At 40.0% G+C, this 72,089-nt stretch overlaps 1 pseudogene; it reads right to left on the reverse strand.

The window, feature by feature from the left end:
- Positions 1-14,407: 14,407 nt before the first annotated feature.
- Positions 14,408-39,679, reverse strand: LOC131830148 (lipase member K-like; annotated as a pseudogene).
- Positions 39,680-72,089: the final 32,410 nt, after the last annotated feature.

A 72,089-nucleotide genomic window follows, 5' to 3' on the forward strand; every position in this document is an offset into this window, starting at 1 on the left:
TCTGAATGCCCAGTTAGGTTGTAATAGGTACTCACAGCCTCATAACATAAAGATGAAGAACTTGGTAAAGTCAAGATCCCAAATTTTAGAGAACTGATATTATGGGGGAAAGTTGTCCAATATTTACAAAATTCAGTTCCTTCATCTGGAAAGAAAGGATGAGGAAATTACCATTTTATGAGATTATTATGAAGATTAAACCTAATAGATGTAAATAACAGACATAAAGTGATGAGACTGTTATTTACATGTGGGAAGGACTCAATGTTCTTAAAGGATGTGTAGATGGTGATTTTTGCCAAAGCATATACTTCCTTTGTGTTTGTTCTCTTGGACACCAGGTAACATTCACATACTAGGACTTAGGTGTTTTATTACAGGGAAAGAATAAACTAATTTGGCCATAAAAATGATACAGTTCTTTTGACAGCTATACTTCCCAATGAAAATTATAAACACATGTATTGATTTATGTTTTGCACTTTATGGTAATTTTAGTTATGTGGCTCAGTTTTACATAAGCGCCATCACTTCTGGGACACTGCTAGGAACAAGAGTCGCCATATGCCAGGCTGATACGCCGTCATCACTGAAGAGGGTCTTCCCTGTGAAGCCTTCTGTTGTCCTGCCAGCCAAATTTCCCCATTCAATACCGTCCCCCTCGTATCTAAAGCTCCTTTATTTATGATAAGAAATTCTTGAGAAAGGAGTCTTGGTCCAAATATATTAATCATATATCTTGAAAGTACTCCAATTCCTACAGGACCTAAACCAGTGCTAGAGGACAGAGAGGACACTCCTAGCCATTCAGCAGCTATTTATTGACGACTGATTTTGTACAATCATAATGAGAAACATCCACAGTCATTAGGCTGTTGGACTCCCACCCAAGTTCATTTGGAGACCAGATTAATCTCTATATTCCCTGTCCCTTCCTCTTTCAGTATATCCACCCAAGACTTCCTTTATGATTCAGGCCATTCCTTTTCTCCTCGGGGCTGTCTTCTCTACTCTCAGCCTTCTGTGATCTTTCCTTTCTTTGAGGTTCAGTAACACTTTGGGCTTAGTGTCTGTTATGACAAGCTATCAGCTTCTACGTACACGTGATTTTATTTCCACTCCTTGAAAGCATGCAGAAGTGCTTTTGGGAACTAGAGTGACCACCTGGTTATTTGTTATTTGACCTTGGGTACCTTAGTTAATTGTTTCTGGTACTAATCTTCTTCATTTGTAAAGTGGGTATACTAATATCTAGGTCATAAACTATCCAAAGGATTAAGGGAGATAATGTGCATCTTGTTCATTATGTCACACAGCAGAGACGCTATGAGAATATTCATTCTCATCCCCATACCACACTCAGTACCACTTCCCCTTCTCTCTCTATAGCACTGGAGAGTAGAGTGTCAGACAAAATATCAGGGATGATTTAATTGACTGTGTGAATAAATGGGGAATAATTGATTGACAAATACTATGATGCTGGCAATATGGTACTGTGATTCAGTACTGTCTCTTGAACTTATAGACAGCTTTGGGTTTATCCTCTCTATCCCTGCAAAAATGACTCCATCGCCTGAGGAACTTATTAGCTTTTCAAACATTCCATCTTCTTATCTGTAAAATAGAGGAACCATGGAGTCCATCTTCTGGGTCAGTGTGAGAATGCAATGAGAGAACCATCTAGAAATCACTAAACAGCATGGTTGACAAGTGTTATGTATCTCAAAGAAATAAGTAGAGATGACTTCTAGTAATGTTACTCAGATAAGTATGTCCAAGGAAACAGGTCTTGTGATTAAATAAGACTTCACATGTGCCATTTAACGTCTTGGTATACCTAATTCCTATGTGAAACAAGAATTCTATTTTTCCATATGGGATATAGATCATGACTGGAAATCTGAAACCATAATGTACCCAGCACTTTATAAATAATAATATCTACCCACCTCTTTCTATGGAACTGGCATTGTGCTAAATTCTTCTGCTTTATTACCTCACAACTCAATATAGAGGCACTTAACAATATTTCCATTTTAAAGGTAGAAAAAATGTGGATTAGGGTGATTAACTAACTTGTCTATTATATAAAGGTAACAGTGGACTAGGAACCAAACTGAAAGAGTTCAGGGTCTGTGATGAAGTGCTGTCCTCTACAAATTTACTTCACAAACAGTTTCAGTCTTCATGATGGCTGCATATAGCCGAGGCAGGAATGAGGGTCTCCATTTCATTAAAAAAAAAAAAAAAAACGAAGTAGCTAGAATCCATGAGATATGACTTTTCTAGGGTCACACAGCTAATAAATAGTGACATTAGCTCTGAACTTCCAGTGTCTAATGTGACCATGAGGATTGTTTCCATAGCAGTTCCATGTTCCTGCTCAGTCAAGAGAAGAGGTGATCATGCATGAGAAAACACTTAAAAATTTATTTTCTTTTATCATTTCTTTATTATTGAAGTCTAACTGCCTTGCAATGTTATATTAGTTTCAGGGGTACAACACACTGTTTCAATAATCCTTTATATTCCTCAATGTTGGCCATGATCAGTCTGTTTTGAAAAGAGCATGCGATGTCATAGAGAGAAGGGTTTGCTGCTTTGTGTGTGTGTGTAATGATGATCTTTATAACTGTTCAAGGGTCCCCATGATACCCTTGAAGGAAGGGCTGAGAACTGGTGGTTCATTTCTCTAAACAGAATGCATCCCTCTGATGCCATGCTGATGGGTGGGATAGCAGATGCCACCAGGCCTGGAAGAGGAGCCTAGAAGATGGAAACCCAAAGATGGGAAAATGTGCAGCCTCAGATAAGAAAGCTCGGGTGAAGAAGGAGGAAAGGTGCGTTATTGCAGAGGATGGCAACCTCTCAGATTTTCCAGTTCTCCTTACCACAGAGGGAACAGGGCTCTGTTGAAGGTTGGGTAATTCTCCAGTGGGGCAGGGCAAGGCTTCCCTGACAGGAATTGGGTTGCATGGGGTCAAAGGTATGACTCCTGGCTGTGACCCTGATGTGTTGTGGCTGTGAGAGAACCACCCTAACACACCTGTCAACAGATCCATCAGAGGAATAACAACCCAGCTGCTGAACCTGGCTCTCCTCTCTGCTGGGGTGGGTTCAACTCAGAACTGGGGTGTCCTGTTTCACCTACTGGAGGACCTGCCTGCTCCAGTCTGACCCGACCCACTTCACCCCTGCCCCTGGGGCTGGCTAGGCAGCTCCCTTTCTGCAGTTCTGGTGACACAGATTTTGTTTTACTTGCTCTGTTTCTTAAAATCAGTATGAAATTCTGGCCTGGCCAGGCACCCCCATACCAAACAAGAGCCTCCCTTACCAGAGGGTCTCGCCTGCGCTTCCTTATCTGTTCTTTATAGAGACAACACAAGGAAGTGATGAGAGTTGTAATCCAGATTCAGAGAACTTTTAAGACCCAGACTTGCCCCTGATTGGCCCGAGGTAGTATGCAAGGCTTCTGGGCCTCTGTGGTCTTTGAAATAGCCTAATCCCTTTATCACCGAGATTTGGGCAGGGATAAGTGGCTCAGGCCATGCCTTTGGTAAATCCCCTAGAAGTCAGTAAGTGGGAAAGACTGTTAGCTATTTTTATTACTACCCTCATTGGGTTGAAATTCCCTAGCACCTTTTAACCTTGGTATAAGTCATAAGATGAGAACCACATTTTCCTTGTTTAATGTCCTATTATCTCCAGCCTCTGACACATAGGAGGTGCAGAGTAAATTATTATTATTGTTTTTAAAGATTTTATTTATTTATTTGACAGACAGAGATCACAGTAGGCAGAGAGGCAGGTAGAGAGTGAGGAGGAAGCAGGCTCCCTGACGAGCAGAGAGCCCAATGTGCGGCTGGATCCCAGGACCCTGGTATCATGACCTGTGCCAAAGGCAGAGGCTTTAACCCACTGAGCCACCTGGATGCCCCAGAGTAAATTATTTTTTAAGATTTTATTTATGTATTTATTTATTTAGAGAGAGCACAAGCATGGGGAGGGGCAAAGGGAGAGGCAGAATCTCAACCAGACTGTACACTCAGTGTAGAGCCCAAAGGGGGACTCGATCTCAGAACCCCGAGATCATAACCTGAGCTGAAGCCAAGAGTTGGACACCTAACTGACTGAGCCACCCAGGTGCCCCACAGAGTACATTTATTTAAAAGAATGACTTGTAACTCTGAGGAGTTGTTTACAAATTTCTTTGTTGGGGGGTCACAAAGACACCCCTAGATGGAGAACCCTTAGCCCCCTGGTCCTGAACAAAGTAGGCTTAGGGTGAAACTGAAAAGTGGTTCCATGTCAAAGCTTTCTCCCCTCTGGAAGCTGCCAATATTCAGATTCCTGAACACGTAATACAAAATCAAACTAAAAATACGATATTTACATGATTGATGAGAGTGATAGTGATGTGCCTTGAAGCTTTTACCGAAAATAAATTATAAACTTAAAGAGTATTTTTAAGAGACAGCACTAAAGGCAAGAAAATCCAACCTGATCAAGAAATGCAACATTGTGACTTAATTTTAATTGAATTCCATTCTGTTTAGGGCAAACAGCCTGGGCCAATCATGTGTCGAGGAGAATGAGGAAGATGCATGGGAAGACTGCAATAAATAGACCTCATTCAAATGAAGATGGGCATCTGGTTAGAGAAGCAGAGGCAGATATATCTAGAAAAGCAAGTGAAGTCAGGTCATGAGGAACTGTGAAATATAGCTAGGGAAGCTGGAGTTTGGTGGAAGAAAATGAAAAGCAGCAGAATCATGGTAAGTTCCAGTACAATGGTATTTCATGTTGAAAACACCCTTGAAAAGAGGAATAGGGAAGATGAGTCAGAGGAAAAACTAAATGAGAAAAATATGCAGCAAAGAATACCATACCCAGCTAGGGTTTCATTGAAAATAGAAGGAGAGATAAAAGCCTCCAGGATAAACAAAAACTAAAAGAATTTGCAAACACCAAATGAGCCCTACAGGAAATATTGAAAGGGGTCCTCTAAGCAAAGAGAGAGCCTAAAAGTAACAAACCAGAAAGGAGCAGAGACAATATACAGTAACAGTCACCATATAGGCAATAAAATGGCACTAAATTCATATCTTCCAATAGTAACTTTGAATGTAAATGGGTTAAATGTCCCAATCAAAAGATATAGGGCATCAGAATGGATTAAAAAAAAGACCCATCAATATTCTGTCTGCAAGTGGGTAGGAGAAGAATCAATGAAACAAAATGGGATTGGGAGGGAGACAAACCATAAGTGACTCTTAATCTCACAAAACAAACTGAGGGTTGCTGGGGGGAGGGGGTTTGGGAGAAGGGGGTGGGATTATGGACATTGGGGAGGGTATGTGCTTTGGTGAGTGCTGTGAAGTGTGTAAACCTGGTGATTCACAGACCTGTACCCCTGGGGATAAAAATATATGTTTATAAAAAATAAAAAAATTAAAAAAAAATTCTGTCTGCAGAAACTCATTTTAGACCCAAAGACACCTCCAGATTGAAAGTGAGGGGGTGGAAAACAATTTACCGTGCTAATGGATATCCAAAGAAAGCTGGGGTGGCAATCCTTATATCAGTTAAATTAGATTTTAAGCCAAAAAAAAAAAAAAAAACGGAAAAGGAAGATCTAAAATAGACCTAAATGGGATCTCTAGAGATGAAGAATATAGGCTCCAAAACAGAAAATGCATCAGAGGGGAGGAGTCAAGATGGCGGAGAAGTAGCAGGCTGAGACTACTTCAGCTAGCCGGAGATCAGCTAGATAGCTTATCTAAAGATTGCAAACACCTGAAAATCCATCGGCAGATCGAAGAGAAGAAGAACAGCAACTCTGGAAACAGAAAAACAACCACTTTCTGAAAGCATATTTTCCTAGGGTTGTTGCCACCCTTTTAGTATTTTACTTACCCCTTCATATACTCTTATCTGGACAAAATGACAAGACGGAAAAATTCAACACAAAAAAAAGAACAAGAGGCAGTACCGAAGGCTAGGGACCTAAGCAATACAGACATTGGTAATATGTCAGATCTAGAGTTCAGAATGACAATTCTCAAGGTTCTAGCCGGGCTTGAAAAAGGCATGGAAGATATTAGAGAAACCCTCTCGAGAGATATAAAAGCCCTTTCTGGAGAAATAAAAGAACTAAAATCTAACCAAGTTGAAATCAAAAAAGCTATTAATGAGGTGCAATAAAAAATGGAGGCTCTCACTGCTAGGATAAATGAGGCAGAAGAAAGAATTAGTGATATAGAAGACCAAATGACAGAGAATAAAGAAGCTGAGCAAAAGAGGGACAAACAGCTACTGGACCACGAGGGGAGAATATGAGAGATAAGTGACACCATAAGACGAAACAACATTAGAATAATTGGGATTCCAGAAGAAGAAGAAAGAGAGAGGGGAGCAGAAGGTATACTGGAGAGAATTATTGGGGAGAATTTCCCCAATATGGCAAAGGGAACGAGCATCAAAATTCAGGAGGTTCAGAGAATTGATTTTGCCCCTCAAAATCAATAAGAATAGGCCCACACCCCGTCACCTAATAGTAAAATTTACAAGTCTCAGTGACAAAGAGAAAATCCTGAAAGCAGCCCGGGAAAAGAAGTCTGTAACATACAATGGTAAGAATATTAGATTGGCAGCTGACTTATCCACAGAGACCTTGCAGGCCAGAAAGAGCTGGCATGATATTTTCAGAGCACTAAACGAGAAAAACATGCAGCCAAGAATACTATATCCAGCTAGGCTATCATTGAAAATAGAAGGAGAGATTAAAAGCTTCCAGGACAAACAAAAACTGAAATAATTTGCAAATACCAAACCAGCTCAACAGGAAATATTGAAAGGGGTCCTCTAAGCAAAGAGAGAGCCTACAAGTGGAAGATCGGAAAGGAACAGAGACCATATACAGTAACAGTCACCTTACAGGCAATACAATGGCACTAAATTCATATCTCTCAATAGTTACCCTGAATGTGAATGGGCTAAATGCCCCTGTCAAAAGACACAGGGTATCAGAATGGATAAAAAAACAAAACCCATCTTTATGTTGCCTCCAAGAAACGCATTTTAAGCCTGAAGACACCTCCAGATTTAAAGTGAGGGGGTGGAAAAGAATTTACCATGCTAATGGACATCAGAAGAAAGCAGGACTGGCAATCCTTATATCAGATCAATTAGATTTTAAGCCAAAGACTATAATAAGAGAAGAGGAAGGACACTATATCATACTCAAAGGGTCTGTCCAACAAGAAGATTTAACAATTTTAAATATCTATGCCCCCAACGTGGGAGCAGCCAACTATATAAACCAATTAATAACAAAATCAAAGAAACACATCAACAATAATAGTAGGGGACTTTAACATTCCCCTCACTGAAATGGACAGATCATCCAAGCAAAAGATCAGCAAGGAAATAAAGGCCTTAAACGACACACTGGACCAGATGGACATCACAGATATATTCAGAACATTTCATCCCAAAGCAACAGAATACACATTCTTCTCTAGTGCACATGGAACATTCTCCAGAATAGATCACATCCTCGGTCCTAAATCAGGACTCAACCGGTATCAAAAGATTGGGATCACTCCCTGCATATTTTCAGACCACAATGATCTAAAGCTAGAACTCAACCACAAAAGGAAGTTTGAAAAAAACCCAAATACATGGAGACTAAACAGCATCCTTCTAAAGAATGAATGGGTCAACTGGGATATTAAAGAAGAATTGAAAAAAATCATGGAAACAAATGACAATGAAAATACAACGGTTCAAAATCTGTGGGACACAACAAAGGCAGTCCCGAGAGGAAAATATATAGCGGTACAAGCCTTTCTCAAGAAACAAGAAAGGTCTCAGGTACACAACCTAACCCTACACCTAAAGGAGCTGGAGAAAGAACAAGAAATAAACCCTAAGCCTAGCAGGAGAAGAGAAATCATAAAGATCAGAGCAGAAATCAATGAAATAGAAACCAAAAAAACAATAGAACAAATCAATGAATCTAGGAGCTGGTTCTTTGAAAGAATTAATAAAATTGATAAACCGCTGGCCCAACTTATCAAAAGAAAAGAGAAAGGACCCAAATAAATAAAACCATGAATGAAAGAGGAGAGATCACAACTAACACCAAAGAAATACAAACTATTATAAGAACATACTATGAGCAACTCTATGCCAATAAATTTGACAATCTGGAAGAAATGGATGCATTCCTAGAAACATATAAACTACCACAACTGAACCAGGAAGAAATAGAAAGCCTGAACAGACCCATAACCAGTAAGGAGATTGAAACAGTCATTAAAAATCTCCAAACAAACAAAAGCCAAGGGCCAGATTGCTTCCCAGGGGAATTCTACCAAACATTTAAAGAAGAACTAATTCCTATTCTCCTGAAACTGTTCCAAAAAATAGAAATGGAAGGAAAACTTCCAAACTCATTTTATGAGGCCAGCATCACCTTGATCCCAAAACCAGACAAGGATCCCATCAAAAAAGAGAGCTATAGACCAATATCCTTGATGAACACAGATGTGAAAATACTCAACAAAATACTAGCCAATAGGATTCAACAGTACATTAAAAAGATTATTCACCACGACCAAGTGGGATTTATTCCAGGGCTGTAAGGTTGGTTCAACATCCGCAAATCAGTCAATGTGATACAACACATCAATAAAAGAAAGAACCAGAACCATATGATACTCTGAAAAAGCATTTGACAAAGTACAGCATCCCTTCCTGATCAAAACTCTTCAAAGTGTAGGGATAGAGGACACATACCTCAATATCATCAAAGCCATCTATGAAAAACCCATCGCAAATATCATTCTCAATGGAGAAAAACTGAAAGCTTTTCCGCTAAGGTCAGGAACACGGCAGGGATGTCCATTGTCACCACTGCTATTCAACATAGAACTAGAGGTCCTAGCCTCAGCAATCAGAGAACAAAAGGAAATTAAAGACATCCAAATCGGCAAAGAAGAAGTCAAATTAACACTCTTCGCAGATGATATGATACTATATGTGGAAAACCCAAAAGACCCCACTCCAAAACTGCTAGAACTTATACAGGAATTCAGTAAAGTGTCAGGATATAAAATCAATGCACAGAAATCACTTGCATTTTTCTACACCAACAGCAAGACAGAAGAAAGAGAAATTAAGGAGTCAATCAAATTTACAATTGCATCCAAAACCATAAGATACTTAGGAATAAACCTAACCAAAGAGACACAGAATCTATACTCAGAAAACTATAAAGTACTCATGAAAGAAATTGAGGAAGACACAAAGAAATGGAAAAATGTTCCATGCTCCTGGATTGGAAGAATAAATATTGTGAAAATGTCTATGCTAGCTAAAGCAATCTACACATTTAATGCAATTCCTATCAAAGTACCATCCATCTTTTTCAAAGAAATGGAACAAATAAGTCTAAAATTTATATGGATCCAGAAACGACCTCGAATATCCAAAGGGATATTGAAAAAGAAAGCCAACGTTGGTGGCATCACAATTCTGGACTTCCAGCTCTCTTACAAAGCTGTCATCATCAAGACAGCATGGTACTGGCACAAAAACAGACACATAGATCAATGGAACAGAATAGAGAGCCTAGAAATAGACCCTCAAATCTATGGTCAACTAATCTTCGACAAAGCAGGAAAGAATGTCCAATGGAAAAAAGACAGCCTCTTCAATAAATGGTGATGGGAAAATTGGACAGCCACATGCAGAAAAATGAAATTGGACCATTTCCTTACACCACACACAAAAGTAGACTCAAAATGGATGAAGGACCTCAATGTGCGAAAAGAATCCATCAAAATCCTTGAGGAGAACACAGGCAGCAACCTCTTTGACCTCTGCCTCAGCAATATCTTCCTAGGAACAATGCCAAAGGCAAGGGAAGCAAGGGCAAAAATGAACTACTGGGATTTCATCAAGATCAAAAGCTTTTGTACAGCAAAGGAAACAGTTAACAAAATCAAAAGACAACTGACAGAATGGGAGAAGATATTTGCAAACGACATATCAGATAAAGGACTAGTGTCCAGAATCTATAAAGAACTTAGCAAACTCAACACCCAAAGAACAAATAATCCAATCAAGAAATGGGCAGAGGACATGAACAGACATTTCTGCAAAGAAGACATCCAGATGGCCAACAGACACATGAAAAAGTGCTCCATATCACTCGGCATCAGGGAAATACAAATCAAAACCACAATGAGATATCACCTCACACCAGTCAGAATGGCTAAAATCAACAAGTCAGGAAATGACGGATGCTGGCGAGGATGCGGAGAAAGAGGAACCCTCCTACACTGTTGGTGGGAATGCAAGCTTGTGCAGCCACTCTGGAAAACAGCATGGAGGTTCCTCAAAATGTTGAAAATAGAACTGCCCTATGACCCAGCAATTGCACTACTGGGCATTTACCCTAAAGATACAAACGTAGTGATCCAAAGGGACACGTGCACCCAAATGTTTATAGCAGCAATGTCCACAATAGCCAAACTATGGAAAGAACCTAGATGTCCATCAAAAGATGAATGGATCAAGAGGATGTGGTATATATACACAATGGAATACTATGCAGCCATCAAAAGAAATGAAATCTTGCCATTTGTGACAGCATGGATGGAACTAGAGCGTATCATGCTTAGCGAAATAAGTCAAGCGGAGAAAGACAACTATCATATGATCTCCCTGATATGAGGAAGTGGTGATGCAACATGGGGGCTTAAGTGGGTAGGAGAAGAATCAATGAAACAAGATGGGATTGGGAGGGAGACAAACCATAAGTGACTCTTAATCTCACAAAACAAACTGAGGGTTGCTGGGGGGAGGGGATTATGGACATTGGGGAGGGTATGTGCTTTGGTGAGTGCTGTGAAGTGTGTAAACCTGGTGATTCACAGACATGTACCCCTGGGGATAAAAATATATGTTTATAAAAAATAAAAAATTTGAATCTGAAAAGAAAAAAAGAAAATGCATCATATAGGATTCCAGCTGACTAGACACTGTGTAAGGAAAAATTTGTGAATATGAACACACACAATGGTCATTATCTAAAAGGAAGCACACCAAAGGAAAACAGTGGCAAAAACATCCAGCTTCAATGACTTGGGGGTCAACAGCAAGTGGTCTAATGCCTTAGAGATTCAGGGGATGTGACAGCACAAAAGATGTTTGGAGGGGAAAAAAAAAGATATTTGGAGAAATATTTTAGTTAAATTATAAAATTAATAATAATTATTAAATTATCAAATTTGATGAAAACTTTACAGATTCAACAAGTTTTCAGATTTGATGAAAACCTTCTACAGATTCAACAAGTTCATTGAATTTCAAGTAGAATACACAACCAAAGAATCCCAAGGTTCAATCAAATCAAATTGTGAAAAATCTCTTGGTGAAAAGAGAATCTTAGAGTAAAGAAAAAAAAAAGTGCAGTAACTACAAAGATAGAATAGAAAAACTTGCATACTTACCAGAAACTACATGCCAGGAGTTAATGAACAACATTAAAAAACATTGCAAGAGCAGTGCCTGGGTGGCTCAGTTGGTTAAGCATCTGAGTCTTGGATTTGGCTCAAGTTATGGTCTCAGGGTCCTGGGATTGAGCCTTGCATCAGGCTCCTCGCTCAGCACAGGGTCTGCTCAAGATGATCTCTCTCTCCCTCTGCCTCTCCCCCTACTTGCACATGCATGTGCACGCTCTCTCTTGTTCTTTAAAATAAATTAATAAAATCTTAAAAAAAAAAACCCTGTGAGAATAACAAAATATGAAGCATATCTGTCCAAGAGTCTCTTACTAGAAAAAAAAAATTAGAAATGAAGGCAAAATACCTTCATCGATCAACCCAGGTGGAGATTCTGGGAGCCTCTCAAACTTTTCCTAAGGATGTATGCATTGCCACTTCTCTCTCTCCCTCTTTTTTTAAAATTTATTTTTTATTTATTTTCAGCATAACAGTATTATTTTTGCACCACACCCAGTGCTCCATGCAATCCGTGCCCTCTATAATACCCACCACCTGGTACCCCAACCTCCCACTCCCCGCCCCTTCAAAACCCTCAGAAAACAGAGTCCATACCCTCTGAAAACAGAGTCCATAGTCTCTCATGGTTCACCTCCCCTTCCAATTTCCCTCAACTCCCTTCTCCTCTCTAACTCCCCATGTCCTCCATGCTATTTGTTATGCTCCACAAATAAGTGAAACCATATGATAGTTGACTCTCTCTGCTTGACTACTTTCACTCAGCATAATCTCTTCCAGTGCTGTCCATGTTGCTACAAAAGTTGGGTATTCGTCCTTTCTGATGGAGGCATAATACTCCATAGTGTATATGAACCACATCTTCCTTATCCATTCGTCCGTTGAAGGGCATCTTGGTTCTTTCCACAGTTTGGCGACCGTGGCCATTGCTCCTATAAACATTGGGGTACAGATGGCCCTTCTTTCACCACATCTGTATCTTTGGGGTAAAAACCCAGGAGTGCAATGGCAGGGTCATAGGGAAGTTCTATTTTTAATTTCTTGGGGAATCCCCACACTGTTCTCCAAAGCATTGCCACTTCTCTTGCTCACTCCTGGGGGACAGGTCCCAGGGCCATGCACCTTCTCTGTTCATTGCTGACCATCAGGGAAATACAAATCAGAACCACAAAAAGCTATCTTCTTGCAACTGCTGGGATGGCTATAACAACAACACTACTACCAATAAAACAAAAGACAAAGAAATAAGTGTTGGTGTGGATGTAGAGAAATTGCACCATTACACAGTGTCAGTGAGAATATAAAATTGTGCAGCCACTATAAAAAATGGTATGGAAGTTCCTCAAAATATTAAAAACAGAACTCCTCCATGATCCAGAATTCACACTTCTGGGTACATATAATCAAAAAAATTGAAATTAGGATCTTAAGGGGTGCCTGGGTGGCTCAGTGGGTTAATAAACCTCTGCCATCTGCTCAGGTCAGGATCCTGGGATTAAGCCCCACATCAGGATTTCTGAGCCTGGTTTCTCATCTCTCTCTGCCTGCCTACTTGTGATCTCTCTCAATCTGTGTCAAATAAATAAATAAAACTTAAAAAAAAAAGAAATTAGGATCTTAAAAGATACACGTACTTCCAAGGTCATCCCAACATTATTTGCAGTGGCCAAAGTATGGAAACCACCTAAATGTCTATAGATGGATGAATGGATAAAGAAGATCTACTTTAAACATACATATAAGGGGATATAATCCAACCGTAAGTGATGGCAAAACCAAGATTTTTTTAAGACAAACACTGTCAATTGATCGCTAGCAGATCTGCAAAACAAAAAATGTTTAAGGAAGTTCATCAAAACAAGAGAAAGAAGGAAATAAAGGTAATAAGGAACAGGGTCTCTCAAGTGTTTAACCAAAGAGACAAAATAATAATAATAATAATAATAATAATAATAATAATAATAATAACGGTAATGGTTTGTTATTACTATCAACAATAATTCTCTATTGCTGGTAAGAAATTAACCACAAGGAGTGCCTGGGTGGCTCAGTGGGCTAAGCCTCTGCCTTCAGCTCAGGTCATGATTCCAGGGTCATGGGACCGAGTCCCACATCGGGCTCTCTGCTTAGCAGTGAGCCTGCCTCCCCCTCTCTCTCTGCCTGTCTCTCTGCCTACTTGTGATCTCTGTCTGTCAAATAAATAAACACAGACCTTTAAAAAATAAAAAAAAAATAAGAAATTAACCACAAATGTGGAGGTTTAAAAGAAAATCCATTTATTTTCTCACTCTTGCTGTGCATCCACAGTTTGGACATGATGCAGCTCCCTCCTCTGCTCAGGGACTTCCTGGGCTGCACACGAGGTGTGGCCAGCCTGCTTTCTCCACTGGAGGCTACACTGGGGAATAATGGGCTTCCACTCTCACCCAAGAGCTGGTTCTAATTCATCCGGCAGCTGTACGACTAAGGATCCGTCAGTTTGCTGGTTGTGGGCTGGAGGCCACCTGCAGATGCCAGATGTCACACGTGGCTCCTTTGCCATGCAAGCTTCCATATCTGTTCACTTCATCAAGCTGACAAGAGGAAGATCTTCTCCAGTCTACTTAGATGGAGTCTCATATAATAAAATGCAATCTGGAAGTGACGTCCCATCACCTTTGCCTTAAACATGATCTAACCAAGGGCGTGGCACTGTACCCTTTGCCAGTTCTGTTGGTCAGAAGCAAGTCTCAGGGCATTCCCATACTCAGGGGAGAGGATTACCCCAACACTTGGACACTAGAAGGTGAAAATCACTGGAGGGGTCACTTTAGGGGTTTGTGTACCACGTTATTAGTTTGAGAATCCACTTACTTAGAGAAAGGAAAATGTATTTACTTTTCCAAACATTCGTCCATCAGTCTAATAGGGTCTTGGTAAATTTCCTTGGGCGCATCCTGTCCGAAGTAAAAATCCACATGATTGTAGTGTGGGATCAACTTGTAGTAAATAAGCCTGGTAATCTTAGGGAGTAAATTCTCAACATCTTTGAGGTCAGCCACACAGTCATGTCCTCCACTCCACACAGCCGTTGGTACTCCATCTTTGTGACGTCATATAAGGAAGGTGTAAGCTAGTTACAAGTAAAGAGATAGATAGAGAAAAAAGAAGTTTTTACAGAAAACCACCTAATAAAGTAGCATTAACTACTAATTGGTTTTTTGAAAGATTATATTTATTTAACAGAGGGAGAGAGATCACAGTAGGCAGAGCAGCAGGCAGAGAGAGAAGAGGAAACAGGCTCCCTGCTGAGCAGAGAGCCCGATGTGGGGCTCGATCCCAGGACCCTGAGATCATGGACCTGGGCCAAAGGCAGAGACTTAACCCACCAAGCCACCGAGGTGCCCTAACTATTAATTGTTAAGCAAGTTCTTCAAATGCTCCAAGTGTGCAGTTAGAATACACTTAGTGATCTATAAACATTAAAATGTTCAAAGTACTTAAAAACACTTTTGTGCAGTAAGTTCAATTGTGAGCAAATGAACAACAATGATCAAAAAACCCATAACTGGGGTGCCTGGGTGGCTCAGTTGGTAAAGCTTCTGCCTTTGGCTCAGGTCCTGATATCAGGGTCCTGGGATTGAGCCCTGCATCAGTCTCTCTGCTCAGCAGGGAGCCTGCTTCCTCCTCTCTCTCTCTCTGCCTGCCTCTCTGCCTACTTATGATATGTCTGTCAAATAAATAAAAAAAAAAAACCCACAACCATTTTATTCCTGATTTGCACTTGGAGGAAAACAGGAAAGAATTCTAGGGGAAGGGGGCCCTTATTTCTATGGGGGCCATCTTTCTAGTAACACTTGCATGGGTACTATGTCCTTTTCCAACAAAATAGATGTGTTTATGTACTGGATACATGTAAATACTTCTTCTCATACACAGAAATCTGGACAAGGAGTTACTGACACTTGAGCATGCTCTTGGGGGAGCACTGAGACCAACAAAAGAAAACATCTGAAATACAAAGTTAAGAAGGAGACAGCCTGTTCCAGAGAAGAGTGGCTGTGGTATTAATCTCTTGCCCCTTTTCTCTGGACATACAGTGTTTCTCACGTGGATCTGACAAATTCCATCATCCAGTTTATCAGTGGTCCAAGATGACCAGGCCTGTCCTAACCATCCTTCATCCTTCTGGCCTCCGTGACTGGATGAGAGACAGGTACTTGGCTAAAAACCAAGCCAGAGCTCTCTCTGAACCTTTCGGCTAGAGTAACTGAGAAAAATACTGGCTTTTTCTTTGGGTTTGTGGTTGGAAGAATGCTATGAGCTAAGTACCACCAGGCACCATTTCACTACTACTTTTAAAAATAGCTTAAGAAGGGAAAGGGCATACACAAGCAGAAGTGGGAGAGAGAGAGAGAGAGGTACTGAGGGAGCAGGAGAGCCTGGAGGACAGTGTTTAAGTTTCTACCTATTGTGAATTTCCCACCACACTTCTTAACTCAGTAAAGCATACTGCTTTTGTATTTTTTAAACTTAAAATAGAGTTGTCTTGGGGCACCTGGGTGGCTCAGTGGGCTAAAGCCTCTGTCTTTGGCTCATGATCCCAGGGTCCTGGGATTGAGCCCCGCATCGGGCTCTCTGCTCAGCGGAAGCCTGCTTCCTCCTCTCTCTCTGCCTGTCTCTCTGCCTACTTGTGATCTCTGTCTGTCAAATAATTAAATAAAATCTTTAAAAAAAATAGAGTTGTCTTCTGTTTAAGCCTCCAACTCTTGGTTTTGGCTCAGGTGGTCAACTTGAGATCTTGAGATCAAGGCCCTGCACGAGGCTCCATGCTGGGAGCAGAGCCTGCTTGAGATTCTCTCCCTCTGTCTCCACCTCTCCCACTCATGCTCTCTCTCTTTCTCTAAAAATAAATAAATACATCTTTAAAAAAGAAAATTCACCATCATTAATTTTGGCAGCAACAGTAGGAAGAAAAGGTCATACAGACAAAGGTACAGATCCTTAGGAACTTGTAACCTTGTCTGGGAGAGGTTTCCTAGATGAGAAATGCACATGGGGGGCTGTCCCTAATTCGGCGAATGTGCACCCAGAATTCCCTGAGCAGGGCGGTATTCAGGCAGAGAGCATGGATTTAGTCATTACAGAAGTCACTGGCAGTCCATGTGTTGGTGTCTGGGTCTTTGCATCGCTAAATATCTTACTGTTTCCATGTACGCCTTACTGTGGCCTTGGGCTTAGAAGAAAGTGGTCAGTGAGAAGGTGTAGCTGCAACAGGGACTGAGAAAGGTCGGCAAGCAAGTGAGTGCAGGTCGGCTGCCAGCAGAAGGGCTCAGGGGAGCAGAAGGGCTCAGGGGAACTGACGCAGTGCCCAAAGGCAAAGAACAGCAGAGGCGAGAAGAGACGTGCTTCCCCTGACTCTGTGCGTTTCTTAGTGGGATCATACAGTGCACAACGACCCGGATGCAAGGAGGCGAGAGCATAACCCAGAGGGAGCAGCATGTGCTAGCAAGTATATGGCAACAGACTGGGTCTCTGCAATGATTTAGGACCCTAGGAAGGACGAAAGGGACCCCAGAAGATGGCAAAGGAAACTTGAATGTGAAAATCAGGATGCAAATAAGACGTGCTGGCTTTGGGCCAAGAAATTCTTTTTTTACTCTCGTGGTAATAAAGGATTGGTGATTACATTGATAATCACACCTGCCTAATTTAGGGCTATTACTTATACTTGTGACAAAAGCTATTGCTTTGTACACTTGATTTCATCTACCCTCAGTTTGGGATTTTCCATTATTCATTCCCTCCAAGGTCCCAAGCAAAAGATTGTAAATGAACTTGAACTACCCCCTCTCCCCACCCAGTATTCTAAGGATCTGTGAGCACACTGGTAGAGTTAAGCCTTGTGACTCAGTTCTCAACCAAATTGATATCTGAGGCCATAGATACATTTATCAACCAAGACACTTTCCTTTGAGCAACTCTCTACTCCTGCAAGGACGAGGAGTCAATCAGTTACAAGAGTAAACGGCACTTGGGACATAGTAGATGAGTCTGTGGGTGGCCAGCAGTTTAGGAGAAAACTATAGAAGTTCGGGAGGAAAACTGGATTTTTTACACCAGCCAAAATTATGCAATTTCAATACTGCAGTTTGAGTAGCACTGAAAATTTGCTTTTTAAAAAAATTCCAATTTTTTTCGTATTCCTTATTTGAGGAACTCATGTGTTTTTGATGACTACTTGTTTAATTTGAGCTCAGTCTATTAGCATGAGGCCAAAATCATATACAGATTTCCTTATAAATGCTGGAAAAATAACAACAAATAGAACATAGCCTAGTGCCATTTAATATAGAACTTTGGCCCCAAACGTTTTCAGAGATTGTGTTAGGAAATATCTTGACTCACTGTATCTCTGACAGATAACAGCACTTCTTCCTTAGAGTGATAGTTCTGTCTGGTGTATCTTTAGTGATCCAAATACTGTTGTTGTTGTTGTTGTTGTTTTATGAGTCATACATGGCATCCCAAAGAACTGTCCCAAAACGCTGAGAGTTTCTATTTTTTGAGAAGGAAGAAGTGCAGTGGAAGAAGAATGGATACAAAATCCAGGAACCCTGGGTCATAGTCAGGTCCATTACTAGCTAAATAATTTTGGCAATTTACGTAACCTCTTTGAGCCTCTGCATAATGAGGACAATCATATTTACCTTGCAGAGTCCTCATGAGGATCACAGTCATGATGTGAAACTTGGCAGGAAACCAAGAAGTAGCATCTGACTGATATACAACATCTGGGGTAGTGTTGGTGTTTAACAAATGAATACTACTTTATTAGTTTGCAAGCAGGTGCCCCTGATGATTATTGCCATCTCTGTACCTGGTGGAAGTGCCTCATGTTCTGATCAGCATTTCCCCAATCAAAAGCTTGGAACAGACCAGAATTAGCAGCCTATAATAAAATAAAAATAAAAATGCATTTCCGTGATATAAGAAGATAGCACACATTGAAAGACAATAAACAGAAAATATACAAAGACGATGACATCACATCCCACTGTTTTGGCACAAGAGCTAAAACCCAGTAAAGAGGAATAAATTCGATCATATGATAAATGTTGATATACTAATTCATAGAACTGACTGTTTTTCAATCCCTTCCCCCATACTTCTCGAATGAAAACCCTCAGGCAGCAATGTCCTTAAATGTTCTAATGCCTATGAAATGTTTACAAGGATGCTGGGTGGGATGATTCTTAAATATCTTAGCTTCAGGAATTTTAATATATTTTTTAAAAAGGCACCAGCTGGACATCTCCTACATTGAAAAGTGACTGTTTTCATGTACAAACAGCTTTGTACGTTATCCTAGGCAGGCGGTCTAGGATATTAGGACCATATTCCTTATTCTTAAACATTTTTGTCACCAAGGCAAGGAATGTTCGTTCACTCGGAGTCTCCTCAGCGCTTTCTGTTTGAGGTACAGTGTTGCTGTCCCCCATCGGCAGAGCCAGGCAGCCTGTGTCTCCCATGTCATCTGTTCCTGTGGCCACAGCCTCCAGGTCTGAGACACCACACGTGCCCATATTTGCATTTTAATGTTTAGACTTTGGCTATTAGAATAGAAATATTCATAATCCTCTACACCTAAAGGTTCTTTGTTCTGTGGTTTGCCAGGAAGCAGGTAACATTCACATTTGTCTCAAGGGCTTCATGAAATGTTTCTCAGGCTAATCCAAGGTTTTTTTTTTCCTTAACTTGACTCTCTGATTTTTTTTCCCACTCTCACTGATTTAATCCTGATTTTTAGTTTAAAATTAGTCCCATCATGATGTATAAGGACAGATGCAGTAGTCTGCTGCTGTTGGAATTTTGCAGGGTTTTGACAATGGGAGGCACTATTGTGGGCTACTTAGGTCATCTTCCCCAATGCTCATCTGTGTAATGGAAATGACAACATCCTCCTCATGGGCTGTGGAGATTTTTTTTTTCTTTTTAGTTGTGAAGATTAAATAGGGTAACACAACAAGATAAAATAAATAGGATAATGCATATGAAGTGGGTGACACCTAATTACCACCATCAGCATCAGCCTCATCACCCCTGCCTTGGCTGTCTGAGTTAACTTAGAGCCATGTGATTTATCTCATCCCCTCCCCACATTGTCCTGACTTATGCCTGTCCTGAAGAGGATTTTCTGTCACAGGAGAAGAGACCTTCTGAAGAGCAGTCAGCTGGGAGATGCGTAAGGGACTGGTGAGGACATCTGTAGAATGGGGGTCCCAACACCTCCATGGAAAGGCCGTTATTAAGAATTCAGTGAGACTGAATGAAATCACACGTGTGAGTAGCAGGAACACATAGTAAGTGCTCAGTAAATGTGAAATTGAGGTCACGTCACCTGGAAGGCCATGCCCATCACAGGCTCCAACCGTCTCCTCACCAGGAGGAGGCCCTGTGGCCTTTTTCCTGCAGGAACTTGAAGGCTTAGCTCCTGGGGGGTAGAACTCTTCAGAGGAGTTCAGAAATCATCAACTAGTATTTCAGGCTATCTAGAGCAGTGCTTCTCAACCTCAAACCACTGAAAAAATTTATTTGGGTGGAGGTTAAAGATTCCTAGGCATCTCAGATATATTAAAACTCTGGGAAGACCTTTATCTACTCCTCCCTTTCCCCCCTCATACACACACATGTTCATACATATGTGGCTCAGAAAGCTCTACCAATTGAATTTGACTTGTCTCTGCACTTGCTGAATATTGGATAATAGGATAAGTAGAACACTTTAAAAAAAAAATTGAAACTGAGGGTAAAACCAGAAACCACTAATCTAGTTTAGTCCCTCTCTAACATTTAATTTGCTCAGAACGAAGCATGATTTCCATGCTCTGAAATGGCCCACATGCCAATAGGAAGCTGAGCAGATCTTTCTGAAATAGCCCGTATCATGCTGAATAAAGTTCTGTTAGAACTGACAATTTTCCAAAAGAGGAAATACAAGCTTTCCCAGAAAAGGCAGTTTGGAGGGATCCAACAATCACAGTTCAGTCAGAATCTGTGAGAACTAGGCCTGTACACCAGACACTATTGAGGACATGAACAGAAGAGAGAACAGGAAGTCACTGCACAACCCCACAGTGGGCTCTGTGAGACCACTTCTCAGGGGTCTCTGAGACCTACGTGGACCTCATCTCAGGAATAGAAAGCTTTTACCTAGGCCCAGTGCAGCATATTCTGAACAGACGTGCCCGCGGAGCTCTGTGCCAAGTAAACATCCAAGCGACTCTGCAAAGGAGAGAATTTTTCCTCATCTAGAGGCTACTCATGTGACCACACCACAGATAAACATGAATATTCTCTCTGTCAGGAATAAACATGTACCATACCCTCTTGAAGAACTTTCTCCTCCCTTGGCTCTAGTCTGCCCTGTGCAGCCTTCCGAAAGTCCAGAGGCCATTCTGCAGGGTCGAAGGCACTAACACATGTTCTCTCCAGCCTCACCTCAGACAGGTCCGACAGTCCAGGGGGTCAAGGGGTAAAAGCCACAGTGACCTCCTCACTCTGAGTTGAGTCCCAAAAGACATTCCCAGAGAGCTGTTTATCATGAGGCATTGGCAAGCGATCTGAATGTTTGCTTTCTGATTTTAACAACGTGGTCAATATTCTATAGGGCTCTCTGAAAGTTTGTGGGACATAACCCACCATATGTGGTACATAAGGCAACCAGTGTTTTAGCTTCCATTAACATTTAGATATTTTTCTGGATTAAAAAAATTTTTTTTCGTATTCTCCATTGCATATTTTTTTGCATATACAAGAGTTACATATTTCCACCAAAGTAAGCCTACTAGAAGCATCAAGGAGCTTTTAAAAAAACACAACCCCTCATGAATTACCCAAACCTATTGAATCAATATTAAAACTTCTAGGGGTGAGTTCTGGACTTGTGAAGTTTTTCGAAGTTCCACAAACTCTTACTTATGAGTCCCTGCCTATCCACTAAAACATTCTTGTAGAGACTGTAATATTCCATTGGATGGTCCCCAACAGTGAAAAAAAATATGGGCCAATCTGACTGTAAAAGTGTACAACGAAGGCCCTCCATGGGAGTTATTCTGTGAAGTCTTTCTTTAGCAAGCTCTTAGGCCATGCCTTGAAGGTACTTCTGAAATGATCTCAATTGGGTATGCATAAAGGTCCTCTTACTCAGCTCTGCCTACATGATATGCCTCCATTGAAGTGATAAACAAGCACAGTTCCCTTCAGTAAACTGAGAATAACGTAGGGGGGGGAATGTGGAAAGCCAGTGACTAAGGCACGCTTTCCATAAACCGCCCTTTATAAGTCTTGCTTGAAAGCAAGAGAGGTGTTATCAGTGCCTTCCACTAACAGAGGGAGACTAGGCTCTGGGCAGAAGTCTGGGAGATAGTCAAAGACCATTTCCAGCTTTGTCCTGCCTCTGGTTTCAAAGATACTTCCTCTCTGGCTGGGGAGTAAACAATACACAGTGCAAAGTAGCTGACTCTTTGGCTCAGCTAGTGGGGACCGAGGAAGAAAAGGATTTCATCTGGAGAGAACTCACCAGTAACCCAGCTTATCCCTCTCAGTGTCCCTTGAACAGTGAATCTATGCTTAACATTGGAAAGCCGCCCCTTAACCTCTTTGGATTAAAGAAGTAAGTGGTTCACAAAATGACTATTTCCAAGTCACCTATGAAAGAGGAAGACTGGTTCAAAAGCAGATGCCTGAGCTTACTCCCTGAGATTCTACTTTGGTAGGTGTGGGGTAGTGTTTAGGCATAGCAAGATAAATTTCAAAATCATATAGCCTTCATGTAAGTGAAGGACTTTCCAAGGGCAGCATGTTGGCCAATAGTAAGAGTTGGTGAGAATGTTTAGTGGCCAAGCCTTCTCCTCAGATTCTCTTACTAAAGCAGGTGGACTCCCCAGCTTTGGTTGGAAACCACCACCATGCATCTTCAATTCAGAAGACAAGAAAGAAAGAAAGAAAGGTCTTGAAATGTGGTCTCCACATGACTCAATACAATTTCTCCTCACCTCTGTGCAACAAAAAAAATTGTTTTTTTGGCTCTGACTACTTACACATACCATGTTTAAGTTTTTCGGGTCAAATCCACTCAAAGTAAACAGGAAGTTGCTGCAAATATGACGAAATAGCTTCTGGTTGCACACCTTGGTGGCAATGAATTGGTCAAAAAACATATGAGGGTAGAACATCTTGTCACCAAATAGTGCCTGCAGGATGAGTATAAGACATCATCAGATTTCATGGATGTGGATGTCAAGAGTGTAAAGGAACAGACAAGGGCTGGACAGCGGTGGTATCTGCACTATACTAGTCCTCATTGAAAGGGAGAGCTCTGTTAAATTTTGTCTTTGGTTCTCCCAACCCACCCTGGTGGTCTTCCCAACTTTCTACTTGATGCCTTTTCCCAAGATCCTCTACTTGGGGTGTTTTGAGAATGCCCCTTGTGAAACCAATCCCTGTGGGGAACTGGTAAGTCTTTGGAGTTGGGGATACCTTGGTTCAATTTTGGACTCTGTTTCTTATACCTTAAGGAAGTATTGAATTTCAATTATCCAGAAGTTTCTCAACATGAAAAATTAACATGCAGTATGTTGTGAAGATAATAGGTCATGCTTAAAAGGAGGCTTCTGGGGGCACCTGGGTGGCTCAGTGGGTTAAGCCTCTGCCTTCAGCTCAGGTCATGATCTCAGGGTTCCGGGATCAAGCCCCACATCGGGCTCTCTACTCAGTAGGAAGCCTGCTCCCCCCCCCCACCCCCGCCTGCCTCTTTGCCTACTTGTGATTTCTCTCTCTGTCAAATAAATAAATACAATCTTTAAAAAAAAGGAGGCTTCTGCAGTTTCTATAATCTAGTAAACACTCCTCAAACAATAACTGCTATTATAATTAGTGAATGATTGTTCCAGAATCTTTCAGTGAACTCTTCCAGAGGCAAAGCTTAACCCCCCCTCCCCCAAATCAAACTCTACTAATGGAATTTCAGGCAATGTTGCCAGTGAGTTGAATTTACCTTCTGAACTTTAGGAATCCCTTCAAATTAGAACACAGATTCATATCTAATTCCTGTGCATAGAAGATGAATCTTGCCTTTGTTTCACAATAACTTGTTTTATAATCTTAAATTAGATACAAAGATGAAAATATTCTAAAAAAAAGACTTTATGTTTATTTGAGAGAGAAAGAGAGCGGCGGGAGGGGCAGAGGAAGAGGGAGGGAAACAAGCAGATTCCCTGTTGAGTGCAGAGCCTGATAGCTCGATCCTAGGACCCTGAGATCATTACTTGAGCTGAAGCCAGACAACTGCTCCTTCACCCTGACCGAAAGAGGAAGGATAGCAATGCAGGCCATCCAACCTTGCAGCGCCTATTCCTAAAGTGTAGCCAATGTGACCTGTAGACTATAATTCCAAGTTGGTTCTGGAGGGGGCGTACTTGTCATGTAGCAGCATCTAGTTCTAATTGCGAATTTAGCATCTAGTTCTAGTTGTGAATTTAAGGAGTTCCTTCTAGGTACAGGGCCCCATGCCAGGTCACATGGTTTGTCAAGCAGAACATGGGCCAGATGCAGCTCTCAGTGGCCTGCTGAACTGGGCACCATGTGCATGGCTGTGTAAGGATCCAGAACTGACTTTTTCAGGTTGGCATTGGAAAGAAGGGGAAATGACTATGTAGAAGAAAGAACATCGACCATAGATGGCCTGGTCAGATCTGGGTTCAGGTTCTGGTTCCACCACCCATTCACTGGGTCATTTGGGACAGGGTGCTTAGCCTTTTTGCACCACAGGTTCTTCTTTTAGAAATGAAGACGGGTCCTTTGTTGGCTCAGTCGGTTAAGTGTCCGACTCTTGATTTTGGCTCAGGTCATGATCTCAGCATTGTGAGATCGAGGCCCACCTTGGGCTCTGTGCTGAGTGTGGAGCCTGCTTTGGACTCTTTCTCTCCCTCTGCCTCTAAAGAGAGGAAGAAAAAAAGAAATAGAGAAAGGATGGGAGAAAGGAAGACAATACTAACAATCCTTACTACTATAGATAACATGCAAAGAGGAAAGGGTCAAAGCAAGCTGTAGGTCAGAAAAGAGATAGAAGGGCAAGAAAACAGAAATGCTCAGGGGTTAAACAAGGGTGGAAGAGGTAGAGAGGATAAGCAGTTGGTAATTAGGAGATCTGAAGCACCAAGTGCTGAGGTTTTGAATCTAAAATAAAATAATAATACTAGACAATTCTTACTGAGCACCTGCTATAAGCCAGATACGATGCTTAAACATATATTGTCTCAATCTCCAAAAAAATTTGACAAATCTTACCCTTTTTTTAATTCCTTCATTCATTTTCAACTTTACTGAGGAATAATTGATATCATAAGACAGTAAGTGTCTTATAAATGGAAGTTTGTATGCTTTGACCTACATTTCCCCATTTCCCCCTCCTCCAGCCCCTACTAACCACCATTCTATTCCCCTTTTCTATGAAATTGGTTTTTTAATATTAGATTCTACATATAAGTGATTCAGTACAGTATTTGTCATTCTCTTTCTGGCTCATTTCACTTAGTGTTGTGCCCACGAGTTTCATCTGGTTTCCTTATTCTCTTTTGACTTTTTGGTGTTCTTTAAAATTTTCCCATTTTAATTAGTCTTTACTATTTTCCAGAAGAGCTATAGTAATTTATATTTTCACCAGTAGCATACAAGGGTTCGCTTTTCTCAACATCCTTGCCAACATTTATTTCTTGTCTTTTTGGTAAAACCCATCTAACGATTATGAGGCAATGCTCCATTGTGGTTTTGGTTTCCGTCTCCCTGATGATGAGTGAGGTTGCGCATCTTTCCATGTGTCTGTTGGTCATTTGCATATCTTCTTCGGAAAAATGTGAATTCTTGTCCTTTGCCCTATTTAATAGGATTACCCACTTTTTGGGCTATTGAATTGTATGACCATTTTATGTATTTTTGTAATTAACCCCTGATCAGATACATGGTTTGCAAAAAATTTCTCCCATTCTGTAGGCTGCATTTTCAATATATTAATCACTACTTTGTTGTTGAAGCTTTTTAGTTAGTCCCATTTGCTGATATTGCCAGTTCTCTTGGTGTTTTATCCAGAAAAATCATCATCAAGACCAATGTCAAGGAGGCTTTTCCCTATGCTTTTTTTTTTTTAATAAAGATTTTATTTATTTATTTGACAGAGAGAGAAAGAGATCTTAGGTAGGCAAAGAGGCAGGCAGAGAGAGAGAGGGGGAAGCAGGATCCCTGCTGAGCAGAGAGCCTGATGTGGGGCTCAATCCCAGGACCCTGGGATCATGACCTGGCTTAACCCACTGATCCACCCAGGTGCCCCTCTCTATGCTTGTTTTATAGGAGTTTTGTGGTTTCAGATATTCAGTGTAAGTCTTCAATCTACTTTGAGTTAATTTTTGTGAGTGGTGTAACATAGGGGTTCCATTTGATTCTTTTTAAAGGATTTTATTTGACAAAAGAGAGAGAGCACAAGCAGAGGGAGTGGCAGGCAGAGGAAGCAGACTCCCTGCTAAGCAGGGAGCTGGACACAGGACTCAATGCCAGGGTCCTGGGATCATGACCTGAGCCGAAGGCAGATGCTTAACTGACTAAGCCACCCAGGCGCCCCTCATTCTTTTGCATGTGGCTGTCCAGGTACCCCAATGCCATGTATTGAAGGGATTGGTTTTTTCACCATTGTGTGTTCATAGTACCCTTGTCAGAGATCAGTAGACCAGAAGTGTGGGTTTATTTCTGGTTCCCTATTCTATCCCACTGGTCTATGCACCTGTTTTTATGTTAGTACAATACTGTTTTGATGACTATAGTTTTGCAAGAGAGTTTGAAATCGGGAAGTGGGATGCCTCCCCTTTTGCTCTGCTTTCACAAGACTGGTTGGGCTATTTGGGGCCTTTGTATTTCCATACAAATTTTAGGATCGTATTTTCCAGTTCTGTGAAAATTGCTATTGGAATTTTGATAGGGATAGCACTGAATCTGCAATTCTCTCTGGTTTATATGGGCACATTAGTGATATTAATCCTTCCAGTCCGTGAACACAGGGTATCTTTTTATTTATTTGCATCTTTCTGGGTTTTATAGGTATGGAACTGAATCACCATGGGCTAATTTACTTATTTCTCACAAGCCTGAATCCCTGGCTTCTACAAAAATGCTCTCCCTTCCATCCGCTTTAACTGAAATCACTGAATGCAGCAATCACTTTCAGTCTGCCATGGGAGAAGCCCATATTAATCTGTTAGAGGAAAACACACTAAACCAATTCATTTCAACAGAGTAACTGATCAGATTCGTTATCTGTCAGTGCACAGAGGGAATTTGGAGTTCAGGATATTGCCCAGATTTTGAGGAGTCAACAGACTGAAAGTCTATGAAGCATGGGCAGTTGAATAAGGTTGGGCTTTCAGTGGGACACCTGGGTGATGCAGCTGGGTAACTCTTGATTCAGCTCAGGTGGTGATTACAGGGTTGGGATATCTATCCCCACATCAGGCTCCATGTTCAGTGGGGAGTCTGCTTCAGATTCTCTCTCCCTCTCCTTCTGCCCCTCCTGCTCATGCTCTCTCTCTCAAATAAATAAATATATATTTTTAAAAGGTTAGATTTTTCAGGTGGGAAGAAAGTAGGTTCTAGGCAAATCCTGATAGCAATGAGTAACTGACATTTATTAAATTTTTATAATGTGCCAGACCAGGTTCTAAGGGATTCACAAGTCTGAACTAAATCCCCACAGCAGCTTGAGGAGTAGGAACTATTAATATTCCCTCTTTGGGGCCCCTGGGTGGCTCAGTGGGTTAAAGCCTCTGTCTTCTGCTCAGGTCATGATATCAGGGTCCTAGGATTGAGCCCCACTTTGGGGTCCCTCTAGGGAGCCTGCTTCCTCCTCCCTCTGCCTGCCTCTCTGCCTACTTATGATCTCTGTCTGTCAAATAAATAAAATCTTAAAAAATAGATCCTATCTTTATGGGTGAAGAACATGATTCACAAAACTCATAAGGTCTTGACCAAAGTTACCTAGCCATCTAGGACCCAACCACATTCCACCGACCGCCATGCTGTGTTTTCAATCCTACCCCATATTGCTCCTAAAAGCCCAAGGGCCACTAGAAAGAAATTTAACCCACGAGATTAAACAAATCAGTTAATCACCTCAACATTGGCTCCTTCTGTGAGTGAGAAACGACATGGGATAGAAATCCCTGATGTAGATTTAGACAATAGGGTAGGATGGTATTGGTGTCAGCTCCCTGAACCCTGTCGGTAAAATCACGTTTTCAACAGATCTATGTAGACATCTTACATCTATGATAGTATCAGAAGCTTGTAAAATGCCATTTTGTCTAAGGTTTTCTTCTCTTGAAATCAGTGAAAATAGAACTAGTTTTAGTAACTACAGATTTAAACTTGGAGGAGTCACATACCTTGACTACTTCTCTGGAAAGAGTTTTGAATTTTTCATAGGACTTTGGGTGTATTTTACTGTGATGACTGGAACCAATGCAAAAAATATCTTAATCCTTTTATCCAGCTCTGGATTGGTAGAGAATGCTATGAAGGCTGAAGGGGAAGAACACACGAGTCTATAGATTTAAAACAATTCTTCATTCACCATAAATGAGAGCAAAAGGAGGCATGTTAAAAGCAACAACAGCCACTACAAAAACAACTCAAGATAACTACCACTGTTAAGGAAAACTCTCCTAAACTTCTCAAGAAGAAAATTGGGTAGTTCAAAATGCAGTGACTTTCCTGTCTCTGGAGAATTTAAGTCTACTCATAGTGCTGCAGAAAGGGTTCAAACATCCACTGTGGGGGGCATGGCCAGGTAGACCCCAAGGGCCATTCTACCTTGACCATAATCTTTGGTATCAGAAAATACTTGGCCCACAATTTTGGCTTCCCATTCACTAGCCATGGCACGTCTTAGTTTGCTCAAACTGTAAATGTGGAAAACAGAATCCTCACAGGATGATTCTTTTGAATCACATATATATAAAACGGAAGGTATACTTTGGCATCCTTGCCACTGGGAAGGATTTCCAAATTCAGCCATTTGTAAAACATGGAGGATAATGGTCTTAAATGTTTCTAGGTTGCCATGAGGTATAGTATGTAAGATGCACAGCATCCAAAGACCTACTTTACACCAGAAACCTGGTCAGGATTCAGATGTAGAAAAGAGCCTGCTGGAGATGCTATTATTATTGTTGAGGTGTCTAGCTACATGGGGAGCAGGGCAGGGGGCGAAGTGCCTCATGCCGTTGTCAACATGGCCCCATCAACCTCTAGCCTATCCCAGGGCCTCTGGGAACAAAAAGAAACAATAATTATGGCATATGATTTCCACAGTTTTTAGTTCTCTGATTTCTTTTTGGTGTCCTCATTCAATTGAAAGCTCTTTAAGGGAAAGACTGTATCATTTTTATCTTGGCTTTCCCTGTGTCTAAACCAGTGTCCAGCAACCGTGTGTGGTATATACATACGTGAATAAGTCCCTCTCCCTCAGGCTTATCTTTCCGTTTCCAAGTTCAGTTCTGGGGCAGCATAAATCCCTGGTGTCCTCCTCACTTTATTTACTCTTCAGAAACCAGTCAGAGGAAATGGTTTCCCAGGCCAAGTCCTCAAGTTTGAGACTGCACAGAGGAAAGAAGTCTTGAATCCTTTCATGAATCTTGAAGGTTCTCTGACACTCTCAGATCCCACCTGCCCCGAACATACTGATGGTGGTACCTTGTGAGTGGCCCACATAATAGAGTCGCTCTTGTCCAGTTTTCTCTATGATAAAATCAATTGTGGCTGGAAGGTCACAGCCAGCCATCTCATCCATGCTGCCAAAGAGAAAGAACAACAAAACTGGAAAAAGAAACCATCCATTGTCAGGCCTGCAATATTTAGACATGTTGATTGCAGGTATAGAGACATAGTTTTTGTCAGTTTAAGACTAGAGTCAATATAGAACTTTTGGTATCTCAGCAAGTTTTGGGGATGTCCTCTTGATTGTAAGAGTCACATGGTGAAAAGACCAGAATTGGAAAATTCTGCTTTGCAAAGGCCCAGAGAGCATTTTCCTGTAAGCCTTGTCATAGTTCATTAAATTCTATGGCAGATTTACCAAACCCCCTTGAAAAGAACAGTGTCTGGGATGCTTATTTTAAAAGCAGACTAAAGCAAGCAGATCTGCAGGTATCAGCCCGGACAGACGGAATCAGAATTTCCAGGGGAGCGGCACAGCGATCTGTGTATTTATCAATCACATAAGCTGCTTTGCTGATGTAGCTGGGAAAATGCTGAGCTAGGGAATGATCGTGGTACCTGTGCTTGTGTTGTCACAGGGTGGCACTGGGGTGAGGAATGAGGAAATACTGAGAAAGGCATCAATGGCTTTAGTGGCCCGTAAGGCATGCTTCTTAGCTCCTGGGCCAAGATGGATGGTCGTTCCTGGCTGCTGTGGCTTTTAGAGCAGACCATGCCCTCGGAGCTGTTGCTGGCAACTCTGCTCTTCTGTCATTCTGTGCCCTCAGGCTTTCTTTTTATTTCCCCAGGACCCCGACTCTAGGCCCAGGTCTCAGCCCTGCCAGCCAATGGTTTATTCCTCCTCAGCAAAAAAACATTGGAGGTACCACTTGTGCAGACTCACCCAGGGTTCACTCTTGGCTTATCATAAATGCCTGGGCCTCAAAATTTGCACCCAGAACCTTGTTCCTGGTCCCATTTCTCCATCAATTTCTACTTGAGCAAGCACCCCATGTAAGCTTCTTGGGGTCCACAGTGGCCAAGTGATAGTCCTGGAATTAACCTTCCTAAAAATCATCTCTGCGTTTTGATTTTTCTTTTTGCATATATATTTTGCATACACACAAACACACACACACACACCAGCAAGCGGGGTTTTTAAAACAAACAACAATGCAGTGAATAAGGGTATTTCTCCAGAGCATGTGTAGAGAAAGAAACATTTGTTTCCTTCTTATGGATTCCACTGAGTGTGTGTGCACAGAAAGGGGAAAACCCAAGGGTGTTGGTGTCCATGAACAAGGTATACCCTTTATTTATTAGAATGCAGCTCCTTACCTGAAGGCCCAGTATTCTTGAGATTTGGGTGAGAATTTCAAGTGTTTCTTAGACCAGGTGTTGCCCCAGCTATGCCCCATCCACACATCATAACCGTGATCTGCCAGAAGGAATGCCAGGCTGTTGTTCGGGAGATTGCATATCCAGTTAGTGGCAGATGTGATTAAGCCATGTTGCAAATACAAGACGCGTCTCAGAGTTGAAACACACACGGGCAACAAGATTCTCATGTCTCCATGGCCTCAGGGTCTGTAGGGGAATCCTCTTTCCTGACTTCCTCTAGCAGAACAGAGGGCAAGAAATGGCATTTGGCACCCGGCAAACCTGGCTTTGAGTCCTCAGTGAACAACTTACTTGGGCAAGTAATTTGTCATCTTCTGTCTTATTTTTCTCCTTGTAAAATTTGGATTATATATACTGTTTTATGTTGTTCTGTGGGCACAGGAGTCAGGCTGTTCTTGCTCAAAGTTGTTAGCCCCTTGTGCCTCAGTTAATTTATCTGTATAATGGGCAGTGATAACAATGCTATCTCCTAGTGTAGTCGAAAGAATTAAATTAGAATTAAAATACTTAGGGGCGCCTGGATGGCTCAGTCAGTTAAGTGTCTGCCTTTGGCTCAGGTCATGATCTCAAGGTCCTGGGATGGAGCCCTGTTTTGGGCTCAGCACTCAGTGGGGGGAGGGGTGTCTGCTTCAGGATTCTTTCTATTCATCTCTGCTCCCCCCTGCACTTTCCTCTCTCACTCTCTCTCTAAAATAAACAAACAAATCTTTAAAAAATACATAAAAGACTGTCCAGCATAATGAATCATTTCATTATTTCATTATTCATATCAATTATTTCATAATTCATTTCATTATTCATATCAATAAGGCTTGCTGTCTCATGGAGCATCTGACTAGCAAACTAAATTTTTCTCAAAATAATAACAGAAACATTAAAAAGTGGCAGTTTTGAATATAGACTGAGATACAGGCACTAGGCTCGATTTTACACATGCCACATGGTCTCATTCACATTGTCAGAAAGCTAAACAGCAAAAGGCAAGGTGTTCAGGAACATGTTATGCAAAGTGTAATTGCAAAGTCCTGTTCACAATGTAGAACTGGGACAGCTTGATGAAGAAGAAGGCGAGAAGTGGTGTTGAGACACAAACAAAAGAGAAAGTGACAATGGTGTTCTTGTCTTTTACAAAGGGTTTGTAACTGCTGGTACCCAGGACCCCCTCAGCTCCCCTGGGCTAGACCAGTTCCTGGGGATCAGGCAGCTGCACCAGAGTCCCAGAGAGCCATCTGTCACCCAGACACAAGAAACTAAACTTTACATTCATTCAGTCTTCCTTTGGAGGAAACGGAAAGAAGGAGTGTTATTAATTCTGCTCAGTTATTGCTAAAGAGCAGTCATAAGCCATAGCCCACCCTGGATCTTCTCACTGTAGAGTCAACTGTCCAGCTCACGCATTTCAGCAGCTACCTGGTGAACCAAAATAAAAGTTTGGGCAGACAAAGTTCTCAATGACTATTTTCAAAGGTAATGGGGTTATCTAGAATCTAGATTTTTCTCTTCACACGATAAACCATTCTGATACTGGTAAGATACATTATACAAGACTCCAAAGGATCAAATGAGCTAAGATTTGAGAGAAGAAAGCAAAGAGTTCTTTCCAGATGAATTCCCCCTTTCTCTACAGAGATCAGTCTGTGTTGTAGGGAGCTAGGACTGACTCATTAATCAAGTTTAAGTATAGCACTAATTGGGCCCAACTTAGGACGCCTGGGTGGCTCAGTCAGTTAAGCATCTGCCTTTGGCTCAGGGCATGATCCCAGGGTCCCGGGATCGAGCACCCCACTGGGCTCCCAGCTCAGCGAGGAGTCTGCTTCTCCCTCTACCTTTCTCCCTGTCTTTCAAATACATAAATAAAATATAATCTTCTAAAAAATCGGGTCAGATTTACTTAAAACATGAAGTCCCAATGACTTAAGAAGAGAACTAATTACAAATGAAGTAAGTTGCAAAGCTGTTGGGATAGCTGAAGAAAAAGACAGTGAACATGTCCAAGCCTAGACTTGAGGAATACTGAAGCAGAAAGAAGTTTTCAGATAAGAGACAGATTGGAGGTAAAATTGGTAGATCTTGGCAACTCACTGCATATAGGAAGTGATGAAGAAGAAAGTGTCAAGTTGACTCCTAGGGTTCTGGTTTGTCAGCCTGACAAGGGTATATCCAGAACAAGACCAAGATTTCTTTCATGCTTTTTTGGAAGGAAAATGTGATGGAGTATAAAAATATTAAATAAACAGTATACAGTTAACCTTTGAACAACATGGGTCCACGTATACGTGGCTTTTTCTTTTTTATTTTCAGCATCACAGTATTCATTATTTTTTTTCACCACACCCAGTGCTCCATGCAATCCATGCCCTCTATAATACCCAACAACTGGTACCCCAACTTCCCACCTCCCGCCACTTTGAACCCCTCAGATTGTTTTTCAGAGTCCATAGTCTCTCATGATTCACCTGCCCTTCCAGTTTCCCCCAACTCCCTTCACCTCTCTAATTCCCCATGTCCTCCATGATATTTGTTATGCTCCACAAATAAGTGAAACCATATGATAATTGACTCTCTCTGCTTCACTTATTTCACTCAGCATAATCTCTTCCAGTCCCGTCCATGTAGCTACAAAAGTTGGGTATTCATCCTTTCTGATGGAGGCATAATACTCTATAGTGTATATGGACCATATATTCCTTATCCATTCGTTTGTTGAAGGACGTCTTGGTTCTTTCCACAGTTAGGCGACCGTGGCCATTGCTGCTATAAACATTGGGGTACAGATGGCCTTCTTTTCATGACATCTGTATCTTTGGAGTAAAAACCCAGGAGTGCAATGGAAGGGTCATAGGAAAGTTCTATTTTTAATTTCTTGGGGAATCTCCACACTGTTCTCCAAAGAGGCTGCACCAACTTGCATTCCCACCAACAGTGGAAGAGGGTTCCCCTTTCTCCACATCCCGTCCAACACATGTTGTTTCCTGTCTTGCTAATTTTGGCCATTCTAACTGGTGTAAGGTGACATCTCAATGTGGTTTTAATTTGAATCTCCCTGAGGGCTAGTAATAATGAACATTTTTTCATGTGTCTGATAGCCATTTGTATGTCTTCATGGGAGAAGTGTCCGTTCATATCTTCTGCCCATTTTTTGATATGATTGTCTGTTTTGTGTGTGTTGAGTTTGAGGAGTTCTTTATAGATCCTGGATATCAACCTTTGGTCTGTACTGTCATTTGCAAATATCTTCTCCCATTCCGTGGGTTGCCTCTTTGTTTTCTTGACTGTTTCCTTTGCTGTGCAGAAGCTTTTGATTTTGATGAAGTCCCAAAAGTTTATTTTCACTTTTGTTTCCTTTGCCTTTGGAGACATATCTTGAAAGAAGTTGCTGTGGTTGATATTGAAGAGATTGCTGCCTATGTTCTCCTCTAGGATTCTGATGGATTCCTGTCTCACATTGAGGTCTTTTATCCATTTTAAGTTTATCTTTGTGTACGGTGTAAGAGAATGGTCAAGTTTCATTCTTCTACATATAGGTGTCCAGTTTTCCCAGCACCATTAATTGAAGAGACTGTCTTTTTTCCACTGTACATTTTTTCCTGTTTTGTCAAAGATTAATTGACCATAGAGTTGAGGGTCCATATCTGGGCTCTCTACTCTGTTCCACTAGTCTATGTGTCTGTTTTTATGCCAGTACCACGCTGTCTTGGTGATCACAGCTTTTTAATAAAGCTTGAAATCAGGTAACGTGATGCCCCCAGCTTTATTTTTGTTTTTCAACATTTCCTTAGTGGTTCTGATTCCATACAAATTTTAGGATTATTTGCTCCAGCTCTTTGAAGAATACCGGTGGAATTTTGATCAGAATAGCATTAAAAGTATAGATTGCTCTAGGCAGTATAGACATTTTAACAATGTTTATTCTTCCGATCCAAGAGCATGGAATGGTCTTCCATCTTTTTGTGTCTTCTTCAATTTCTTTCATGAGTGTTTTGTAATTCCTTGAGTATCGATCCTTTACCTCTTTGGTTAGGCTTATTCCCAGGTATCTTATGGTTCTTGGTGCTCTAGTAAATGGAATCAATTCTCTAATTTCCCTTTCTGTATTTTCATTGTTAGTGTATAAGAAAGCCACTGATTTCTGCACATTGAGTTTGTATCCTGCCACATAGCTGAATTGCTGTATCAGTTCTAGTAGTTTGGGGGTGGAGTCTTTTGGGTTTTCCATATAAAGAATCATGTCATCTGCCAAGAGAGAGAGTTTGACTTCTTCATTGCCAATTTGGGTACCTTTTATTTCCCTTTGTTGTCTGATTGCTGTTGCTAGGACCTCTAATACTATGTTGAACAAGAGTGGTGAAAGTGGGCATCCTTGTCTTGTTCCTGATCTCAACAGGAAGGCTGCAAGCTTTTTCCCATTGGGGATGATATTTGCTGTGGGTCATCATAGATAGGCTTTATGAAGTTCAGGAATGTTCCCTCTATCCCTATACTTTGAAGCGTTTTAATCAGGAATGAATGTTGGATTTTGTTCAAATGATTTTTCTGCATCAATTGAGAGGACCATGTGGTTCTTCTCTCTTCTTATATTAATTTGTTGTATCACATTGAATGATTTGCGAATGTTGAACCATCTTGTAGCCCAGGGATGAATCCCACCTGGTCATGGTGGATAATCTTTTTAATGTGCTGTTGGATCCTGTTTGCTAGGATCTTGTTGAGAATCTTAGCATACATATTCATCAGTGATAATGGTCTGAAATTCTCCTTTTTGGTAGGGTCTTTGCCTGGTTTGGGGATCAGGGTAATGCTGGCTTCATAGAAAGAGTCTGGAAGTTTTCCTTCTGTTTCAATTTTTTGAAACAGCTTCAGGAGAATAGGTGTTATTTCTTCTTTGGAAATTTGATAGAATTCCCCAGGGAATCCGTCAGGTCCTGGGCTCTTGTTTTTTGGGAGGTTTTTGATCACCACTTCAATCTCGTTACTAGATATCGGTCTATTCAGGTTGTCAATTTCTTCCTCATTCAATTTTGGGAGTTTATAGTTTTCTAGGAATGTATCCATTTCATCTAGGTTGCTAAGCTTATTGGCATATAACTGTTAATAATAACTTCTGATGATTGTTTCTACTTCCTTGGTGTTACTTGTGATCTCTCTCTTTTCATTCATACTTTTATGAATTTGTGCTTTCTCTCTTTTCTTTTGCATTAGTGTAGCCAATGGTTTATCAATCTTATTGATTCTTTCAAAAAACCAGCTTCTAGTTTCATTGATATGTTCTACTGTATCTCTGGTTTCTTCCTCATTGATCTCAGCTCTAATCTTGGCTATTTCCCTTCTTATGTGTGGAGTTGGTTTGATTTGTTGTTGATTCTCCAGTTCTTTAAGGTGTAGAGACAGTTGCTGTGTTCTGGTATTTTCAGTTTCTTTGAGGAAGGTTTGGATGGCTATGTATTTCCCCCTTAGGACTGCCTTTGCTGTATCCCATAGGTTTTGGACCGAAGTGTCTTCATTCTCATTGATTTCCATGAATTATTTCAGTTCTTCTTTGATCTCCTGGTTGATCCAAGCATTCTTAAGCAAGGTGGTCTTTAGCTTCCAGGTGTTTGAGTTCCTTCGGAACTTTTCCTTGTGATTGAGCTCCAGTTTCAAAGCATTGTGATCTGAGAATATGCATGGAATAATCTCAGTCTTTTGGTATCAGTTGAGTCCTGATTTGTGACCCAGTATGTGGTCTATTCTTGAGAAGGTTCCATGTGCAATTGAGAAGAATGAGTATTCTGTTGTTTTAGGGTGGAATGTTCTGTATATATCTATGAGGTCCATCTGGTCCAATGTGTCATTCAATGCTCTTGTTTCTTTACTGATTTTCTGCTTCGATGATCTGTCTATTTCTGAGAGAGGCATGTTAAAATCTCCTACTATTAGTGTATTCATATCAATATGACTCTTTATTTTGATTAACAGTTTTTGATAAATCCAGTACAGTCCTATAAGTGTATTTTTTATTCCTCATGATTTTCTAAACATTTCCTTTTCTCTACCCCACTTCACTGTAAGAATACAGTATATGATGCCCATAACAGACAAAGTATGTGTTAATTGACTATTTATGTTATTGTTGAGGCTTGTGGTCAACAGTAGGCTATTAGTAGCTATGTTTTGGGGGAGCCAAAAGTTACACGTGAGTTTTCAGCTGTTTGGAATGGGGGTAGTGGTGTCCCTAACTCCTGTGTTGTTTGACCCAACTGTGTATCTAAATGCTTGAAAAACTCCAGAAGATTCTACGAGTGAAATGGAGCGAGACTGTTGGAGGTGATGAGTTTTTTATTTCAGAACAAAAGCTGCTTGTCTGCTCTGCTTCTCTAAGCACCCCTAGGAATCTCTGCTGTAGGCATTCCTCCTTCCATAACAAAATAAATTCTACTTGTTCTGGGACATCCTCTTCCATGAGTAATCTGGTAAATTCTGAGGACATAACCATCTTTGGTCACAACATCATACTCTTCACAAGAGTAACCCCAGTAGGAAATAATCTGGCTCTGAAAAGAGAAGAGGAAAACAACACAACCATGATGTCACCACTCGGTTTGTATGCCTACACTGCAGTATAGCACTTTGAATTACACAACCTTCTGTTCAGCTAAGTACTGGGATAGAATGTAGCGGGAAAATCAGGATCACCTGAGGAAGATTTTAGAAGAAGGTTGCATGCAAAGGCAGGGGAAGGCAAGGTAGGGTGATCATACCTCCTGATATTATTAATTACACCCAGGTTAATTCTCAAAATGTTTGGAAAAATAATTGTATGGCCATGGTCAGCTACTGAGGGAAGCCATGGGGATTGTATAAGACTCCATGGTGGGTAACAAGTGATCTATGACTAGACAACCTTAAAGGGATGTAGGAGAAAGCAGTCACCAGGCCCAGAATGAGATAGGTAGAAAGGGCCACATGGAGAAGGAGACAGCCCACCTAAGGTGACCACATGGAGGAAACGAGGGCAATGAATCATCCAACCTCCCTCTTGTCCTTATGATCTCTGCTTAAGATTTCAAAGGGCTGAACTGAACTGAAATCTATGTCAAAGGAGCTTGTGGACCTAGGTCAGCTTCTTGACCAGAGGGAAAGATGCAAAGAAGAGAGAGTGAACCCAAATGAAACCTCCTGCACAGATACACAGGCAGGAGGGGAAATGTTGTTTGCTGGTCATCTTCAGCAGAAAGAGTATGGTGTATATGTTCTGCTTTATTAATCCTTACAACAAGCCTTTGAGATGGGGTTGTACCCACTTACAATGGAGAGAAGGGAGTGTCAGCAAGCTGCACAATCTATCTGAGATTGTACGCTAGGAAGAAAGAAAGAATTAAAGCATAAGGAAGCTTAGCCCCAAAGCTCATGGCTTTACCACAGGATTATGCAGGTACCCATGCAAAGTGCACGATAGATGTACATATGCATTTAAAGTAGTGGTTATGAGCCTAGACTCTAGAGACAAACCACATGGCACTGAAAGCTAGTTCTTTATTTTCTTAGCTGGGCAACTCCAGACAACTTATTTAACCCATTTGTCCCTCAACTGTAAAATAAAAACAATACTAGTATCTCTTCACAGACTTGTTCTGAGGACTTTACATAAAGTATCTAGAACAGTGCCTGGCACCCACAAGTGCCCTGGAGATGTTTATCATTCTCATTATCTTTATAGAATAATTAAGAACCCCAAAGCACCCAGACCAGGAAGGAAGAGAATGTGTGTGAATATGAGAGAAAGAGGGAAAATTCCACATGATGACATATAGTCACGGACTGTGAGGTCAGCCATGTAGGAGGTTAGGGGTGCCTGCTGCTTACCACTGGGAGAGGAACAACAGGAGAAACTAATTAGACACTGTGACAGTTTCATTCTTCTTAAAGTCTTAACACAGCCTTGACATGGGTGAGGACATCACTGGTGCAGAATGTGTGCAAGAGTATGGAGTAACCCACTGGAATGAAGATTATGGTGGAAACTGGTCATTTTCTTCCTTCCTTCATTTTCTTTCTTCCTTTTCTTTCTTTTCCTTTCCTTTCCACCTTTCTTCCTTTTTCTTTTCTTTCTTCCTTTCCTTCCCATTTTTTCTTATTTATTTATTTATTTATTTAAGAGAGAGAGAGAGATCACAAGTAGGCAGAGAGGCAGGCGGTGGGGCAGGAAGCAGGCTCCCTGCCAAGCAGGGAGCCCATGTGGGGCTCGATCCCAGGACCTTGGGATCATAACCTGAGCTGAAGGCAGAGGCTTTAACCCACTGAGCCACCCAGGTGCCCTCCCTTTCTTTTCTTTTCTTTTTCTCCCTTCCTTCCTTCCTGTCTCTCCCTCCCTCCCTTTCTTTCTTTCCTTCTTTCCTCTCCTTTTTTGACTAACACTCATTCCATTCCACTCTATTTCTTTTCACCTCTGGTATAAATTTCTGTATGTTAAGATACTTTCATTTATAAACAACAGAAACCATGTCTGGCTTACTAAACTAAGAAAAAACATTGAAACAGCTCACAAATTAAAGAAATGACTTTAGAAGGTACTTCAGGGAGAATGCAGAGATACTCTGTGGAGGTTATCAATATGAACTCGTGGAACTGTTCTTCAGGAAACCACCATCAGATGGTAGCTCAAACCACCAGGAAAGGAAATATCACTGCCTCAACTTGGCTCATATCTTTAAAAGTTTAGATTAGCAACTTCCAGACCTGGTTAGCCCATGCCAGGGAACAGGGGCACGAACACAGATTTAGTCAATGCAGAACTGGTTGTAGACAAGCACACCAATTAGATCTAAAATGATGATACATTAATAATTTTTTATCTTAATGTTTGTTCTTCATGAAGGAGTTAAAGTATTCATATTAGCTTCAGGATTTGTTATACTTCCTATCTTATGATAACCATATACAGGTCCAAGTAGAAGCATCCAGTATGCTGCTGTTAAAAGCTGCCGCATTTGGGGCCTGCCTAGAAAAGGAAATATTAATATATTTGTCATCAGAGAGAAGGCTACAAGTGAACATTGTGTAATCCTTCTGTAATACGACTGCAGGAGAGAGTAGAAACATGATTCTAGATTGTGCTTTAGCAAGCAATAAACTTAATATTCAAGACTAATTCCAAGAAAAATATGAAATGATGAATCGTTAGTAAGAAAAGAAACAAGGAAGGAAGGAAGGACGGAAGGAAAGCATAAACATCAAATAAGTCTCCACTACACAGCTGGACAAAAGAAGGGAATGTAGAATTTGCAGAGAGAGAAATATAGTGGCCAATATATTCATGAAGCGCATTCAATATCTCAATAGTTATCAAATAAATTAATTCCTTTTTTTCTGATCATAGGAGTAAGCGCTGGCACAAACTTTACAGAGAGAGATTTATTACCATGACATACAAATTTAAAAAATATTCATACTTTTCACTCAGCGATTGTTTCCAGCAGTCTATCCAAAGGAAAAATAATATGCATAATAATAAAGAAATACATATTATAAAATCACTCCTGATTATATATCTTAATATAGAGAAATTTACCAACTAAGAGATTGATAAAATAAAAATTATGGGTGAGGAAGAATGGTATTATCCAGCCATCAAGTACAATGTTTATAAGTGTTATGTGAAATCTCTATCATATAATATTAAGGGAAAAGCAATGTGAATTGTGCACATATGTTGAGCCCAATGAAAAAAAGCAAATGACAGAGAGAGAAAAAAGACTGTCCGCTGCCAAACCCCTCATGACTGACCCTAAGACCTGACTTTGACTGCCCGCTGCACCTACCCATCCACATTCGCCTGACATTTTCCTTAAGTTCTTTTTTACAGCCTATCTTTTAAGCCGATGGGGGAGGTAGGAAACCATGATGGACACTACATTCTATAATAGAAACCCAAAGTACACCCCTCAAGCAATAACAATTGTCCAGCGGAAGAGCTCCAGTCGGCCAGAGCACCGTGACCGGTATGAGCTTAAAGCCAGACTCACGCCTGCGCAGATGGACTGTAGAGTGACCCAGTTATCTCTACCTCCTTACAACGTTAAAATCTCCACTCAAGGGGGGGCACAAGCTTATTTACATAACATGCAATGTATGTGCAGGCAAGGTTCCTCTGGGCGCATGCTCAACCTCGTCCCTGCCTCTAGTAGGTCCTACGACAAGGCTCCTGTATTTAAATACTCATCGTTACCCTGAGAAAAGGAGCCCATCCACACTTGCTCAGGGGTCCCAGCTTTGGAAGTTATTATTTCCCGGGATCTCCTTATTTGCTGCAAATGACGTTTTCTTTGTGCGACAACACACCTGGTGTAGTTTCTCTCTGTGACCCACCAAGCAGCAAACCCATTCAAGTTGCATAAACACCAAATTTTAATTATGGTTATATCTGGATGGTGAATATTTGGGTGATTATTGTCTCATTTTTCTAGACTTTCCATGCTTTACAGTACTTAAAAAAAAATCCAGTATTACTTTGTTATAAAAAAGAAGTTACTTTTCAAATAGAAAATTTTCAGAAGGGTGGGGGAGAAAAGATGATTATATTCCCCATTTGGCTTTGAAACCACTTAAGTTTAAAAGCAACAGTCCAGAAAACGATCGCAGCAATAACACAGGGGGATACTTTGCAGGATGGAGAGTCTTTGATTCAAGACACTGCGGCCCATCACCACTGCATACTGCCTCTCCTGTGTGTGCTGGGACCTTGGATCAGGTCATCTCTTAGTGACTAGCAGCAAGATCACCATTCATGGAATTTACGGTAATTTAATATAAAAGTCTACAAGCTAACAATCTAATTCCAAAGACGTTGGTCACCTTGCTGCTTCCTCATTCCTGGCCCTCTGGTTAAAAAAAAAAATGGAAAAACTTCTTTATCAAGAGAAGGAGAAATTACTCATCATTTCTGCACACCATCTCAAAGGGTTTGCTTTTGTTTTTTCCTCTCTCAGTATCTTCCTCTTTCCCTCCCATCTTCCCTCCTTTTCTTTCCTTCTTTTTCCTTCTCTCTACATCATTCTCTTTTTCCCTTCTGCCCTCCTTCCCTTCTCTGTAGCAGGAAGAATCACATCAGCGTTTGGGTTTTAAAGTACTTTTAGGGGCACCTGGGTGGCTCAGTTGGTTAAGCCTCTGACTCTTAATTTTGGCTCAGGTCATGACCTCAGATTGGTGGGATGGAGCCCCACGGTGGGCTCAGCAGAAGTCTGCTTGAGGCTTCTCTCTCCCCCTCCTCTCTCTACAATAAATAAGTAAATAAACTCTCAAAAGAAATAATGGGATTTAAATAGGACAATTCTCTCTGAGGCCAATAAACAGAACTGAAAAGTGGAAACTGCATGAATAAATCAGATTTATATACCCACAAATGCTGTAATTAGGCCGAACAGGTGCTGTGGTTAATGAGAAGAGGAAAACAAACTTTGGATCAAATGACTCACAGTGTGGAGTCTAGAATAATAAAAACACACTGTCTGGAATAATCAGGAATTACTCTGAGGATGCTGTAATATATTTATAGCAAGCACTTTTTCTGTTCACTGTTACCAGAATTCAGGCCATGAACAGGTAACACTTGGCAGGTCTACAATATGGATTTGCTAAATAAATGTGAGAATGGTAAGCAAGTAAATGTAAATTACTCATGTTTTTAGTGGTAGCTATCATTGCTGGTTTTAACTCTTTCAGCTGAAAATATCACTGAAGTGTACATTTCTTATCTATTTAAAAAGTAAGAAAAGAAAATCTGATTTAACAGAGAGAGATTAGTTGGTGTACTTTCCTTCCTGATAAATTGTTCTTAATCTTCTAAGTGGATCCTTGGTAGCCAAGATTATTAGAAGAATATGGACATTAATCAAATTAGCAAATAAAAGATCAGTTTCAAAACTGGAAAATAGATTTGACAAAGCTCAACTCCTCTTCCTAATCAAAACTTGTCAGTAAAGTAGAAATAGAAATTCCTCAATTAGTTGAAAGACTCTGATGAAAAATCTTCCAACTGCAATTATAATCAACAGTAAAATACTGAATATTTTCACCTTAAGAATGGGACAAAAGACCAGGTATGTGCTCTGATCATGTCCATTCAGCATGGCACAGCAGGTGTCATTAAATAAAATAGAGTGAAAAAAAGGGAAAAACAAAACCAAAAAGAAGAAAAAGGTGGCAAAGTAGTAGTGAAAAGGTATTTGCAAATGACATGATAGTGCATTTAGAAAATCCTAATCAGCACAAAAATTACTAGATATCATGAGTAAATGCAGAGAAGTATCAGAACACAAGATCAACATAAAAATAAGCAATTATTTATCTTATGCTAACAAAAAATGCTTGTCAAACAAAAAATTTTAAAATATGAGTTAAATAGCATAAAAAACAAAAATTGTAAGTAACAGCTTTAACAAAAGACCAGCAAGATCTTCACACTGAAAACTGTAAAACTTAAACCTAAATGAGTGGAGAGAGATTACCTACTTTATACATTAAAGACTCCATATTGCTAAGCTGTCAGTTCCCAAGTTGAACTATAAATGAATTAAGTTTCAGGGACGATTTGGCCAGACTTCTTAATAAAAAATGACAAGCTGATTTTATAATTTATATAGAAATATAAAGACCCTATAGTAGCCTAAGCTATTTTTTTAAAAAAGAATAACAAAGTTGGAGGACTTACATTATACAATTTAAAGATTTACTATGGAATCACTATAGTCAAGACAATGTGGTATTGGCAAAAGGATTGAGGAAGATCCGTTAAAAGAATAGAGTACAGGGAGGAGTCAAGATGGCGGAGAAGTAGCAAGCTGAGACTGCTTCAGCTAGCCGGAGATCAGCTAGATAGCTTATCTAAAGATTGCAAACACCTGAAAATCCATCGGCAGATCGAAGAGAAGAAGAACAGCAATTCTGGAAACAGAAAAACAACCACTTTCTGAAAGGTAGGACCGGCGGAGAAGTGAATCCAAAGCGACGGGAAGATAGACCCCGGGGGGAGGGGCCGGCTCTCGGCAAGCGGCGGAGCAACCGCGCACAAAATCAGGTCTTTTAAAAGTCTGTTCCGCTGAGGGACATCGCTCCAGAGGCTAAACCGGGGCGAAGCCCACGCGGGGTCAGCGTGGCCTCAGGTCCCGCAGGGTCACAGAAGGATCGGGGGTGTCTGAGTGTCACAGAGCTTGCGGGTATTGGAACGGGAAAGCCGGCTACAGAGACAGAGCCGACAGTAAGCTCGCAGCTCCGTGTTACCTTGAACCGGTCGCAGGCTCGGTGAGCTCGGAGCGCGGCCGGAGGTCAGGCAGACGGGAGTAACTGGGCGCTGTTCTCTGAGGGCGCACTGAGGAGTGGGGCCCTGGGCTCTCGGCTCCTCCGGGCCGGAGACCAGGAGGCCGCCATTTGTATTCCCGTCCTCTGGAACTCTACGGAAAGCGCTCAGGGAACAAAAGCTACTGAAAGCAAACCCGAGCGGATTACTCACCCCGGCCCCGGGTAAGGGCGGTGTAATTCTGCCTGGGGCAAAGACACTTGAGAATCACTACAACAGGCCCCTCCCCCAGAAGATCAACAAGAAATCCAGCCGAGACCAAGTTCACCTAACAAGGAGTGCGGTTTCAATACCAAGGAGAGCAGCAGAATTCCAGAGGAGGAGAAAGCCAAGCACGGAACTCATGGCTTTTTTCCTGTGATTTTTTTTAGTCTTGCAGTTAATTTAATTTTTTCTTTTTCATTTTTTTTTTTTCTCGCCTTCGGGTAAAATTTTTTTTTAACTGTTACCTTTTTCTTTTTTAACGATTTTTTACTAGTTTATCTAATATATATATATATATTTTTTTTACATTTTTCTTAGGTGTTTTCTTTCTTTAAAAATATCCTTTTCTTTTCTTTTTTTTTTTTCTTTTTTCTTTCTTCCTTTTTGAACCTCTTTTTATCCCCTTTCTCCCCACTCACGATTTTGGATCTCTTCTAATTTGGTTAAAGCATATTTTCCTGGGGTTGTTGCCACCCTTTTAGTATTTTACTTGCCCCTTCATTTACTCTTATCTGGACAAAATGACAAGACGGAAAAATTCAACACAAAAAAAAGAACAAGAGGCAGTACCGAAGGCTAGGGACCTAATCAATACAGACATCGGTAATATGTCAGATCTAGAGTTCAGAATGACAATTCTCAAGGTTCTAGCCGGGCTCGAAAAAGGCATGGAAGATATGAGAGAAACCCTCTCGAGAGATATAAAAGCCCTTTCTGGAGAAATAAAAGAACTAAAATCTAACCAAGGTGAAATCAAAAAAGCTATTAATGAGGTGCAATCAAAAATGGAGGCTCTAACTGCTAGGATAAATGAGGCAGAAGAAAGAATTAGTGATATAGAAGACCAAATGACAGAGAATAAAGAAGCTGAGCAAAAGAGGGACAAACAGCTACTGGACCACGAGGGGAGAATTCGAGAGATAAGTGACACCATAAGACGAAACAACATTAGAATAATTGGGATTCCAGAAGAAGAAGAAAGTGAGAGGGGAGCAGAAGGTATACTGGAGAGAATTATTGGGGAGAATTTCCCCAATATGGCAAAGGGAACGAGCATCAAAATTCAGGAGGTTCAGAGAATGCCCCTCAAAATCAATAAGAATAGGCCCACACCCCGTCACCTAATAGTAAAATTTACAAGTCTCAATGACAAAGAGAAAATCCTGAAAGCAGCCCGGGAAAAGAAGTCTGTAACATACAATGGTAAAAATATTAGATTGGCAGCTGACTTATCCACAGAGACCTGGCAGGCCAGAAAGAGCTGGCATGATATTTTCAGAGCACTAAACGAGAAAAACATGCAGCCAAGAATACTATATCCAGCTAGGCTATCATTGAAAATAGAAGGAGAGATTAAAAGCTTTCAGGACAAACAACAACTGAAAGAATTTGCAAATACCAAACCAGCTCTACAGGAAATATTGAAAGGGGTCCTCTAAGCAAAGAGAGAGCCTACAAGTGGTAGATCAGAAAGGAACAGAGACCTATACAGTAACAGTCACCTTACAGGCAATACAATGGCACTAAATTCATATCTCTCAATAGTTACCCTGAATGTGAATGGGCTAAATGCCCCTGTCAAAAGACACAGGGTATCAGAATGGATAAAAAAACAAAACCCATCTATATGTTGCCTCCAAGAAACACATTTTAAGCCCGAAGACACCTCCAGATTTAAAGTGAGGGGGTGGAAAAGAATTTACCATGCTAATGGACATCAGAAGAAAGCAGGAGTGGCAATCCTTATATCAGATCAATTAGATTTTAAGCCAAAGACTATAATAAGAGATGAGGAAGGACACTATATCATACTCAAAGGGTCTGTCCAACAAGAAGATTTAACAATTTTAAATATCTATGCCCCCAACGTGGGAGCAGCCAACTATATAAACCAATTAATAACAAAATCAAAGAAACACATCAACAATAATACAATAATAGTAGGGGACTTTAACACTCCCCTCACTGAAATGGACAGGTCATCCAAGCAAAAGATCAGCAAGGAAATAAAGGCCTTAAACGACACACTGGACCAGATGGACATCACAGATATATTCAGAATATTTCATCCCAAAGCAACAGAATACACATTCTTCTCTAGTGCACATGGAACATTCTCCAGAATAGATCACATCCTCGGTCCTAAATCAGGACTCAACCGGTATCAAAAGATTGGGATCATTCCCTGCATATTTTCAGACCACAATGCTCTAAAGCTAGAACTCAACCACAAAAGGAAGTTTGGAAAGAACCCAAATACATGGAGACTAAACAGTATCCTTCTAAAGAATGAATGGGTCAACCGGGAAATTAAAGAAGAATTGAAAAAAATCATGGAAACAAATGATAATGAAAATACAACGGTTCAAAATCTGTGGGACACAACAAAGGCAGTCCTGAGAGGAAAATATATAGCGGTACAAGCCTTTCTCAAGAAACAAGAAAGGTCTCAGGTACACAACCTAACCCTACACCTAAAGGAGCTGGAGAAAGAACAAGAAAGAAACCCTAAGCCCAGCAGGAGAAGAGAAATCATAAAGATCAGAGCAGAAATCAATGAAATAGAAACCAAAAAAACAATAGAACAAATCAACGAAACTAGGAGCTGGTTCTTTGAAAGAATTAATAAAATTGATAAACCCCTGGCCCGACTTATCAAAAAGAAAAGAGAAAGGGCCCAAATAAATAAAATCATGAATGAAAGAGGAGAGATCACAACTAACACCAAAGAAGTACAAACAATTATAAAAACATACTATGAGCAACTCTACGCCAACAAATTTGACAATCTGGAAGAAATGGATGCATTCCTAGAAACATATAAACTACCACAACTGAACCAGGAAGAGATAGAAAGCCTGAACAGACCCATAACCAGTAAGGAGATTGAAACAGTCATTAAAAATCTTCAAACAAACAAAAGCCCAGACGGCTTCCCGGGGGAATTCTACCAAACATTTAAAGAAGAACTAATTCCTATTCTCCTGAAACTGTTCCAAAAAATAGAAATGGAAGGAAAACTTCCAAACTCATTTTATGAGGCCAGCATCACCTTGATCCCAAAACCAGACAAGGATCCCACCAAAAAAGAGAGCTATAGACCGATATCCTTGATGAACACAGATGCGAAAATACTCAACAAAATACTAGCCAATAGGATTCAACAGTACATTAAAAAGATTATTCACCACGACCAAGTGGGATTTATTCCAGGGCTGCAAGGTTGGTTCAACATCCGCAAATCAGTCAATGTGATACAACACATCAATAAAAGAAAGAACAAGAACCATATGATACTCTCAATAGATGCTGAAAAAGCATTTGACAAAGTACAACATCCCTTCCTGATCAAAACTCTTCAAAGTGTAGGGATAGAGGGCACATACCTCAATATCATCAAAGCCATCTATGAAAAACCCACCGCAAATATCATTCTCAATGGAGAAAAACTGAAAGCTTTTCCGCTAAGGTCAGGAACACGGCAGGGATGTCCATTATCACTACTGCTATTCAACATAGAACTAGAGGTCCTAGCCTCAGCAATCAGAGAACAAAAGGAAATTAAAGGCATCCAAATCGGCAAAGAAGAAGTCAAATTATCACTCTTCGCAGATGATATGATACTATATGTGGAAAACCCAAAAGACTCCACTCCAAAACTGCTAGAACTTATACAGGAATTCAGTAAAGTGTCAGGATATAAAATCAATGCACAGAAATCAGTTGCATTTCTCTACACCAACAGCAAGACAGAAGAAAGAGATATTTAGGAGTCAATCCCATTCACAATTGCATCCAAAACCATAAGATACCTAGGAATAAACCTAACCAAAGAGACACAGAATCTATACTCAGAAAACTATAAAGTTCTCATGAAAGAAATTGAGGAAGACACAAACAAATGGAAAAATGTTCCATGCTCCTGGATTGGAAGAATAAATATTGTGAAAATGTCTATGCTACCTAAAGCAATCTACACATTTAATGCAATTCCTATCAAAGTACCATCCATCTTTTTCAAAGAAATGGAACAAATAATGCTAAAATTTATATGGAACCAGAAAAGACCTCGAATAGCCAAAGGGATATTGAAAAAGAAAGCCAACGTTGGTGGCATCACAATTCCGGACTTCAAGCTCTATTACAAAGCTGTCATCATCAAGACAGCATGGTACTGGCACAAAAACAGACACATAGATCAATGGAACAGAATAGAGAGCCCAGAAATAGACCCTCAAATCTATGGTCAACTAATCTTCGACAAAGCAGGAAAGAATGTCCAATGGAAAAAAGACAGCCTTTTCAATAAATGGTGTTGGGAAAATTGGACAGCCACATGCAGAAAAATGAAATTGGACCATTTCCTTACACCACACACAAAAATAGACTCAAAATGGATGAAGGATCTCAATGTACGAAAGGAATCCATCAAAATCCTTGAGGAGAACACGGGCAGCAACCTCTTCGACCTCTGCTGCAGCAACATCTTCCTAGGAACTACGCAAAAGGCAAGGGAAGCAAGGGAAAAAATGAACTACTGGGATTTCATCAAGATCAAAAGCTTTTGCACAGCAAAGGAAACAGTTAACAAAATCAAAAGACAACTGACAGAATGGGAGAAGATATTTGCAAACGACATATCAGATAAAGGACTAGTGTCCAGAATCTATAAAGAACTTAGCAAACTCAACACCCAAAGAACAAATAATCCAATCAAGAAATGGGCAGAAGACATGAACAGACATTTCTGCAAAGAAGACATCCAGATGGCCAACAGACACATGAAAAAGTGCTCCATATCACTCGGCATCAGGGAAATACAAATCAAAACCACAATGAGATATCACCTCACACCAGTCAGAATGGCTAAAATCAACAAATCAGGAAATGACAGATGCTGGCGAGGATGCGGAGAAAGGGGAACCCTCCTACACTGTTGGTGGGAATGCAAGCTGGTGCAGCCACTCTGGAAAACAGCATGGAGGTTCCTCAAAATGTTGAAAATAGAACTGCCCTATGACCCAGCAATTGCACTATTGGGTATTTACCCTAAAGATACAAACGGGGTGATCCAAAGGGGCACGTGCACCCGAATGTTTATAGCAGCAATGTCCACAATAGCCAAACTATGGAAAGAACCTAGATGTCCATCAAAAGATGAATGGATCAAGAGGATGTGGTATATATACACAATGGAATACTATGCAGCCATCAAAAGAAATGAAATCTTGCCATTTGTGACAGCATGGATGGAACTAGAGCGTATCATGCTTAGCGAAATAAGTCAAGCGGAGAAAGACAACTATCATATGATCTCCCTGATATGAGGAAGTGGTGATACAACATGGAGGCTTAAGTGGGTAGAAGAAGAATAAATGAAACAAGATGGGATTGGGAGGGAGACAAACCATAAGTGACTCTTAATCTCACGAAACAAACTGAGGGTTGCCGGGGGGAGGGGGTTTGGGAGAAGGGGGTGGGATTATGGACATTGGGGAGGGTATGTGATTTGGTGAGTGCTGTGAAGTGTGTAAACCTGGTGATTCACAGACCTGTACCCCTGGGGATAAAAATATATGTTTATAAAAAATAAAAAATTAAAAAAAAAAAAAAAAGAAACACACACACACACACACACAAAAAAAAGAATAGAGTACAAAAAAGAAAAAGAACAGAGTACACAGAAATAGACCAAATTATATGTAATCTAATAGCTTTTGAGAGATGTTCTAATGAAGTTCAATGAGAAGAGAAGAGCATTTTCAGTAATTATTTCATTGGAGCTTTGATATCCAGTTGGATATCAATTTTGAAAAAAAAAGTTGCTACATTTCTTAAACCAGACATAAAATATACTTGAGATGTATTGCAAATAAAAAAGTGAAAACTAAACTACAAATCTCTTAGAAGAAGTCAGAAGATAACATCTTTACAAATTTGGGATAGACAACTAATTATAAAAGAAAAAATATTATAAATGAGTCTTTCTTAAAATATTATAAACAAGTTTTTTTTTTTAAATAAACTTCTGGTCATCAACAACACCATTAAGAAAATAAAAAAGGCAGATCACAGACAATATAAAAACTTTCCAATGGATACCTGGTTTATAAAGTATGTATGTATAGGATTTTTTAAAATTTAAGTAATAATAAGTAACAAATTTAAAATTAGCAAAATGCTTGGATAGTCACTTCACGAAAGGATATATGAAGAGCCAATAAACACACCAAAAAGATATTCAATATTGTTAGTCATCAGAAAAATGCCAATTAAAACCCTCATGAGCTACTACTGCATACTCACTACATTGGTTAACATTAAAAAGACCAGCAATAGGGGCTCCTAGGGAGTTCAGTGGGTTAAGAATCCAGCTCTTGGTTTCAGCTCTGGTCATGATCTCAGAGTTCTGGGATAGATCCCTACACTGGACTCCCCACAGGGCATGGAGCCTGCTTGGGATTCTCTCTCCTTCTCCTTCTGTACTCCCCCTTCTGCCCTCAAATAAATAAATCTTTAAAAGCAAACAAACAAAACTGATAATAGTAAGTAGTGGAGAGAAGGAAGAGCAATCAAATCGCTCATACATTGCTAAGGAGAGTTTATAATATTAAAACTGTCAAAACTGGCAATTTCTTAAAACCATATAAGACAACAATTCTATATTCAGGTAGTTGCTCAAAATAAAAGAAAATAAAGGTCTATATAAAAACTTGTTTACGAGGGAGGTGTCAAGATGGTGGAGAAGTAGCAGGCTGAGACTACTTCAGCTAGCCGGAGATCAGCTAGATAGCTTATCTAAAGATTGCAAACACCTGGAAATCCATCGGCAGATCGAAGAGAAGAAGAACAGCAATTCTGTAAACAGAAAAACAACCACTTTCTGAATGGTAGGACCGGCGGAGAAGTGAATCCAAAGCGACCAGAAGATAGACCCCGGGGGGAGGGGCCGGCTCCTGGCAAGCGGCGGAGCAACGGAGCAGAAAATCAGGACTTTTAAAAGTCTGTTCCGCTGAAGGACATCGCTCCAGAGGCTAAACCAGGGCAAAGCCCATGCGGGGTCAGCATGGCCTCAGGTCCCGCAGGGTCACAGAAGGATCAGGGGTGTCTGAGTGTCGCAGAGCTTGCAGGTATTGGAACGGGAAAGCCGGCTACAGAGACAGAGCCGACAGAGCTCAGTGTTACCTTGAACCGGTCGCAGGCTCGGTGAGCTCAGAGCACAGCCTGAGGTCAGGCAGACGGGAGTAACTGGGCGCTGTTCTCTGAGGGTGAACTGAGGAGTGGGGCCCCAGGCTCTCGGCTCCTCAGGGCCGGAGACCAGGAGGCCGCCATTTGTATTCCCGTCCTCCGGAACTCTACGGAAAGCGCTCAGGGAACAAAAGCTACTGAAAGCAAACCCGAGCGGATTACTCACCCTGGCCCCTGGTAAGGGCGGTGCAATTCCGCCTGGGGCAAAGACACTTGAGAATCACTACACAAGGCCCCTCCCCCAGAAGATCAACAAGAAATCCAGTCAAGACCAAGTTCACCTACCAAGGAGTGCGGTTTCAATACCAAGGAGAGCAGAAGAATTCCAGAGGAGGAGAAAGCAAAGCACGGAACTCATGGCTTTTTCCCTGTGATATTTTTTAGTCTCGCAGTTAATTTAATTTTTTTCTTTTTCATTTTTTGTTTTTTTTCTCGCCTTCTGGTAAATTTTTTTTAACTTTTACCTTTTTCTATTTTAACGTTTTTTAACTAGTTTATCTAATATATATATTTTTTCTTTTTTATATTTTTCTTTATTTGCTTTCCTTTTTTAATTCTTTTATTTTCTTTTTTCTTTTTTTTTTCTTTCTTCCTTTTTGAACCCCTTTTTATCCCCTTTCTCCCCCTCATGATTTCGGATCTCTTCTAATTTGGTTAAAGCATATTTTCCTGGGGTTGTTGCCACACTTTTAGTATTTTACTTGCTCCGTCATATACTCTTATCTGAACAAAATGACAAGACGGAAAAATTCAACACAAAAAAAAGAACAAGAGTTAGTACCGAAGGCTAGGGACCTAATCAATACAGACATTGGTAATATGTCAGATCTAGAGTTCAGAATGACAATTCTCAAGGTTCTAGCCGGGCTCGAAAAAGGCATGGAAGATATTAGAGAAACCCTCTCGAGAGATATAAAAGCCCTTTCTGGAGAAATAAAAGAACTAAAATCTAACCAAGTTGAAATCAAAAAAGCTATTAATGAGGTGCAATCAAAAATGGAGGCTCTCACTGCTAGGATAAGTGAGGCAGAAGAAAGAATTAGTGATATAGAAGACCAAATGACAGAGAATAAAGACGCTGAGCAAAAGAGGGACAAACAGCTACTGGACCACGAGGGGAGAATTTGAGATATAAGTGACACCATAAGACGAAACAACATTAGAATAATTGGGATTCCAGAAGAAGAAAGAGAGAGGGGAGCAGAAGATATACTGGAGAGAATTATTGGGGAGAATTTCCCCAATATGGCAAAGGGAACGAGCATCAAAATTCAGGAGGTTCAGAGAACGCCCCTCAAAATCAATAAGAATAGGCCCACACCCTGTCACCTAATAGTAAAATTTACAAGTCTTAGTGACAAAGAGAAAATCCTGAAAGCAGCCCGGGAAAAGAAGTCTGTAACATACAATGGTAAGAATATTAGATTGGCAGCTGACTTATCCACAGAGACCTGGCAGGCCAGAAAGAGCTGGCATGATATTTTCAGAGCACTAAACGAGAAAAACATGCAGCCAAGAATACTATATCCAGCTAGGCTATCATTGAAAATAGAAGGAGAGATTAAAAGCTTCCAGGACAAACAACAACTGAAAGAATTTGCAAATACCAAACCAGCTCTACAGGAAATATTGAAAGGGGTCCTCTAAGCAAAGAGAGAGCCTACAAGGGGTAGAATAGAAAGGAGCAGAGACCATATACAGTAACAGTCACCTTACAGGCAATACAAAGGCACTAAATTCATATCTCTCAATAGTTACCCTGAATGTGAATGGGCTAAATGCCCCTGTCAAAAGACACAGGGTATCTGAATGGATAAAAAAACAAAACCCATCTATATGTTGCCTCCAAGAAACTCATTTGAAGACTGAAGACACCTCCAGATTTAAAGTGAGGGGGTGGAAAAGAATTTACCATGCTAATGGACATCAGAAGAAAGCAGGACTGGCAATCCTTATATCAGATCAATTAGATTTTAAGCCAAAGACTATAATTAGAGATGAGGAAGGACACTATATCATACTCAAAGGGTCTGTCCAACAATAAGATCTAACAATTTTAAATATCTATGCCCCCAACATGGGAGCAGCCAACTATATAAACCAATTAATAACATAATCAAAGAAACACATAAACAATAATACAATAATAGTAGGGGACTTTAATACTCCCCTCACTGAAATGGACAGGTCATCCAAGCAAAAGATCAGCAAGGAAATAAAGGCCTTAAACGACACACTGCACCAGATGGACATCACAGATATATTCAGAACAATTCATCCCAAAGCAACAGAATACACATTCTTCTCTAGTGCACATGGAACATTCTCCAGAATAGATCACACCCTTGGTCCTAAATCAGGACTCAACCAGTATCAAAAGATATGCAGGTATCATTCCCTGCATATTTTCAGACCACAATGCTCTAAAGCTAGAACTCAACCACAAAAGGAAGTTTGGAAAGAACCCAAATACATGGAGACTAAACAGCATCCTTCTAAGAATGAATGGGTCAACCGGGAAATTAAAGAAGAATTGAAAAAAATCATGGAAACAAATGATAATGAAAATACAATGGTTCAAAATCTGTGGGACACAACAAAGGCAGTCCTGAGAGGAAAATATATAGCTGTACAAGCCTTTCTCAAGAAACAAGAAAGGTCTCAGGTACACAACCTAACCCTACACCTAAAGGAGCTGGAGAAAGAACAAGAAAGAAACCCTAAGCCCAGAAGGAGAAGAGAAATCATAAAGATCAGAGCAGAAATCAATGAAATAGAAACCAAAAAAACAATAGAACAAATCAATGAATCTAGGAGCTGGTTCTTTGAAAGAATTAATAAAATTGATAAACCCCTGGCCCGACTTATCAAAAAGAAAAGAGAAAGGGCCCAAATAAATAAAATCATGAATGAAAGAGGAGAGATCACAACTAACACCAAAGAAGTACAAACAATTATAAAAACATACTATGAGCAACTCTACGCCAACAAATTTGACAATCTGGAAGAAATGGATGCATTCCTAGAAACATATAAACTACCACAACTGAACCAGGAAGAAATGGAAAGCCTGAACAGACCCATAACCAGTAAGGAGATTGAAACAGTCATTAAAAATCTCCAAACAAACAAAAGCCCAGGGCCAGACAGCTTCCTGGGGGAATTCTACCAAACATTTAAAGAAGAACTAATTCCTATTCTCCTGAAACTGTTCCAAAAAATAGAAATGGAAGATAAACTTCCAAACTCATTTTATGAGGCCAGCATCACCTTGATCCCAAAACCAGACAAGGATCCCATCAAAAAAGAGAGCTATAGACCAATATCCTTGATGAACACAGATGCGAAAATACTCAACAAAATACTAGCCAATAGGATTCAACAGTACATTAAAAGGATTATTCACCACGACCAAGTGGGATTTATTCCAGGGCTGCAAGGCTGGTTCAACATCCGCAAATCAGTCAATGTGATACAACACATCAATAAAAGAAAGAACCAGAACCATATGATACTCTCAATATATGCTGAAAAAGCATTTGACAAAGTACAACATCCCTTCCTGATCAAAACTCTTCAAAGTGTAGGGATAGAGGGCACATACCTCAATATCATCAAAGCCATCTATGAAAAACCCACCGCAAATATCATTCTCAATGGAGAAAAACTGAAAGCTTTTCCGCTAAGGTCAGGAACACGGCAGGGATGTCCATTATCACTACTGCTATTCAACATAGAACTAGAGGTCCTAGCCTCAGCAATCAGAGAACAAAAGGAAATTAAAGGCATCCAAATCGGCAAAGAAGAAGTCAAATTATCACTCTTCGCAGATGATATGATACTATATGTGGAAAACCTAAAAGACTCCACTCCAAAACTGCTAGAACTTGTACAGGAATTCAGTAAAGTGTCAGGATATAAAATCAATGCACAGAAATCAGTTGCATTTCTCTACACCAACAGCAAGACAGAAGAAAGAGAAATTAAGGAGTCAATCCCACTTACAATTGCATCCAAAACCATAAGATACATAGGAATAAACCTAACCAAAGAGACACAGAATCTATACTCAGAAAACTATAAAGTACTCATGAAAGAAATTGAGGAAGACACAAAGAAATGGAAAAATGTTCCATGCTCCTGGATTGGAAGAATAAATATTGTGAAAATGTCTATGCTAGCTAAAGCAATCTACACATTTAATGCAATTCCTATCAAAGTACCATCCATCTTTTTCAAAGAAATGGAACAAATAATTCTAAAATTTATATGGAACCAGAAAAGACCTCGAATAGCCAAAGGGATATTGAAAAAGAAAGCCAACGTTGGTGGCATCACAATTCCGGACTTTAAGCTCTATTACAAAGCTGTCATCATCAAGACAGCATGGTAGGGCACAAAAACAGACACATAGATCAATGGAACAGAATAGAGAGCCCAGAAATAGACCCTCAACTCTACAGTCAACTAATTTTCGACAAAGCAGGAAAGAATGCCCAATGGAAAAAAGACAGACTCTTCAATAAATAGTGCTGGGAAAACTGGACAGCCACATGCATAAAAATGCAATTGGACCATTTCCTTACACCACACACAAAAATAGACTCAAAATGGATGAAGGACCTCAATGTGTGAAAGGAATCCATCAAAATCGTTGAGGAGAACACAGGCAGCAACCTCTTCGACCTCTGCCGCAGCAACATCTTCCTAGGAACAACGCCAAATGCAAGGGAAACAAGGGCAAAAATGAACTTTTGGGATTTCATCAAGATCAAAAGCTTTTGTACAGCAAAGGAAACAGTTAACAAAATCAAAAGACAACTGACAGAATGGGAGAAGATATTTGCAAACGACATATCAGATAAAGGACTAGTGTCCAGAATCTATAAAGAACTTAGCAAACTCAACACCCAAAGAACAAATAATCCAATCAAGAAATGGGCAGAGGATATGAACAGACATTTCTGCAAAGAAGACATCCAGATGGCCAACAGACACATGAAAAAGTGCTCCATATCACTCGGCATCAGGGAAATACAAATCAAAACCACAATGAGATATCACCTCACACCAGTCAGAATGGCTAAAATCAACAAGTCAGGAAATGACGGTTGCTGGCAAGGATGCGGAGAAAGAGGAACCCTCCTACACTGTTGGTGGGAATGCAAGCTTGTGCAGCCACTCTGGAAAACAGCATGGAGGTTCCTCAAAATGTTGAAAATAGAACTGCCCTATGACCCAGCAATTGCACTATTGGGTATTTACCCTAAAGATACAAACGTAGTGATCCAAAGGGACACGTGCACCCAAATGTTTATAGCAGCAATGTCCACAATAGCCAAACTATGGAAAGAACCTAGATGTCCATCAAAAGATGAATGGATCAAGAGGATGTGGTATATATACACAATGGAATACTATGCAGCCATCAAAATAAATGAAATCTTGCCATTTGCGACAACATGGATGGAACTAGAGCGTATCATGCTTAGCGAAATAAGTCAAGCAGAGAAAGACAACTATCATATGATCTCCCTGATATGAGGAAGTGGTGATGCAACATGGGGGCTTAAGTGGGTAGGAGAAGAATCAATGAAACAAGATGGGATTGGGAGGGAGACAAACCATAAGTGACTCTTAATCTCACAAAACAAACTGAGGGTTGCTGGGGGGAGGGGGTTTGGGAGAACGGGGTGGGATTATGGACATTGGGGAGGGTATGTGCTTTGGTGAGTGCTGTGAAGTGTGTAAACCTGGTGATTCACAGACCTGTACCCCTGGGGATAAAAATATATGTTTATAAAAAAAAAAAAAAAACTTGTTTACAAACTTGTTTCTTGAAGCTTCTCCAGAATAGTGAATTACTGAATATAGCCCAAATGCCCATCAATATTAGAAGGGACACACAATTAGATTACATTTATACAGTGCAACTCATTGACACATACTGCATAGATAAATCTCACAAATGTTTGCTGAGTGAAAGAAGCCAAACACAAAAGAACACTTACTTGATAATTCTTTCTCTATGAAGACCAAGAACGGGTAAAATTAGGGGCTCCCGGCTGGTTCAGTTGGTGGAGCATATGACTCTTGATGCCATGGCTGTGAGTTCGAGCCCTGCGTTGGGTGTAAAGATGACTTAAAAACAAAATCTAAGGGGAAAAAAAGCACAGGTAAAATAAATATGTTGGAATAGAAAAAATAATAGTGTTTAGTGGTGGCATTGACTAGAAAAGGTACAAGAGCTTCTGAGTGATGACAGTGCTCTGTATCTTGACCAGGATGACTGTCAAGACTCACCAAACTGCACACTTAAGATTTGTGCATTTTTATTGTATATAATTACAACTTGATTAAAAAAAAACTGGAGTCTCTTATGGTTTACCTCCCTCCCAATCCCATCTCATTGGGGAGGGTATGTTCTTTGGTGAGTGCTGTGAAGTGTGTAAACCTGGCGATTCACAGACCTGTACCCCTGGGGATAAAAATATATGTTTATAAAAAATAAAAAATAAAAAATAAATTAATTAATTAAAAAACAACAACAAAAAAAAACCCCTGGAAACTATGTTGCAAAGCAGGTGTTCTCAATGATTACTAGTTCTGGAATGAATTAGTGCAAGTCAGTTGGTAAACAACATTGCTACATTTACCAGGACTTCATACGATTCATATCTTATGTCCCAGAGGTTCCACTCAATAAATAGGTACTAAGAGAATATATCTTTCACTTTGAAGGTTGGGTTGGGGAGGCATCTTTTTTACAAAGTTGTTTTCAGGCTTGTTATTTGAAATAAATGAAATAAAAACAGATGTTCAATTGAAAAGGGCTGCTTAAATAAAATATAATAGGTTAGATGATTAATTAAATATTGTAGAGAAAAACCATGAAAATGTTCATGAAAACTACATAATAACATGAAGACACACTTAGGATATTACATTTAGTGAGGAAAAAATTGTCAGGAGGAAGAACTGTACATATCAGTGGTCTTCACCCCGGGATATGCGATGACTTTCCAAGAAATATGTAGGCATGTAAATAGCTTTTTTAAAAAAATCAGATTATAGATCTTTGACTCCTGTATATTCTTTCCTAAAACTGATATGATCTGAGAATTTCTGACTTCAAGCTGGTTTCTGTTTTTGAACCCCACAAGGGAAGGTCTACCCATCCCATCTCCTGAATCATAGGACCGCAAATCATGCAGAGGAACACTTGACAATATTAACACTGGTATTGGCAAAAGCATTGCTGATAAAGAAGCAATCGTTTTCCAAGGGCAAGTTACCTCTGCAAATGTGTTGATTTTTAATTCTTTGCTTTCAAAAAATTGGAAAAAAAAATCTACTTGACTTGTCAGGAGGTCAATCATTAAAAATAATTTTTGTGAATGTATTACCATCTAATTTGTGACAGAGAGCTTCAGAAAGAATTTGAGGAACTGAATGACACTATATAAACATGGTTTTTCAGCACTTACATCTGTTGAATAAATGGAAAGCAATTGATGATGAATTTTGTTTTATCTGCTAGTCAATAATCATCCTCAGTGGGTGTATGGATTAAAAAGTGAAATTCCATTCATGTCATTAAAAGATTCATTCCTAGGCGTGCCTGTGATCGAGCCCCACATTGGGCTCTCTGCTCAGCAGGGAGCCTGCTTCCTCCTCTCTCTCTCTTTGCCTGCCTCTCTGCCTACTTGTGATCTCTGTCTGTCAAATAAATAAATAAAATCTTAAAAAAAAGATATGCATTCCTAATAACATTTGGTTTTAATGCTTAATAATTATTCATTAAACCTTTAATATATTTATGATCCTTTGAATACATGCTAATGAAAGTCACAATGGCAAGTCATTAAAAAATTAAAAGAAAATGCAACTTTATGATCAGAAAATAAAAACAATTCTAATTTCAATGCATATGCACTGTTTCAGCTGCAGAGAAGCACCAATTGATCAATAAAAGACTTTTTAAGCATACAAATACATTTGGATATACATTTATAGAAATATATAAAGCACATGAAGAAAAAAAGTGGAATGGGAATATGAATTCAAGGAACAAACAAAAGATATAATTTTTTAATCCACTAAACAAGAGTTTGTTTTTTTTTCCAAAGGATGATATTAAGTTTCAAATCACATTCTATTGGATATATTTTTAAAATTGTGTAATAATTTCAATTTAAACTGTTTACAATATACCTTAAGGTGCATCCCTTGCAATCATTTAAAATTATAATAGGGGCACCTGGGTGGCTCAGTGGGTTAAGCCTCTGCTTTTGGCTCAGGTCATGATCTCGAGGTCCTGGGATCGAGCCTCTCATTGGGTTCTCTGCTCAGCGGGGAGCCTGCTTCCCTCTCTCTCCCTGCAAGCTTCTCTACTTATGATCTCTGTCTCTCTGTCAAATGAATAAATAAAAAAAACTTTAAAAAATAATTAAAATTATGATAAAAACAATTTTATGTCAACCTAAAAGTTTGTACATATTCATGGAGTCTTGCACAATTTGGGACAACAGAGGCAAAAACAATTTTTAAGCAAATTACAGATATATTTTTAAATACATACTTTCAAAAGATCTCAAAAAAAATAAACCAAAAAGTATGATCTTCAAAAAGACTGGAAGGATTATTCCAAAATGATGATTATGTTTGGATTCTAGGAATAAACACTTCCCCTCTTTTGCTACTTATTGTTTTTATATTTTTCCTTGATGACTTTATTACATTGAATTACTCTTATAATATAAATATACTTAAGACATTTAGAAATAATTAGGTATAAATTTAAACCCAATGACCTCTGCGTAAATGCCGTAGTGATGTGGGAGACAAACACAGAAGAAAAATTACTAAATTTTCTTACCAGTTACAGCCCATTGTCAAGTCCTTGAAACAGGCAGAGAGACATTCCTCTAAGGGACTCACCTGCCTGGACAACAGGCAGTCTTAGCCTTGACCCCCAGGATCCTGCAAGTCTATCTTAACATACAAAAGTTCCTTTGGAAACTTCCTTTATCTCTACCCCCAGAATACATGTTGGCAATCACCTCTCAAGTATATGACCCACCATACATCTAAAGGGTCTCATGGAGTAAGGGACAGGCGGGGCTAGGTAGGGAGAGGTAAGTAGGGTATCACAGGGTCAGGCTCACAGAAATCCCAGAAATGATGAGGTATAACAAAACCAGAGATAAAGGAACAAACCAGACCACGCCGCCCTGAGCCTCAGAGGTGGGGTCTTTTTGTGGCAGTCACACTGTGACCAGACCCCAAAGAAGTAAGCCCTTAAACATGCTATCACCAGCTCTCACTCAAAACGAGACATCACAACAATAATAAGGGCACAAGCTCCAAATAAAAGATTGTGGATGGAGGCCCACATTGGCAACCCAGTGAGGGACCCCTCTCACTCCTGAGAGCTTTTTCTATATCCTTGCCTAATAAAACTCTATTTTGTCCATGAGATTTCATTCTCCGATCCAGTGAGACAAAAGCCTCACTCTCCTGCTTCACTGGAAGTCTTCTGAGGGGGAAAAGCTGACACGTTTTAGTATTTCTGTTTTGTAATAACCATATCAGCAGCTCCCTATCCCCCTTCACTTTTTGTTGATTACAGGATTTTGGGCAGTGATGCCAATGACTGTGTTGGCCGGAAGACTGTTGTCTGTCAGTGAAGATGTTTTGGTGTTTGCCACACTTTCCCTTTTTATCCGACATATTCTATCCAAAACCAATGGGGCATTTACAAAAATTTTAATTCTGTCTCGTCCATTCCTCAGCATGCTCCACAAAGCTCTGATATTCTTATCTCTCACTAAAGAAGTGTGCCTCGCAAGGCTAAATCACTATTTAGCAACCAGGTTAATCAAAATCTGGATCCAATCTGGTTCTCTGTTTCCTGAAGTCCTCCACCCAGAGTGAAAGAGGGAATGGGGAAGAGTGAGGACATTATTATCAACAAGTGAATGGGAGGAAATCATTACGCAACAGGACATCCAGGCCTGCAAATCTGGGATGTGAGGATTTAGCACTTCGTGTCAAAGGAAGAAGGACTCCCAAAGCTTTAACAGGATCTACAAATGGGGTTGAGAGGCTAATAGCTCTGGACATCAAGGCCAGGGGAATTCCAACAGAAAAAAACTTTCATCTCTTCTTTATCCATTCATCTGTTGAAGGGCCTGGTGGTGGGTATTATGGAGGGCATGTAACACAGGGAGCACAGGGTGTGGTGCATAAACAATGGATCTTGGAATACTGAAAAAATAAAATTAAATTAAAAAAAAAAAGACTTTCAGGCTGTATGGGGAATAAAATGCTCACGAGGAAAAGGAAAAAGAGCAAACACCAGAGGGCATTGCATTTTCATGTCTCTTCTACTATGTTGAGGACAAAGCCCTTGAACTCTGGAAAAGCATTGCATCAAAATTTATAAAAAGTAAGATAACAAAGGAGGAGCTGTGGAAGAGATAATTCTCTTATGCAGTAAAGGACACATAGAATAGGTCAGTGAAGCTGGTTGTGTTAGAGTAAAATGACTCCTTTGATGCCATTTTCCTATCCCCCAGTTAGCTCCACAGGGTGTCATATTTCTGGTATGAAGTGTTAAGTGGGCTCAGGGGATTCTATATTTGAACAACTGTCTTTATCCAAACATGATCATCTGGTAACAACTTTCTTATTTCTGAAAACAGAGAATAAAAGATAGGGATATTGTAAAAGCAAGAAAATAAACCTTTGGCTTTGACATGTGGACTGAGAGGACCATCATTTAATCTCTGATTCCCCGGGGGGGGGGGATTCACACAGGTCTGAAATTATGAGGGCTGAAGGAGCACTTGACTCTTATATCTGCATTCATAGGAACCACTTTTTCACTCCTTGCCCAGTGAGGCTACTCATTACAAAGTAACAGAAAGGGAGAATGACACGTCCTCAGATATTGTTGGAAGAATGTTCATAATTTCCATAAGTAAGAATGTCACTTAGAACAGCAATGCCAGCTAGTCACTTGGCCCCACATTTTCCCACAGGTGACCCTGCTTTTAAGAAGGAATATTCATGCTCAAGGCCATTGGAAGGAGACAATAAAAGGCTTTTTGAAAATTCCAAAAAATCTGAAAACAGTATCCAAGCATTCTTCCCAAACCCCTAGATGTACAATCCAAGAGAATGGTCTCTTAAATCCATGAAATCTGCCACTTGCCTTTTCCAGCTGTGGACTTACATTACCTCCTCTTGAGGAAACTCAAATATAGATACATCTCCTATCCAAATGCTACAGCTTTCTGAAACTTGCTATGATATTCTCTCAGGAAAACTCTGCATCCTGCCAGTCCAGCCGGAGAACAACACCTGAAAGTAGGGCTGGGAGATTTAAGGAAAATAGAGAGAGAGAGACAGCGGGCTCAGGAGGACTACCCCATCTCAGGCGAGTAGCAACTTTATTTCTTCAGGTAACCACTTTTATACAGCTTCAGCACAATGCTGGTATTAATACTCAATCATATACGTCAGTGAAAAATGAATCAGGCAGGATGTTAACAGGCTATTAACCTCCAAAATTTGTGATAATCTTAAGGTTCCAAGAATGTGTTTTTTCTCAAGACAAGTCATAAGTGAATCACATAAAACTACACAAATGTTATTTTCACCCTGAATAGCCTTTCAGAGTCAAGCCATGCGAGCGTCCCTGCTGGACTTGCTCCAAGTTCCCTTGGCACACAAGGGCATCCCCAAGTGTGTCCAAATTCACTTCTTTATCTAGGCTTCCAGAGCCATAACAATGCAAACAGTTTCCAACAGCATCCTGTCTTCTTGGTGGTCCCATTATACCTGCATTATCACTTGCTTCATGAGGTAGAAACAAATACAACATTATTCACCAACATATGATGTTTCTGTGTCTCCAAATATTTCCCAAGTCTCATTGAAATACTAGGACTCAGGCTTTGCAAATAGATCAGTAGTCATTACCCACCTGATCCCTGAAGTCTCTGGGACAAGGGGGTCTGCTGTCTTCAAGCCCTGGAAGATTCAGATGGATTTCAGCTCCTTCCAGAAGCAGTTGCCAGGAGAACATGCTCTGTTCCAGCCAGCCAGGGAGATGTCACAACCAGAAAGTTCTCAACTCGAGGCAGATTAATCATGGCTTTAAATATGACAGAGGCCGCCCAGGCAACTTTGTCAGGTGAGTTCTTAGCTGGGCAGAAAAAAGAAGTATGAATGGACTAAAACCTTGCTCCTGCCAAGCTGGTCCCCAGCTTCTGTGCCTCAAGGGTCAGATGGATTGGAAAATTCTCAGAAGAACACAGACTCTCCATCCAGAAAATAATTCCACCCAAGGATGGATGCTATGACCAGTCATACAAGCATCTTCATAAAATGCCTCACCCCTCACCCACCCCCGACCCAGCCCAGCACCATTAGTTGCAAAACATGTGGTGTTATTCATTCCCAATTCCTGCCTTGGATTTCCCAAATTTTAGCTATCTTCTTATGTAAATTGAGTATTAGAACAGGCAGGAAACGGAGAAAGTGTATCCAAGTCTTTCAACGGAAACCTAGAAACACTGTGTCTCATTCAAGGTCTCCAGCCAGCTAACGGCAGAAGCAGGGGCTTTTGCTCTCTCCAACCAGTGTCTTTCATACTAAATGAGCAGCTCCCGGGTCTGTACTGGGGGGTGGGGGTGCTGGAGGGGTGTGGGATGTAACCTGCAGGGAGTGTTAGACCTATGTGGAATCCTGCTTTCTGTTTTCACAACTGGGAGGCTGCAGATCCAATCTGAGGACACTAAACCAAGCAAACTTCTAAAACGATGCAAACACTAACATTTGACATGCTTGAAAGTCATCTGAAGAAAAATTAAGTCTTCCTGATTCAGCCCCTGAGTTTTCCCCATAGGTTCTGGCATCTCTGTGGCCCCTGAGAGCACAGGACATGGTTGCGAAGTCACAACACGACTTGCAGGGTTGCTCAGTCGGTTAAGCAGCCCACTCTTGATTTCAGCTTGGGTTGGGATCTCAGGGTCGTGAGATCGAGTCCCTAATCAGGCTCTGTCCTCAATGGGGCGTCTGCTGAGGAGTTTCTCTTTCCTTCTGCCTCTCTCCCCAACTCTTGTGCTCTCTTTCAAACAATCAAATAAATCTTCAGAAAAACAAAAACAAAAAACAAAAACAAAAACAAAACCCACACAAAAGGAGAACTTGCAGTTTCATGGGGTCAGTCAGTCAGGACTATGTGGCATGAGGCTGATTTTAACACCAACAAATCTCTTTGGATTGTGTCTGTGAGTAATAAGATTGGACTTGATTTGATTAAGAATTGTATCAGCATTGGTTTTGCTCCTGTCTTGTAATAGTTTTGGTAGTTAATTAAAATGTTTTAGAGATTGACTTTTTTATTAGAAAATTTTTATATCTCTATGTTTTTCATAGGCAGCTCCACTTACAAGGTAATATGTTTTACCAGCCCGCCATTTTCAGTCTTGAGAAGAAAAACGAAACCCACCGGAAAGATGGTTCATGTGTTGGCAATATAGAAACATCTGGAATCTAGTACATGCTAGAAAATTAAATATTCTGAGGCAAAAAGAAATGGAAAGGTGAAGTTTTCAAGTATTGCATTAAATTATTTTAATTTTGAATTGAAGTTTTCAATGACTGCATTATTAAACTACTTTACCCAGAGTTTTCTGCAGGACACCCTTTACCCAAAGAAAATCCAAATCATTGTTGTTTGGAGACACAGTGAATGAGTTATTCACCCATATAAGGGCCCTTAGTGGATTTGTTTGTTCTTATTTAACTTTAACCTTTGTTTCTGTTCCCTGCTCCCACACGCCTGACCTCCTTTCCACCATAACCTGTCACTTTAGCATATCATTGTAAAGAATACAGTATATTACCTTTCCATATGGTATTTATATTAAATCTCATCCTGTTTCTTACTTTTCTCTATGCTATTCTTATGAGCAGGACTGAGGGCCTAACAGACGAGAGCCAGTGCAAAGGGACAACACAGGATGCCATGCTGAAAGCGATGAAGAATTTCAAGATGTAGGCAGCCGAGGAGTAAACAGTGAGAGAACATTCTGAGCACGGGGCCCTACGCTTTGCATATGTGAAGTAAACTATCAAGTCGGCCCTGCTTGTGAGAACACAGCATGTTCCTGTCTGTGCATTGGTTCATTTTTAATTACTGTCCCACAGAATTCTGCAATATCTGTGTGGGTTTTTTTTTTAAAGATTTTATGTATTCATTTGACAGAAAGATAGAAAGCACAAGTAGGCAGAGAGACAGGCAAAGGGAGAGGGAGAAGTAGGCTTTCCACTGAGCTGGGAACCCGATGTGGCACTCGATCCCAGGACCTCGGGATCATGACTTGAGCCAAAGGCAGGTGCTTAACCAACTGAGCCACCCAAGTGTCCCTGCGATATCTCTTTTTTAAGTATCCTGTCTCCCCTGAGTCAGACATACAATTTTATTTCTGCAAAATTCTCACTGTTAAAAACATTAGCATTTACACTCCCTGTTATCAAATGTGTAAGAATTTCTTTGAGATCTATTCCTAGAAGTGAGATCTTTTGGTCATACATCATACTGTTTGCTCAATTTTCTTGTATGCTGCCAGACTGTTCTAGAATAGGCTGTGGGCTTCCATCCACAGTGCTGAAAGTTCTCATGTATTTCTCTACCTCTTTTGCTAGTTGTGCTGATGTAAACCTCTCTGTCAATCTGTCATTTCTCTATTCCTTTCATCTATGACTTGACTCAGTGAACAGAAGTACAACTCTGTTTACATATTTACTTTTACATGCATATCTGTGCTTTCTTTAATCTTATTCCCCAACTCCTAGATAACCGAGGCACAGGACAAAGATGCTTTCTCTCTGTTTTGGGGGTAGGGCCCATCTTACTCTGCTGCTTCTTCTTCCGGCCTTCTGCTGAAGGAGTACATGCTCTTTTAGGAACACTTCCTTCCTCTTTCATCATGATTTCTAAAACCTCCAGGGCATTAGGACAGAGTAAGGGAAAGGAGAGGGTAATCCCTGTCTAACTCCTGCTATAGGCTCATCCTTGTAGTCTGTGTGTGTGTGTGTGTGTGTGTGTGTGTGTGTGTGTGTGCCTATCTAGCAACCATGCTCTAGGGGCTGGGGGTGAGGGAAGTCTTAAAGGGATTGCAACATTCACAGTGGATGGGAACTGGATCCCCAGTCTGAGCCCATTTTAAAATCTGGGCCTTCAGACGGTTTTGAGCAAAAGGAAAATACTCTGTATTGTACTATCCGGGTAGTATCCTGGATGCAAATCATTACACGTTTGCTGAAACTAGTAGAATTCACAACAGTTTACAAGACTGAACCCTAAAATAAAGTGCGGATTTGTGGTGATGACCATGTGTCAAAGTAGGTTCATTGGTTCTAAATGGACCACTCTGGTCAGGGATTCATGATGATGGGGAGGCTACCTACGCACCTGTGGAGACAGGTGATAAATGGGAAATCTCGGTACCTTCCTCTCCATTTTGCTATAAACCTAAAACTGAGCTAAAAACATTGTTTTCAAAATAAAATAAAAATATGTGCCTTTAAGCTGGAGCCAGGGATCTGGCATTGTTTCATCAATGAGATTCTATGCCTTGGTGTGTGCATGATGTTGTACTGACTTGTATTGTTTTGATTTATTTTCTTTGTGTACTCTCCCCTGGGGCAGTATTATTGTGGGTTGGTAGGAACCTAAAGTACCTGTGAGATTCAAGATTTTTATTTTAGGGGATGTCATCCTCCAGAGGTATGCGCTGAAGCCCTTTTGTATGTGCTTATGTGTATAGGCACCTGCTATTTTGTGGGCCAGAGTGTGCTGGAGATTATGAGTCACAGGGAAGCAAGGCACATGGACAAAATAAACATCAAAACTCACTCCCAATAGACTCAAAATGGATGAAGGACCTCAATGTGCGAAAGGAATCCATCAAAATCCCTGAGGAGAACACAGGCAGCAACGTCTTCTACCTCAGCCACAGCAACATCTTCCTAGGAACAACGCCAAAGGCAAGGGAAGCAAGGGCAAAAATGAACTATTGGGATTTCATCAAGATCAAAAGCTTTTGCACAGCAAAGGAAACAGTTAACAAAATCAAAAGACAACTGACAGAATGGGAGAAGATATTTGCAAACGACATATCAGATAAAGGACTAGTGTCCAGAATCTATAAAGAACTTAGCAAACTCAACACCCAAAGAACAAATAATCCAATCAAGAAATGGGCAGAGGACATGAACAGACATTTCTGCAAAGAAGACATCCAGATGGCCAACAGACACATGAAAAAGTGCTCCATATCACTGGGCATCAGGGAAATACAAATCAAAATCACAATGAGGTATCACCTCACACCAGTCAGAATGGCTAAAATCAACAAGTCAGGAAATGACAGATGCTGGCGAGGATGCGGAGAAAGGGGAACCCTCCTACACTGTTGGTGGGAATGCAAGCTGGTGCAGCCACTCTGGAAAACAGCATGGAGGTTCCTCAAAATGTTGAAAATAGAACTGCCCTATGACCCAGCAATTGCACTATTGGGTATTTACCCTAAAGATACAAACGTAGTGATCCAAAGGGACACGTGCACCCGAATGTTTATAGCAGCAATGTCCACAATAGCCAAACTATGGAAAGAACCTAGATGTCCATCAAAAGATGAATGGATCAAGAGGATGTGGTATATATACACAATGGAATACTATGCAGCCATCAAAAGAAATGAAATATTGCCATTTGTGACAGCATGGATGGAACTAGAGCGTATCATGCTTAGCGAAATAAGTCAAGCAGAGAAAGACAACTATCATATGATCTCCCTGATATGAGGAAGTGGTGATGCAACATGGGGGCTTAAGTGGGTAGGAGAAGAATCAATGAAACAAGATGGGATTGGGAGGGAGACAAACCATAAGTGACTCTTAATCTCACAAAACAAATTGAGGGTTGCTGGGGGGAGGGGAGTTGGGAGAAGGGTGGTGGGGTTATGGACATTGGGGAGGGAAAAAAAAAAACTCACTCCCTCTCCTGATGACTGCAGTAATTCCTTAAGGCCTGTGGATTTTCCCAGGGAGGAGGGTGTTAAATTTGAAAATACTAAAGAACTTACAGTATTTTGTTGAATCTAAGATGTCCTTATTTATAAGATGTAACTTTCATTATATCATGTACTCCTAGGAAAGAAACAAAACATCAGCCATACTCATAAGACATTAATTGTAAGAAACATTCTGAGTACCGAGATATGAAAATGTAAAAAAAAAAAAAAAAAAAGGCATTTTGAAATCCATGAAATGTAGATTATAATTCAGCCACACTGAGTTAAATCAAAAGGCTTAGACCATAAGATATTTGTAAGAATTTGCTTCATAATTCAGATATATCTATGGGTTGAAAAACTTGCATGTTTTGATATATCATGAAGTTAAATCAACCAGGATTCTGCAAGCCCCAAAGATCGTTTTTTAAATTTCGTAGGGGTCTTAAAAGGCCATAACCTCTGGAAATAGGATAGTGAGACCAACCCTTTAACTCAAATTGTCACCTAAACCCTGTTCAGTATATATTATAATGTTCATTTTACAGGTAAGAAAACAATTCCTAGAAGTTATAAATACTTAGAGAACTAGCTGGGTGGGGGGAGGACAGATAAGACTCTCCAAAACATTTAATTCCTAACACCAAATGCCTGAATTGCCCTCTTATATAGATATTTGATATTTTGTAACAGGTCTCGTAGTCAAAATGGTCGTTTGTAGACAGTCCATATGTTTGAAATACAGAAAAAGGTATCATTCAGCCCAAATGGGATTTCTAAGTCAATGTTTAACTACGTTTGTGTTATTATCCAATGAGCTGTATATACAGAAAGGATCAAGTCTGTCCATTTTATAAAATGGAAGAGGCAAAAAGATAAAATAATTCCTCTTCCACTCAAAATATTTTATCTGTGGACTAATTGTCTCTGGTGCCTATCTTTACCAGCAACTTGAGAATTCATATTTTTAAAGGAGGCCAGCATTACCCTAATACCAAAGCCAGAAAAGGACATTACTACAAAAGAAATCTATAGGCCAATATTCTAGATGGATATAGATGCAAATATTCTCAACAAAGTATTAGCAAACTGTATTCAGCAGCACATTAAAAGGAATTTATCCCTGAGACACAGGGATGGTTCAATATACACAAATTAATCAACGTGGTAATACCATATTAATCTATGGTCATATCAATATATGCAGTAAAAGCATCTGACAAAATTCAACATCCATTCACAATAAAAACACTTAGCAAAATAGGAATAGAAGGAACATATTTCAACATAATAAAGCTGATATATGACAGGCCCATAGAGACACTATACTTAATGGGAAAAAAGTTGAAAACTTTTCCTCTAAGACCACAAAAAAGACAAGGATGCCTACTTTCCCCACTTCTATTCAACATAGTACTGGAAGTCCTGGACAGAGGAATCAGACAAGAAAAAGAAGTAAAAGGCATTGGAATTGAAAAGGAAGAAGTATAGTTGTTTGTATTCGCAGTTGACATGTTTTTTTTTTTAAGGTTTTATTTATTTATTTGACAGAGAGAGAGAGAGTGATTACAAGTAGGCACAGAGGCAGGCAGAGAAAGAGGGGGAAGCAGGTTCCCTGCTTAGCAGAGATCCCGATGTAGGGCTCAATCCCAGGACCCTGAGATCATGACCTGAGCTGAAAGCAGAGGCTTAACCCACTGAGCCACCCAGGTGCCCCTGACATGTTTTTAATATATAAAATCATAAACTCAGCCAAAAGGCTGTTAGATCTAATCAACAAATTCAGCGAAGTTGCAGGATACAAAATTAAAATACAAAAATAAATAGCATTTCTGTTCATTGACGATGAATTCTCTGAAAAATAAATGAATAAAAATAAAACCAACGCCCTTTACAATAACATCAAAAACAGTAAAATACTTAGGTATAAATCTAACCAAATAAGTAAATGATCTCAATTAAAACTATCAGACAATGATAACAGAAATCAAAGAAGACACAAATATATGGAAAAGTATCCCATGTTCAGGGATTGGAAGAAATAATATTGTTAAAATGTCAATACTGGCAAAAGCTATCATTAGGTTCAATGCAATCCCTATCCAGATTCCATGGTTTTTTTAGAAGTAGAAAAGAATATCTTAAAATTTCTATGGAACCATAAAAGATCCTAAATAGCCAAAGCAATCCTAAGAAGGAAAGATAAATCATGCCATTTACATGGGAGGACCTTGAAGACATTATGCTCAGTGAAATAAGTGAGATGGAGAAAAGAAAATACTATATGATCTCACTTACATGTGGAATCTAAGGGAAAAAAAAACAGGCTCATAGAAAAGAGATCAGATTTGGGGTTAACAGAGGCTGAGAGGTGAAGCAGAGGGAATTGAGAGAAGGTGATCCAATGATAACTTCCACTTAAAATAAATAAACGCAGGGATATAATGTATAGTATGATGACTGTAGTTACTGCTGCTGTGTTACTTATTAGAAAGTTAAGAGAATGAATCCAAGAGTTCTCATTACAAGGAGAGACCTTTTTTCCTCTCTTTTTTTTCCATTTCTATTATTGTACCTGTATGAGATGATGGATACTACCTGAACTTACCATGACATCATTTCACAATATATGTAACTCAAACCTTTATGTTGTATACCTGCTCATTCTTCTAGCTTCCTTTTATTTTATTTAGTTTAAATACTTAAAAGTACATCCAATTGGGTTTTATGAAACAAATTCATTGTGAATTCCTGATTTCAATTTCTTTTCCCTTTTCCCGTAAGGAAGAAAGAAATTTTTTTTTAAAGAGTTTGAAAAACAGAAGAATATTCAAAAACTAATTCTTCATATTGAAAAACTAATTCTTTGAGTAAAAATAACTGTTTATAATAGAAGAAAAGCAATATAAAAAATTCAGAATAAGAAAGGGAATACAATTCTTTGTTCAGACAGAATTTAGAAACAAATTTAAGGGAATGTTCTAGGACATTATATAACTTAGAAGAATAGTCCTACAGAAAGATTGAAGAACAACAAAAGATTCAGAAATGTGTAAGAACCCTTTATGTTATACTTAGAGATTCACAAGGCCCGATAGCTTTATGGATGCTTTTGGGTGAAATGGAAGCTTTATTGTGAAAAATAAATGATTAACACTAAATCTAGAAGCAATAGAAAATCTGATTAGATCTTAGAAAAAAATTAAAAGTCAGTAAAATATCCCTTCGTGGAAAAGACATTATACTTAAAGGAGTCGTAGATTAGAGTTCTATCAAATCATGAAAGAACAAACAATTCGTAGGCTATCTAAACTATTACAGAGCATCAAGAAGATTTTTCTAATGCATCCAAATAGAATAACCCTCATAGAAAACAAAAGAATCAAAAAAAGTTAAAGGTAATTACAGACCATGCTTATGTATAAATGAAGATACATCAATGTTAAATAAAAAATTAGCAAATATAATACACTACCATGGATTCCTTTTAGCTATGCAAAA

This window comes from Mustela lutreola, chromosome 4 (genome assembly GCF_030435805.1).
Source record: "Mustela lutreola isolate mMusLut2 chromosome 4, mMusLut2.pri, whole genome shotgun sequence".
NCBI lineage: Eukaryota > Metazoa > Chordata > Mammalia > Carnivora > Mustelidae > Mustela > Mustela lutreola.